This window comes from Ascaphus truei, unplaced genomic scaffold, assembly GCF_040206685.1.
Source record: "Ascaphus truei isolate aAscTru1 unplaced genomic scaffold, aAscTru1.hap1 HAP1_SCAFFOLD_286, whole genome shotgun sequence".
NCBI lineage: Eukaryota > Metazoa > Chordata > Amphibia > Anura > Ascaphidae > Ascaphus > Ascaphus truei.
In genome coordinates this window covers 1,004-73,092 of record NW_027455816.1, presented here as the reverse complement: position 1 = coordinate 73,092, position 72,089 = coordinate 1,004, and the positions used below count along the sequence as shown (strand labels likewise).

Genomic DNA, 72,089 nt, shown 5'->3' with positions numbered 1-72,089 from the left:
TACAGTATAGGAGCTCCCCAAGTACTGACAAGGCTCAGTGATCTGGTAGGAAAGTATTCTGGGTCGGGATCTGAGTTGGTATCTTGGTACAGTATGAGAGCACCCCGAGTACTGGCGTGGCTCGGTGCTCTGGAAGGAATGTACTCTGGGTTGGGTTCTGAGTTGGTGTCTTGGTACAGTATGGGAGCACCCCGTTTACTGACGTGGCTCAGTGCTCTGGTAGGAAAGTACTCTGGTTTGGGTTCTGAGTTGGTATCTTGGTACAGGATGAGAGCACCCCGTTTACTGACGTGGCTCAGTGCTCTGGTAGGAAAGTACTCTGGGTTGGGTTCTGAGTTGGTGTCTTGGTACAGGATGAGAGCACCCCGAGTACTGACGTGGCTCAGTGATCTGGTAGGAAAGTACTCTGGGTTGGGTTCTGAGTTGATGTCTTGGTACAGTATGGGAGCTCCCCGTTTACTGACGTGGCTCAGTGATCTGGTAGGAAAGTACTCTGCGATGGGTTCTGAGTTGTTATCTTGGTACAGTATGGGAGCACCTGAGTACTGGCGTGGCTCAGTGATCTGGTAGGAAAGTACTCTGGGTTGGGATCTGAGTTGGTATCTTGGTACAGTATGCGAGCACCCAGAGTAGTGACGTGGCTCAGTGATCTGGTAGAAAAGTACTCTGGGTTGGGTTCTGAGTTGTTATCTTGGTACAGTATGGGAGCACCCCGAGTACTGATGTGGCTCAGTGATCTGGTAGGAAAGTACTCTAGGTTGGGATCTGAGTTGGTGTCTTGGTACAGTATGAGAGCTCCACGTTTACTGACGTGGCTCAGTGATCTGGTAGAAAAGAACTCTGGGTTGGGCTCTGAATTGGTATCTTGGTACAGTATGGGAGCACCCCGAGTACTGGCGTGGCTCAGTGATCTGATAGGAAAGTACTCTTGGTTGGGATCTGAGTTGGTGTCTTGGTACAGTATGGGAGCACCCCGAGTAGTGACGTGGCTCAGTGATCTGGTGGGAAAGTACTCTGGGTTGGGTTCTGAGTTGGTGTCTTGGTACAGTATGGGAGCTCCCCGTTTACTGATGTGGCTCAGTGATCCGGTAGGAAAGTACTCTGGGTTGGGATCTGAGTTGGTGTCTTGGTACAGTATGAGAGCTCCTCGTTTACTGACGTGGCTCAGTGATCTGGTAGGAAAGTACTCTGGGTTGGGATCTGAGTTGGTATCTTGGTACAGTATGACAGCTCCACGTTTACTGATGTGGCTCAGTGATCTGGTAGGAAAATACTCTGGGTTGGGTACTGAGTTGTTATCTTGGTACAGTATGGGAGCACCCCGAGTACTGACGTGGCTCCGTGATCTGGTAGGAAAGTACTCTGGGTTGGGTACTGAGTTGTTATCTTGGTACAGTATGGGAACCCCCCGAGTACTGACTTGGCTCCGTGATCTGGTAGGAAAGTACTCTGGGTTGGGATCTGAGTTGGTATCTTGGTACAGTATGAGAGCTCCTCGTTTACTGACGTGGCTCAGTGATCTGGTAGGAAAGTACTCTGGGATGGGTTCTGAGTTGGTATCTTGGTTCAGTATGGGAGCTCCCCGTTTACTGACGTGGCTCAGTGATCTGGTAGGAAAGTACTCTGGGTTGGGATCTGAGTTGGTATCTTGGTACAGTATGACAGCTCCACGTTTACTGATGTGGCTCAGTGATCTGGTAGGAAAATACTCTGGGTTGGGTACTGAGTTGTTATCTTGGTACAGTATGGGAGCACCCCGAGTACTGACGTGGCTCCGTGATCTGGTAGGAAAGTACTCTGGGTTGGGTACTGAGTTGTTATCTTGGTACAGTATGGGAACCCCCCGAGTACTGACGTGGCTCAGTGCTCTGGTAGGAAAGTACTCTGGGTTGGGATCTGAGTTGGTATCTTGGTACAGAATGAGAGCACCCCGAGTAGTGACGTGGCTCAATGCTCTGGTAGGAAAGTACTCTGGGTTGGGTTCTGAGTTGGTATCTTGGTACAGTATGGGAGCACCCCGAGTAGTGACGTGGCTCAGTGTTCTGGTAGGAAAGTACTCTTGGTTGGGATCTGCGTTGGTATCTTGGTACAATAAGAGAGCACCCCGAGTACTGACGTGGCTCAGTGCTCTGCTAGGAAAGCACTCTGGGTTGGGATCTGCGTTGGTATCTTGGTACAATAAGAGAGCACCCCGAGTACTGACGTAACTCAGTGATCTGGTAGGAAAGTACTCTGGGTTGGGTTCTGAGTTGGTGTCTTGGTACAGTATAGGAGCTCCCCAAGTACTGACAAAGCTCAGTGATCTGGTAGGAAAGTATTCTGGGTCGGGATCTGAGTTGGTATCTTGGTACAGTATGAGAGCACCCCGAGTACTGACGTGGCTCGGTGCTCTGGAAGGAATGTACTCTGGGTTGGGTTCTGAGTTGGTGTCTTGGTACAGTATGGGAGCACCCCGTTTACTGACGTGGCTCAGTGCTCTGGTAGGAAAGTACTCTGGTTTGGGTTCTGAGTTGGTATCTTGGTACAGGATGAGAGTACCCCGTTTACTGACGTGGCTCAGTGCTCTGGTAGGAAAGTACTCTGGGTTGGGTTCTGATATGGTGTCTTGGTACAGGATGAGAGCACCCCGAGTACTGACGTGGCTCAGTGATCTGGTAGGAAAGTACTCTGGGTTGGGTTCTGAGTTGGTATCTTGGTACAGTATGGGAGCTCCCCGTTTACTGACGTGGCTCAGTGCTCTGGTAGGAAAGTACTCTGGGGTGGGTTCTGAGTTGTTATCTTGGTACAGTATGGGAGCACCCCGAGTACTGACGTGGCTCAGTGCTCTGGTAGGAAAGTACTCTGGGTTGGGTTCTGAGTTGTTATCTTGGTACAGTATGGGAGCACCCCGAGTACTGGCGTGGCTCTGTGATCTGATAGGAAAGTACTCTGGGTTGGGACCTGAGTTGGTGTCTTGGTACAGTATGGGAGCACCCCGAGTACTGGCGTGGCTCAGTCATCTGATAGGAAAGTACTCTGGGTTGGGATCTGAGTTGGTGTGGTGTCTTGGTACAGTATGGGAGCACCCCGAGTACTGACGTAGCTCAGTGATCTGGTAGAAAAGTACTCTGGGTTGGGTTCTGAGGTGTTATCTTGGTACAGTATGGGAGTACCCCCGAGTTCTGACATGGCTCAGTGCTCTGGTAGGAAAGTACTCTGGGTCTGATCTGAGTTGGTATCTTGGTACAGTATGAGAGTACCCCCGAGTACTGACGTGGCTCAGTGCTCTGGTAGGAAAGTACTCTGGGTTGGGATCTGAGTTGGTATCTTGGTACAGAATGAGAGCACCCCGAGTAGTGACGTGGCTCAATGCTCTGGTAGGAAAGTACTCTGGGTTGGGTTCTGAGTTGGTATCTTGGTACAGTATGGGAGCACCCCGAGTAGTGACGTGGCTCAGTGTTCTGGTAGGAAAGTACTCTTGGTTGGGATCTGCGTTGGTATCTTGGTACAATAAGAGAGCACCCCGAGTACTGACGTGGCTCAGTGCTCTGCTAGGAAAGCACTCTGGGTTGGGATCTGCGTTGGTATCTTGGTACAATAAGAGAGCACCCCGAGTACTGACGTAACTAAGTGATCTGGTAGGAAAGTACTCTGGGTTGGGTTCTGAGTTGGTGTCTTGGTACAGTATAGGAGCTCCCCAAGTACTGACAAGGCTCAGTGATCTGGTAGGAAAGTATTCTGGGTCGGGATCTGAGTTGGTATCTTGGTACAGTATGAGAGCACCCCGAGTACAGGCGTGGCTCGGTGCTCTGGAAGGAATGTACTCTGGGTTGGGTTCTGAGTTGGTGTCTTGGTACAGTATGGGAGCACCCCGTTTACTGACGTGGCTCAGTGCTCTGGTAGGAAAGTACTCTGGTTTGGGTTCTGAGTTGGTATCTTGGTACAGGATGAGAGCACCCCGTTTACTGACGTGGCTCAGTGCTCTGGTAGGAAAGTACTCTGGGTTGGGTTCTGAGTTGGTGTCTTGGTACAGGATGAGAGCACCCCGAGTACTGACGTGGCTCAGTGATCTGGTAGGAAAGTACTCTGGGTTGGGTTCTGAGTTGATGTCTTGGTACAGTATGGGAGCTCCCCGTTTACTGACGTGGCTCAGTGATCTGGTAGGAAAGTACTCTGCGATGGGTTCTGAGTTGTTATCTTGGTACAGTATGGGAGCACCTGAGTACTGGCGTGGCTCAGTGATCTGGTAGGAAAGTACTCTGGGTTGGGATCTGAGTTGGTATCTTGGTACAGTATGCGAGCACCCAGAGTAGTGACGTGGCTCAGTGATCTGGTAGAAAAGTACTCTGGGTTGGGTTCTGAGTTGTTATCTTGGTACAGTATGGGAGCACCCCGAGTACTGATGTGGCTCAGTGATCTGGTAGGAAAGTACTCTAGGTTGGGATCTGAGTTGGTGTCTTGGTACAGTATGAGAGCTCCACGTTTACTGACGTGGCTCAGTGATCTGGTAGAAAAGAACTCTGGGTTGGGCTCTGAGTTGGTATCTTGGTACAGTATGGGAGCACCCCGAGTACTGGCGTGGCTCAGTGATCTGATAGGAAAGTACTCTTGGTTGGGATCTGAGTTGGTGTCTTGGTACAGTATGGGAGCACCCCGAGTAGTGACGTGGCTCAGTGATCTGGTGGGAAAGTACTCTGGGTTGGGTTCTGAGTTGGTGTCTTGGTACAGTATGGGAGCTCCCCGTTTACTGATGTGGCTCAGTGATCCGGTAGGAAAGTACTCTGGGTTGGGATCTGAGTTGGTGTCTTGGTACAGTATGAGAGCTCCTCGTTTACTGACGTGGCTCAGTGATCTGGTAGGAAAGTACTCTGGGTTGGGATCTGAGTTGGTATCTTGGTACAGTATGACAGCTCCACGTTTACTGATGTGGCTCAGTGATCTGGTAGGAAAATACTCTGGGTTGGGTACTGAGTTGTTATCTTGGTACAGTATGGGAGCACCCCGAGTACTGACGTGGCTCCGTGATCTGGTAGGAAAGTACTCTGGGTTGGGTACTGAGTTGTTATCTTGGTACAGTATGGGAACCCCCCGAGTACTGACTTGGCTCCGTGATCTGGTAGGAAAGTACTCTGGGTTGGGATCTGAGTTGGTATCTTGGTACAGTATGAGAGCTCCTCGTTTACTGACGTGGCTCAGTGATCTGGTAGGAAAGTACTCTGGGATGGGTTCTGAGTTGGTATCTTGGTTCAGTATGGGAGCTCCCCGTTTACTGACGTGGCTCAGTGATCTGGTAGGAAAGTACTCTGGGTTGGGATCTGAGTTGGTATCTTGGTACAGTATGACAGCTCCACGTTTACTGATGTGGCTCAGTGATCTGGTAGGAAAATACTCTGGGTTGGGTACTGAGTTGTTATCTTGGTACAGTATGGGAGCACCCCGAGTACTGACGTGGCTCCGTGATCTGGTAGGAAAGTACTCTGGGTTGGGTACTGAGTTGTTATCTTGGTACAGTATGGGAACCCCCCGAGTACTGACGTGGCTCAGTGCTCTGGTAGGAAAGTACTCTGGGTTGGGATCTGAGTTGGTATCTTGGTACAGAATGAGAGCACCCCGAGTAGTGACGTGGCTCAATGCTCTGGTAGGAAAGTACTCTGGGTTGGGTTCTGAGTTGGTATCTTGGTACAGTATGGGAGCACCCCGAGTAGTGACGTGGCTCAGTGTTCTGGTAGGAAAGTACTCTTGGTTGGGATCTGCGTTGGTATCTTGGTACAATAAGAGAGCACCCCGAGTACTGACGTGGCTCAGTGCTCTGCTAGGAAAGCACTCTGGGTTGGGATCTGCGTTGGTATCTTGGTACAATAAGAGAGCACCCCGAGTACTGACGTAACTCAGTGATCTGGTAGGAAAGTACTCTGGGTTGGGTTCTGAGTTGGTGTCTTGGTACAGTATAGGAGCTCCCCAAGTACTGACAAAGCTCAGTGATCTGGTAGGAAAGTATTCTGGGTCGGGATCTGAGTTGGTATCTTGGTACAGTATGAGAGCACCCCGAGTACTGACGTGGCTCGGTGCTCTGGAAGGAATGTACTCTGGGTTGGGTTCTGAGTTGGTGTCTTGGTACAGTATGGGAGCACCCCGTTTACTGACGTGGCTCAGTGCTCTGGTAGGAAAGTACTCTGGTTTGGGTTCTGAGTTGGTATCTTGGTACAGGATGAGAGTACCCCGTTTACTGACGTGGCTCAGTGCTCTGGTAGGAAAGTACTCTGGGTTGGGTTCTGATATGGTGTCTTGGTACAGGATGAGAGCACCCCGAGTACTGACGTGGCTCAGTGATCTGGTAGGAAAGTACTCTGGGTTGGGTTCTGAGTTGATGTCTTGGTACAGTATGGGAGCTCCCCGTTTACTGACGTGGCTCAGTGATCTGGTAGGAAAGTACTCTGCGATGGGTTCTGAGTTGTTATCTTGGTACAGTATGGGAGCACCTGAGTACTGGCGTGGCTCAGTGATCTGGTAGGAAAGTACTCTGGGTTGGGATCTGAGTTGGTATCTTGGTACAGTATGCGAGCACCCAGAGTAGTGACGTGGCTCAGTGATCTGGTAGAAAAGTACTCTGGGTTGGGTTCTGAGTTGTTATCTTGGTACAGTATGGGAGCACCCCGAGTACTGATGTGGCTCAGTGATCTGGTAGGAAAGTACTCTAGGTTGGGATCTGAGTTGGTGTCTTGGTACAGTATGAGAGCTCCACGTTTACTGACGTGGCTCAGTGATCTGGTAGAAAAGAACTCTGGGTTGGGCTCTGAGTTGGTATCTTGGTACAGTATGGGAGCACCCCGAGTACTGGCGTGGCTCAGTGATCTGATAGGAAAGTACTCTTGGTTGGGATCTGAGTTGGTGTCTTGGTACAGTATGGGAGCACCCCGAGTAGTGACGTGGCTCAGTGATCTGGTGGGAAAGTACTCTGGGTTGGGTTCTGAGTTGGTGTCTTGGTACAGTATGGGAGCTCCCCGTTTACTGATGTGGCTCAGTGATCCGGTAGGAAAGTACTCTGGGTTGGGATCTGAGTTGGTGTCTTGGTACAGTATGAGAGCTCCTCGTTTACTGACGTGGCTCAGTGATCTGGTAGGAAAGTACTCTGGGTTGGGATCTGAGTTGGTATCTTGGTACAGTATGACAGCTCCACGTTTACTGATGTGGCTCAGTGATCTGGTAGGAAAATACTCTGGGTTGGGTACTGAGTTGTTATCTTGGTACAGTATGGGAGCACCCCGAGTACTGACGTGGCTCCGTGATCTGGTAGGAAAGTACTCTGGGTTGGGTACTGAGTTGTTATCTTGGTACAGTATGGGAACCCCCCGAGTACTGACTTGGCTCCGTGATCTGGTAGGAAAGTACTCTGGGTTGGGATCTGAGTTGGTATCTTGGTACAGTATGAGAGCTCCTCGTTTACTGACGTGGCTCAGTGATCTGGTAGGAAAGTACTCTGGGATGGGTTCTGAGTTGGTATCTTGGTTCAGTATGGGAGCTCCCCGTTTACTGACGTGGCTCAGTGATCTGGTAGGAAAGTACTCTGGGTTGGGATCTGAGTTGGTATCTTGGTACAGTATGACAGCTCCACGTTTACTGATGTGGCTCAGTGATCTGGTAGGAAAATACTCTGGGTTGGGTACTGAGTTGTTATCTTGGTACAGTATGGGAGCACCCCGAGTACTGACGTGGCTCCGTGATCTGGTAGGAAAGTACTCTGGGTTGGGTACTGAGTTGTTATCTTGGTACAGTATGGGAACCCCCCGAGTACTGACGTGGCTCAGTGCTCTGGTAGGAAAGTACTCTGGGTTGGGATCTGAGTTGGTATCTTGGTACAGAATGAGAGCACCCCGAATAGTGACGTGGCTCAATGCTCTGGTAGGAAAGTACTCTGGGTTGGGTTCTGAGTTGGTATCTTGGTACAGTATGGGAGCACCCCGAGTAGTGACGTGGCTCAGTGTTCTGGTAGGAAAGTACTCTTGGTTGGGATCTGCGTTGGTATCTTGGTACAATAAGAGAGCACCCCGAGTACTGACGTGGCTCAGTGCTCTGCTAGGAAAGCACTCTGGGTTGGGATCTGCGTTGGTATCTTGGTACAATAAGAGAGCACCCCGAGTACTGACGTAACTCAGTGATCTGGTAGGAAAGTACTCTGGGTTGGGTTCTGAGTTGGTGTCTTGGTACAGTATAGGAGCTCCCCAAGTACTGACAAAGCTCAGTGATCTGGTAGGAAAGTATTCTGGGTCGGGATCTGAGTTGGTATCTTGGTACAGTATGAGAGCACCCCGAGTACTGACGTGGCTCGGTGCTCTGGAAGGAATGTACTCTGGGTTGGGTTCTGAGTTGGTGTCTTGGTACAGTATGGGAGCACCCCGTTTACTGACGTGGCTCAGTGCTCTGGTAGGAAAGTACTCTGGTTTGGGTTCTGAGTTGGTATCTTGGTACAGGATGAGAGTACCCCGTTTACTGACGTGGCTCAGTGCTCTGGTAGGAAAGTACTCTGGGTTGGGTTCTGATATGGTGTCTTGGTACAGGATGAGAGCACCCCGAGTACTGACGTGGCTCAGTGATCTGGTAGGAAAGTACTCTGGGTTGGGTTCTGAGTTGATGTCTTGGTACAGTATGGGAGCTCCCCGTTTACTGACGTGGCTCAGTGATCTGGTAGGAAAGTACTCTGCGATGGGTTCTGAGTTGTTATCTTGGTACAGTATGGGAGCACCTGAGTACTGGCGTGGCTCAGTGATCTGGTAGGAAAGTACTCTGGGTTGGGATCTGAGTTGGTATCTTGGTACAGTATGCGAGCACCCAGAGTAGTGACGTGGCTCAGTGATCTGGTAGAAAAGTACTCTGGGTTGGGTTCTGAGTTGTTATCTTGGTACAGTATGGGAGCACCCCGAGTACTGATGTGGCTCAGTGATCTGGTAGGAAAGTACTCTAGGTTGGGATCTGAGTTGGTGTCTTGGTACAGTATGAGAGCTCCACGTTTACTGACGTGGCTCAGTGATCTGGTAGAAAAGAACTCTGGGTTGGGCTCTGAGTTGGTATCTTGGTACAGTATGGGAGCACCCCGAGTACTGGCGTGGCTCAGTGATCTGATAGGAAAGTACTCTTGGTTGGGATCTGAGTTGGTGTCTTGGTACAGTATGGGAGCACCCCGAGTAGTGACGTGGCTCAGTGATCTGGTGGGAAAGTACTCTGGGTTGGGTTCTGAGTTGGTGTCTTGGTACAGTATGGGAGCTCCCCGTTTACTGATGTGGCTCAGTGATCCGGTAGGAAAGTACTCTGGGTTGGGATCTGAGTTGGTGTCTTGGTACAGTATGAGAGCTCCTCGTTTACTGACGTGGCTCAGTGATCTGGTAGGAAAGTACTCTGGGATGGGTTCTGAGTTGGTATCTTGGTTCAGTATGGGAGCTCCCCGTTTACTGACGTGGCTCAGTGATCTGGTAGGAAAGTACTCTGGGTTGGGATCTGAGTTGGTATCTTGGTACAGTATGACAGCTCCACGTTTACTGATGTGGCTCAGTGATCTGGTAGGAAAATACTCTGGGTTGGGTACTGAGTTGTTATCTTGGTACAGTATGGGAGCACCCCGAGTACTGACGTGGCTTCGTGATCTGGTAGGAAAGTACTCTGGGTTGGGTACTGGGTTGTTATCTTGGTACAGTATGGGAACCCCCCGAGTACTGACTTGGCTCCGTGATCTGGTAGGAAAGTACTCTGGGTTGGGATCTGAGTTGGTATCTTGGTACAGTATGAGAGCTCCTCGTTTACTGACGTGGCTCAGTGATCTGGTAGGAAAGTACTCTGGGATGGGTTCTGAGTTGGTATCTTGGTTCAGTATGGGAGCTCCCCGTTTACTGACGTGGCTCAGTGATCTGGTAGGAAAGTACTCTGGGTTGGGATCTGAGTTGGTATCTTGGTACAGTATGACAGCTCCACATTTACTGATGTGGCTCAGTGATCTGGTAGGAAAATACTCTGGGTTGGGTACTGAGTTGTTATCTTGGTACAGTATGGGAGCACCCCGAGTACTGACGTGGCTCCGTGATCTGGTAGGAAAGTACTCTGGGTTGGGTACTGAGTTGTTATCTTGGTACAGTACGGGAACCCCCCGAGTACTGACTTGGCTCCGTGATCTGGTAGGAAAGTACTTTGGGTCGGGATCTGAGTTGGTATCTTGGTACAGTATGAGAGCAACCGAGTACCGACGTGGTTCGGTGCTCTGGTAGGAAAGTATTCTGGGTTGGGATCTGAGTTTGTATCTTGGTACAGAATGAGAGCACCCAAGTACTGACGTGGCTCAATGCTCTGGTAGGAAAGTACTCTGGGTTGGGTTCTGAGTTGGTGTCTTGGTACAGTATGTGAGCAACCCGTTTACTGACGTTGCTCAGTGCTCTGTTGGAAAGTACTCTGGGTTGGGATCTGCGTTGATATCTTGGTAAAATAAGAGAGCACCCCGAGAACTGACGTGGCTCAGTGATCTGGTAGGAAAGTACTCTGGGGTGGGTTCTGAGTTGGTGTCTTTGTACAGTATGAGAGCTCCCCGTTTACTGACGTGGCTCAGTGATCTGGTAGGAAAGTACTCTGGGTTGGGTTCTGAGTTGGTATCTTGGAACAGTATGGGAGCTCCCCGTTTACTGACGTGGCTCAGTGATCTGGTAGGAAAGTACTCTGGGTTGGGTTCTGAATTGGTATCTTGGTACAGTATGGGAGCTCCCCGTTTACTGACGTGGCTCAGTGATCTGGTAGGAAAGTACTCTGGGATGGGTTCTGAGTTGGTATCTTGGTTCAGTATGGGAGCTCCCCGTTTACTGACGTGGCTCAGTGATCTGGTAGGAAAGTACTCTGGGTTGGGTTCTGAGTTTTTATCTTGGTACAGTATGGGAGCTCCCCGTTTACTGACGTGGCTCAGTGATCTGGTAGGAAAGTACTCTGGGATGGGTTCTGAGTTGGTATCTTGGTTCAGTATGGGAGCTCCCCGTTTACTGACGTGGCTCAGTGATCTGGTAGGAAAGCACTCTGGGATGGGTTCTGAGTTGTTATCTTGGTACAGTATGGGAGCACACCGTGTACTGGTGTAGCTCAGTGATCTGGTAGGAAAGTACTCTGGGTTGGGATCTGAGTTGGTATCTTGGTACAGTATGGGAGCACCCAAAGTAGTGACGTGGCTCAGTGATCTGGTAGAAAAGTACTCTGGGTTGGGTTCTGAGATGTTATCTTGGTACAGTATGGGAGCACCTCGAGTACTGATGTGGCTCAGTGATCTGGTGGGAAAGTACTCTGGGTTGGGTTCTGAGTTGGTATCTTTGTACAGTATGGGAGCTCCCCGTTTACTGACGTGGCTCAGTGCTCTGGTAGAAAAGTACTCTGGGTTGGGTTCTGAGTTGGTATCTTGGTACAATAAGAGAGCACCCCGAGTACTGACGTAGCTCAGTGATCTGGTAGGAAAGTACTCTGGGTTGGGTTCTGAGTTGGTGTCTTGGTACAGTATGGGAGCTCCCCAAGTACTGACAAGGCTCAGTGATCTGGTAGGAAAGTATTCTGGGTCGGGATCTGAGTTGGTATCTTGGTACAGTATGAGAGCACCCCGAGTACTGACGTGGCTCGGTGCTCTGGAAGGAATGTACTCTGGGTTGGGTTCTGAGTTGGTGTCTTGGTACAGTATGGGAGCACCCCGTTTACTGACGTGGCTCAGTGCTCTGGTAGGAAAGTACTCTGGTTTGGGTTCTGAGTTGGTATCTTGGTACAGTATGAGAGCACCCCGTTTACTGACGTGGCTCAGTGCTCTGGTAGGAAAGTACTCTGGGTTGGGTTCTGAGTTGGTGTCTTGGTACAGGATGAGAGCACCCCGAGTACTGACGTGGCTCAGTGATCTGGTAGGAAAGTACTCTGGGTTGGGTTCTGAGTTGATGTCTTGGTACAGTATGGGAGCTCCCCGTTTACTGACGTGGCTCAGTTATCTGGTAGGAAAGTACTCTGCGATGGGTTCTGAGTTGTTATCTTGGTACAGTATGGGAGCCCCTGAGTACTGGCGTGGTTCAGTGATCTGGTAGGAAAGTACTCTGGGTTGGGATCTGAGTTGGTATCTTGGTACAGTATGCGAGCACCCAGAGTAGTGACGTGGCTCAGTGATCTGGTAGAAAAGTACTCTGGGTTGGGTTCTGAGTTGTTATCTTGGTACAGTATGGGAGCACCCCGAGTACTGGCGTGGCTCAGTGATCTGATAGGAAAGTACTCTTGGTTGGGATCTGAGTTGGTGTCTTGGTACAGTATGGGAGCACCCCGAGTAGTGACGTGGCTCAGTGATCTGGTGGGAAAGTACTCTGGGTTGGGTTCTGAGTTGGTGTCTTGGTACAGTATGGGAGCTCCCTGTTTACTGATGTGGCTCAGTGATCCGGTAGGAAAGTACTCTGGGTTGGGATCTGAGTTGGTGTCTTGGTACAGTATGAGAGCTCCTCGTTTACTGACGTGGCTCAGTGATCTTGTAGGAAAGTACTCTGAGTTGGGATCAGAGTTGGTGTCTTGGTACAGTATGAGAGCACCCCGAGTACTGACGTGGCTCAGTGATCTGGTAGAAAAGTACTCTGGGTTGGGTTCTGAGTTGGTGTCTTGGTACAGTAAGAGAGCTCCATGTTTACTGACGTGGCTCAGTGATCTGGTAGGAAAGTACTCTTGGTTGGGATCAGAGTTGGTATCTTGGTACAGTATGGGAGCACCCCGAGTACTGGCGTGGCTCAGTGATCTGGTAGGAAAGTACTCTGGGTTGGGATCTGAGTTGGTATCTTGGTACAGTATGACAGCTCCACGTTTACTGATGTGGCTCAGTGATCTGGTAGGAAAATACTCTGGGTTTGGTACTGAGTTGTTATCTTGGTACAGTATGGGAGCACCCCGAGTACTGACGTGGCTCCGTGATCTGGTAGGAAAGTACTCTGGGTTGGGATCTGAGTTGGTATCTTGGTACAGTATGGGAGCTCCCCGTTTACTGATGTTGCTCAGTGCTCTGGTAGGAAAGTACTCTGGGTCGGGATCTGAGTTGGTATCTTGGTACAGTATGAGAGCAACCGAGTACCGACGTGGTTCGGTGCTCTGGTAGGAAAGTATTCTGGGTTGGGATCTGAGTTTGTATCTTGGTACAGAATGAGAGCACCCAAGTACTGACGTGGCTCAATGCTCTGGTAGGAAAGTACTCTGGGTTGGGTTCTGAGTTGGTGTCTTGGTACAGTATGAGAGCAACCCGTTTACTGACGTTGCTCAGTGCTCTGGTAGGAAAGTACTCTGGGTTGGGATCTGCGTTGATATCTTGGTAAAATAAGAGAGCACCCCGAGTACTGACGTGGCTCAGTGATCTGGTAGGAAAGTACTCTGGGTTGGGTTCTGAGTTGGTGTCTTTGTACAGTATGAGAGCTCCCCGTTTACTGACGTGGCTCAGTGATCTGGTAGGAAAGTACTCTGGGTTGGGTTCTGAGTTGGTATCTTGGAACAGTATGGGAGCTCCCCGTTTACTGACGTGGCTCAGTGATCTGGTAGGAAAGTACTCTGGGTTGGGTTCTGAGTTGGTATCTTGGTTCAGTCTGGGAGCTCCCCGTTTATTGACGTGGCTCAGTGATCTGGTAGGAAAGTACTCTGGGTTGGGTTCTGAGTTTTTATCTTGGTACAGTATGGGAGCTCCCCAAGTACTGACGTGGCTCAGTGATCTGGTAGGAAAGTACTCTGGGATGGGTTCTGAGTTGTTATCTTGGTACAGTATGGGAGCACACCGTGTACTGGTATAGCTCAGTGATCTGGTAGGAAAGTACTCTGGGTTGGGATCTGAGTTGGTATCTTGGTACAGCATGGGAGCACCCAGAGTAGTGACGTGGCTCAGTGATCTGGTAGAAAAGTACTCTGGGTTGGGTTCTGAGATGTTATCTTGGTACAGTATGGGAGCACCTCAAGTACTGACGTGGCTCAGTGATCTGGTGGGAAAGTACTCTGGGTTGGGTTCTGAGTTGGTATCTTTGTACAGTATGGGAGCTCCCCGTTTACTGACGTGGCTCAGTGCTCTGGTAGAAAAGTACTCTGGGTTGGGTTCTGAGTTGGTATCTTGGCACAGTATGGGAGCACCCCGTTTACTGACGTGGCTCAGTGCTCTGGTAGGAAAGTACTCTGGGTTGGGTTCTGAGTTGTTATCTTGGTACAGTATGGCAGCACCCCGAGTACTGACGTGGCTCAGTGCTCTGGTAGGAAAGTACTCTGGGTTGGGTTCTGAGTTGTTATCTTGGTACAGTATGGGAGCACCCCGAGTACTGGCGTGACTCTGTGATCTGATAGGAAAGTACTCTGGGTTGGGACCTGAGTTGGTGTCTTGGTACAGTATGGGAGCACCCCGAGTACTGGCGTGGCTCAGTGATCTGATAGGAAAGTACTCTGGGTTGGGATTTGAGTTGGTGTGGTGTCTTGGTACAGTATGGGAGCACCCCGAGTACTGACGTGGTTCGGTGCTCTGGTAGGAAAGTATTCTGGGTTGGGTTCTGAGTTGGTATCTTGGTACAGTATGAGAGCACCCGAGTACCGACGTGGTTCGGTGCTCTGGTAGGAAAGTATTCTGGGTTGGGTTCTGAGTTGGTATCTTGGTACAGTATGGGAGCAACCCGATTACTGACGTGGCTCAGTGCTCTGGCAGGAAAGTACTCTGGGTTGGCATCTGCGTTGGTATCTTGGTACAATAAGAGAGCACCCCGAGTACTGATGTGGCTCAGTGATCTGGTAGGAAAGTACTCTGGGTTGGGTTCTGAGTTGGTGTCTTGGTACAGTATGGGAGCTCCCCGTTTACTGACGTTGCTCAGTGCTCTGGTAGGAAAGTACTCTGGGTTGGGATCTGAGTTGTTATCTTGGTACAGTATGACAGCTCCACGTTTACTGATGTGGCTCAGTGATCTGGTAGGAAAATACTCTGGGTTGGGTACTGAGTTGTTATCTTGGTACAGTATGGGAGCACCCCGAGTTCTGACGTTGCTCCGTGATCTGGTAGGAAAGTACTCTGGGTTGGGTACTGAGTTGTTATCTTGGTACAGTATGGGAGCACCCCGAGTACTGACGTGGCTCCGTGCTCTGGTAGGAAATTACTCTGGGTTGGGATCTGAGTTGGTATCTTGGTACAGTATGGGAGCTCCCCGTTTACTGATGTTGCTCAGTGCTCTGGTAGGAAAGTACTCTGGGTTGGGTTCTGAGTTGTTATCTTGGTACAGTATGGGAGCACCCCGAGTACTGACGTGGCTCAGTGATCTGGTAGGAAAGTACTCTGGGTCGGGATCTGAGTTGGTATCTTGGTACAGTATGAGAGCACCCGAGTACCGACGTGGTTCGGTGCTCTGGTAGGAAAGTATTCTGGGTTGGGTTCTGAGTTGGTATCTTGGTACAGTATGGGAGCAACCCGATTACTGACGTGGCTCAGTGCTCTGGCAGGAAAGTACTCTGGGTTGGCATCTGCGTTGGTATCTTGGTACAATAAGAGAGCACCCCGAGTACTGATGTGGCTCAGTGATCTGGTAGGAAAGTACTCTGGGTTGGGTTCTGAGTTGGTGTCTTGGTACAGTATGGGAGCTCCCCGTTTACTGACGTTGCTCAGTGCTCTGGTAGGAAAGTACTCTTGGTTGGGACTGCGTTGATATCTTGGTAAAATAAGAGAGCACCCCGAGTACTGACGTGGCTCAGTGATCTGGTAGGAAAGTACTCTGGGTTGGGTTCTGAGTTGGTGTCTTTGTACAGTATGAGAGATCCCCGTTTACTGATGTGGCTCAGTGATCTGGTAGGAAAGTACTCTGGGTTGGGTTCTGAGTTGGTGTCTTGGTACAGTATGGGAGCACCCCGTTTACTGACGTGGCTCAGTGCTCTGCTAGGAAAGCACTCTGGGTTGGGATCTGCGTTGATATCTTGGTAAAATAAGAGAGCACCCGAGTACTGACGTGGCTCAGTGATCTGGTAGGAAAGTACTCTGGGTTGGGTTCTGAGTTGGTGTCTTTGTACAGTATGAGAGATACCCGTTTACTGACGTGGCTCAGTGATCTGGTAGGAAAGTACTCTGGGTTGGGTTCTGAGTTGGTATCTTGGAACAGTATGGGAGCTCCCCGTTTACTGACGTGGCTCAGTGATCTGGTAGGAAAGTACTCTGGGTTGGGTTCTGAGTTGGTATCTTGGTACAGTATGGGAGCTCCCCATTTACTGACGTGGCTCAGTGATCTGGTAGGAAAGTACTCTGGGTTGGGATCTGAGTTGGTATCTTGGTACAGTATGGGAGCACCCAGAGTAGTGACGTGGCTCAGTGATCTGGTAGAAAAGTACTCTGGGTTGGGTTCTGAGATGTTATCTTGGTATAGTATGGGAGCACCTCGAGTACTGACGTGGCTCAGTGATTGGTGGGAAAGTACACTGGGTTTGGTTCTGAGTTGGTATCTTGGTACAGTATGGGAGCTCCCCGTTTACTGACGTGGCTCAGTGCTCTGGTAGAAAAGTACTCTGGGTTGGGTTCTGAGTTGGTATCTTGGTACAGTATGGGAGCTCCCCGTTTTCTGATTTGGCTCAGTGCTCTGGTAGGAAAGTACTCTGGGGTGGGTTCTGAGTTGTTATCTTGGTACAGTATGGGAGCACCCCGAGTACTGACGTGGCTCAGTGCTCTGGTAGGAAAGTACTCTGGGTTGGGTTCTGAGTTGTTATCTTGGTACAGTATGGGAGTACCCCCGAGTTCTGACAAGGCTCAGTGCTTTGGTAGGAAAGTACTCTGGGTCGGGATCTGAGTTGGTATCTTGGTACAGTATGAGAGTACCCCCGAGTACTGACGTGGCTCAGTGCTCTGGTAGGAAATTACTCTGGGTTGGGATCTGAGTTGGTATCTTGGTACAGAATGAAAGCACCCCGAGTAGTGACGTGGCTCAATGCTCTGGTAGGAAAGTACTCTGGGTTTGGTTCTGAGTTGGTATCTTGGTACAGTATGGGAGCACCCCGAGAAGTGACGTGGCTCAGTGTTCTGGTAGGAAAGTACTCTTGGTTGGGATCTGCATTGGTATCTTGGTACAATAAGAGAGCACCCCGAGTACTGATGTGGCTCAGTGCTCTGGTAGGAAAGCACTCTGGGTTGGGATCTGTGTTGGTATCTTGGTACAATAAGAGAGCACCCCAAGTACTGACGTAGCTCAGTGATCTGGTAGGAAAGTATTCTGGGTCGGAATCTGAGTTGGTATCTTGGTACAGTATGGGAGCACCCCGTTTACTGACGTGGCTCAGTGCTCTGGTAGGAAAGTACTCTGGGTTGGGTTCTGAGTTGGTGTCTTGGTACAGGATGAGAGCACCCCGAGTACTGACGTGGCTCAGTGATCTGGTAGGAAAGTACTCTGGGTTGGGTTCTGAGTTGATGTCTTGGTACAGTATGGGAGCTCCCCGTTTACTGACGTGGCTCAGTGATCTGGTAGGAAAGTACTCTGCGATGGGTTCTGAGTTGTTATCTTGGTACAGTATGGGAGCACCTGAGTACTGGCGTGGCTCAGTGATCTGGTAGGAAAGTACTCTGGTTTGGGATCTGAGTTGGTATTTTGGTACAGTATAGGAGCACCCAGAGTAGTGACGTGGCTCAGTGATCTGGTAGAAAAGTACTCTGGGTTGGGTTCTGAGTTGTTATCTTGGTACAGTATGGGAGCACCCCGAGTACTGACGTGGCTCAGTGATCTGGTAGAAAAGTACTCTGGGTTGGGCTCTGAGTTGGTATCTTGGTACAGTATGGGAGCACCCCGAGTACTGGCGTGGCTCAGTGATCTGATAGGAAAGTACTCTTGGTCGGGATCTGAGTTGGTGTCTTGGTACAGTATGGGAGCACCCCGAGTAGTGACGTGGCTCAGTGATCTGGTGGGAAAGTACTCTGGGTTGGGTTCTGAGTTGGTGTCTTGGTACAGTATGGGAGCTCCCCGTTTACTGATGTGGCTCAGTGCTGTGGTAGGAAAGTACTCTGGGTTGGGATCTGAGTTGGTATCTTGGTACAGTATGAGAGCACCCCGAGTACTGACGTGGCTCAGTGCTCTGGTAGGAAAGTACTCTGGGTCAGGATCTGAGTTGGTATCTTGGTACAGTATGAGAGCACCCCGAGTACTGATGTGGCTCAGTGATCTGGTAGAAAAGTACTCTGGGTTGGGCTCTGAGTTGGTATCTTGGTACAGTATGGGAGCACCCCGTTTACTGGCGTGGCTCAGTGATCTGATAGGAAAGTATTCTTGGTTGGGATCTGAGTTGGTCTCTTGGTACAGTATGACAGCACCCCGAGTGGTGATGTGGCTCAGTGATCTGATAGAAAGTACTCTGGGTTGGGATCTGAGTTGGTATCTTGGTACAGTATGAGAGTACCCCCGATTACTGACGTGGCTCAGTGCTCTGGTAGGAAAGTACTCTGGGTCAGGATCTGAGTTGGTATCTTGGTACAGTATGAGAGCACCCCGAGTACTGACGTGGCTCAGTGATCTGGTAGGAAAGTACTCTGGGTTGGGATCTGAGTTGGTGTCTTGGTACAGTATGGGAGCACCCCGAGTAGTGACATGGCTCAGTGTTCTGGTAGAAAAGTACTCTGGGTTGGGTTCTGAGTTGGTATCTTGGTACAGTATGGGAGCTCCCCGTTTAGTGACGTGGCTCGGTGATCTGGTAGGAATGTACTCTGGGTTGGGATCTGAGTTGGTATCTTGGTACAGTATGAGAGCACCCCCGATTACTGACGTGGCTCAGTGCTCTGGTAGGAAAGTACTCTGGGTCAGGATCTGAGTTGGTATCTTGGTACAGTATGAGAGCACCCCGAGTACTGACGTGGCTCAGTGATCTGGTAGGAAAGTACTCTGGGTTGGGATCTGAGTTGGTGTCTTGGTACAGTATGGGAGCACCCCGAGTAGTGACATGGCTCAGTGTTCTGGTAGAAAAGTACTCTGGGTTGGGTTCTGAGTTGGTATCTTGGTACAGTATGGGAGCTCCCCGTTTAGTGACGTGGCTCGGTGATCTGGTAGGAATGTACTCTGGGTTGGGATCTGAGTTGGTATCTTGGTACAGTATGAGAGCACCCCGAGTACTGACGTGGCTCAGTGCTCTGGTAGGAAAGTACTCTGGGTTGGGATCTGAGTTGGTGTCTTGGTACAGTATGGGAGCACCCCGAGTACTGACGTGGCTCAGTGATCTGGTAGGAAAGTACTCTGGGTTGGGTTCTGAGTTGTTATCTTGGTACAGTATGGGAGCACCCCGAGTACTGGCGTGGCTCAGTGATCTGATAGGAAAGTACTCTGGGTTGGGATCTGAGTTGTTATCTTGGTACAGTATGGGAGCACCCCGAGTAGTGACGTGGCTCAGTGCTCTGGTAGGAAAGTACTCTGGGTTGGGTTCTGAGTTGTTATCTTGGTACAGTATGGCAGCACCCCGAGTACTGACGTGGCTCAGTGATCTGGTAGGAAAGTACTCTGGGTTGGGATCTGAATTGGTGTCTTGGTACAGTATGGGAGCTCCCCGAGTAGCGACGTGGCTCAGTGCTCTGGTAGGAAAGTACTCTGGGTTGGGTTCTGAGTTGTTATCTTGGTACAGTATGGCAGCACCCCGAGTACTGACGTGGCTCAGTGATCTGGTAGGAAAGTACTCTGGGTTGGGATCTGAATTGGTGTCTTGGTACAGTATGGGAGCTCCCCGAGTAGTGACGTGGCTCAGTGCTCTGGTAGGAAAGTACTCTGGGTTGGGTTCTGAGTTGTTATCTTGGTACAGTATGGCAGCACCCCGAGTACTGACGTGGCTCAGTGCTCTGGTAGAAAAGTACTCTGGGTTGGGATCTGAGCTGGTGCCATGAAGAAATCTCACCTTGGGGAGGAGTCTGGTACTCACACAATAGCAAAACATATAGAAGTATATACATTGTGGTCTGGGGGGTGTGCTCTGCAGGGAGGGCCAGGGTTTGTGTCCTGATGTAACGATACTAAAACCATCCAGCAGGATCTATAAATATTACCAGCACGTTCTCCAGTCACCATTTCAATACGGAACCTGCACTGTATCGGATCTCAGGTGAGCTCTGTATCATGTTGGTAAATTCTGCTTCTCAGTGAGATTCTCTCTTTCTATATCTCTCACATGTTTCTCTCTCTCTCACTTTCTTTCTTCCCACCTCTCTTTCTGTCTCCTTGTCCTCTTTTAGTCTCTTCCTCACTCTTTTTGTCTGTTTCTATCTCAGATCTTTCTCAGGCTGTAAGTGGATTCTCTGTATTTACAGTATATTTGTGTTGAGAGTCTAACAATGACTTTTTCTCTCTGTCATTCTAAATCATACTCCCTGTTTCTAAGGTCAAACATCTCACACTCTTTTTCTCTATCTCTGATCAGGGAGTAAAATAATATCTCTATTTCTTATGTTTTAATTCTGTGTCTTTGTTTTTTTTAATCATTTATTTCCTGTACACATTTTACTTTTTCTTACCATTATCTTTCTTAATTCTGTTTACTTGTTTTCATCTATTTTTTAACCATTTCTATTTAAATATATGTATTTCTCTCTCCCTGCTGAGCCCTCTGCACTCTCTCCTGCTGATTACTCTTTTTAATGTCTCTCTCACCTCTGTTATCATGACTCTGATGTCTCCCACACAGAATGCCGTCCTGGGTGGGGTTCCTGCTTTGCGTGGCTGTGTTTGGAGGGATCCAGGTGGATTCTTACTGTGATGTGAAAGGTAAGAGATATCTTACAGGAAGGAGCAGCAGGTAAGGGACTTTCTTACTGGAGATATTGTGCACAGCTCTCTGTTTGTGGAGTAGGATTCTCTATGTAACCAATGTTGTTAGGATGCTACTTTCAGGCTTAACACACAGAGCACAAAATGCTCACTCAATGAGGTAAGTACATGCAGGTGCACTAGTGGTAACAGGTAAGTACAGGCGCACAAAGGAAACACCTCAGGAGAGAGGTGATTTCAAGACCCCAGAAACTGTAGTATGTTGGTGAGAAAGATGTGAGATACGTTTAATAGGATGAGAGAGGGAGATGCAGAGCCAGTGTGAGGTATTGTACATCCAAGTGGGTATGATGGTGGAAGATATTAAGTGAAACTGATCCTGGGTAAGTTCTATGCAGAATATATTTAATTCACCCTGGGGATGTCCTCAGCTACCTGCAAAGTCAGGCTGTCCATGCAGGAATGTGTGGCCTGCTCACACTGCCTCTGCATCTCACTCTCTCATCCTATACTAGTATCCCACACCTTTCCTATCACCAAAGTACAGCTCTGAGCGCACCTTATTGGGGTCTGGAAATCATCTCTCTCCGGAGGTGTTTTCTTTGTGCTTCCAATTTCACACTTCTCTGACTGAAGAAGAAGAAACCGCAAAGCAGCATTTTGCAGACCAGGATATGTAGCTGTCAGGAGAGATTCCTTAGTGTTGGACGCCCCACGTGTGGCAGAATCACATAGGGGGTTATGCACTAAGCAGTCATAAGTGCTTTTAAGTGAGATAAAAGCCATTATAGCGTGATACTGCCTGCAGTGAGATTCACAAAGCAGTGATAAGTGCTTTTAAGTGGCCATTATAGCGCGATTCTGCACTGTTATCACTGCTTTGTGAATCTCACAGCAGGCAGTATCACGCTATAAAGGCAGTTATCTCACTTAAAAGCACTTATCACTGCTTAGTGCATAGCACCCAGAAAACCCACTTATCACTGCTTTGTGCATAGCACCCAGAAAACCCACTTATCACTGCTTAGTGCATAGCACCCAGAAAACCCACTTATCACTGCTTAGTGCATAGCACCCAGAAAACCCACTTATCACTGCTTAGTGCATAGCACCCAGAAAACCCACTTATCACTGCTTTGTGCATAGCACCCAGAAAACCCACTTATCACTGCTTAGTGCATAGCACCCAGAAAACCCACTTATCACTGCTTTGTGCATAGCACCCAGAAAACCCACTTATCACTGCTTAGTGCATAACCCCCATAGTGAGAGTTAGGAAGAGACTTGTGTGGTAACTACAGGTCTGTGACGTCATGGCTCCCGACATGCCCCCCGCACACGCAACTAGCTGGCCAGAAATCGTCCTGTCTGAGCAGAGCGCATGATGTCACGGCACTCGAGCGCCAGCTCCCAGCCTGGCCGCAGCTGTGGGAAGAGAGTGGTGCGGTCTGTGAACTTTACTTCAGTAGAGGAACCACTCCTGAAATAATGCGCAAATTTCTCACTTCCCAGAGATACTTTCTCACTTCCCAGAGATACTTTCTCACTTCCCAGAGATACTTTCTCACTTCCCAGAGATAATGTCTCACTTCCCAGAGATCATTTCTCACTTCCCAGAGATACTTTCTCACTTCCCAGAGATAATTTCTCACTTCCCAGAGATACTTTCTCACTTCCCAGAGATAATGTCTCACTTCCCAGAGATAATTTCTCACTTCCCAGAGATCATTTCTCACTTCCCAGAGATAATTTCTCACTTCCCAGAGATACTTTCTCACTTCCCAGAGATACTTTCTCACTTCCCAGAGATACTTTCTCACTTCCCAGAGATCATTTCTCACTTCCCAGAGATACTTTCTCACTTCCCAGAGATAATGTCTCACTTCCCAGAGATACTTTCTCACTTCCCAGAGATACTTTCTCACTTCCCAGAGATAATGTCTCACTTCCCAGAGATACTTTCTCACTTCCCAGAGATACTTTCTCACTTCCCAGAGATAATGTCTCACTTCCCAGAGATACTTTCTCACTTCCCAGAGATACTTTCTCACTTCCCAGAGATAATGTCTCACTTCCCAGAGATACTTTCTCACTTCCCAGAGATACTTTCTCACTTCCCAGAGATAATGTCTCACTTCCCAGAGATACTTTCTCACTTCCCAGAGATACTTTCTCACTTCCCAGAGATAATGTCTCACTTCCCAGAGATAATTTCTCACTTCCCAGAGATAATTTCTCACTTCCCAGAGATAATTTCTCACTTCCCAGAGATACTTTCTCACTTCCTAGAGATAATTTCTCACTTCCCAGAGATAATTTCTCACTTCCCAGAGATCATTTCTCACTTCCCAGAGATAAGTTCTCACTTCCTAGAGATAATTTCTCACTTCCCAGAGATAATTTCTCACTTCCCAGAGATAAGTTCTCACTTCCCAGAGATACTTTCTCACTTCCCAGAGATAATTTCTCACTTCCCAGAGATACTTTCTCACTTCCCAGAGATCATTTATCACTTCCCAGAGATAAGTTCTCACCACCACCAAATAAATAAAACTGGTCAGTATGAAGAATGTAAGGGCTGTTATATAGCGTGTGCGGCCGTGCATGCGCGTGCCTGTGCGAAGGTGCGTGCACGTGCCGCACACGTTTTGTGAGTATACTGTGCGCGACTGTATGTGTGTGTATGTGTGTGTATGTATGTATGTGTATGTATATGTGAGTGTATATATGTGTTTGTGTGTTTATATATGTGGGTGTGTATGTATGTGTGTATTTTCAAATAAATAAATAAATCCTTTAATAATTTTTTTAATAACATTGTACATACACACATACACACTTATATACACACATACACACTTATATACACACATACACACTCATATACACACATATACACACATATACACACATACACACTCATATACACATACACACACATATACGCACATACACACACATATACACACACATATACACACATACACACACATATACGCACATACACACACATATACACACATATACACACATATACACACGTACACACTCATATACACTCATATACACACATACACATTCATATACGCACATACACACACATATACACACACACACACTCATATACACACATATACACACACATATACGCACATACACACACATATACACACATACACACTCATATACACACATACACACACATATACGCACATACACACACATATACACACATACACACTGATATACGCTCATACACACACATATACACACATACACACTCATATACGCACATACACACACATATACACACATACACACTCATATACACACATAAACACACATATACTTACATTTTCAGTGGCGCTAGCGGCGCAAATGCTTTCTTTTTTTCATCTTCCTCCGTCGGCCGGTTCCACTCTCCTTGCCGTGCGCGCGGCGCCATTATAGAAAGGCTGACTATCGTCAGCCAACTATAAATGCCACGCGCGCGCACGGCGCAGTAGGCGTGGCACTATAGAACGGGCCTAACACTGCCCCAGGTAGGACAGGGCTAATGAATAAGTAATACAAAGTACTCTCCGTCAGGGCAGGACGGTGCCTCAGAGACCAGGCCCGATCCTTCCCGGTGTTTTAGTGAAAGTACTCTCCGTCAGGGCAGGACGGTGCCTCAGAGACCAGGCCCGATCCTCCCCAGAGTTTTAGTGAAAGTACTCTCCGTCAGGGCAGGACGGTGCCTCAGAGACCAGGCCCGATCCTTCCCGGTGTTTTAGTGAATGTTCTCTCCGTCAGGGCAGGACGGTGCCTCAGAGACCAGGCCCGATCCTCCCCAGTGTTTTAGTGAAAGTTCTCTCCGTCAGGGCAGGACGGTGCCTGTTATACCCTCACGCTGCTCCCTGTTATACCCTCACGCTGCTCCCTGTTATACCCTCACGCTGCTCCCTGTTATACCCTCACTGCTCCCTGTTATACCCTCACGCTGCTCCCTGTTATACCCTCACGCTGCTTCCTGTTATACCCTCACTGCTCCCTGTTATACCCTCACGCTGCTCCCTGTTATACCCTCACGCTGCTCCCTGTTATATCCTCACGCTGCTCCGTTATATCCTCACGCTGCTCCGTTATACCCTGACACTGCTCCCTGTTATACCCTCACGCTGCTCCCTGTTATACCCTCACGCTGCTCCCTGTTATACCCTCACGCTGCTCCCTGTTATACCCTCACACTGCTCCCTGTTATACCCTCACTGCTCCCTGTTATACCCTCACACTGCTCCCTGTTATACCCTCACGCTGCTCCCTGTTATACCCTCACGCTGCTCCCTGTTATATACTCACGCTGCTCCCTGTTACACCCTCACGCTGCTCCCTGTTACACCCTCACGCTGCTCCGTTACACCCTCACTGCTCCCTGTTATACCCTCACGCTGCTCCCTGTTATACCCTCACTGCTCCCTGTTATACCCTCACGCTGCTCCCTGTTATACCCTCACGCTGCTCCCTGTTATACCCTCACGCTGCTCCCTGTTATACCCTCACGCTGCTCCCTGTTATACCCTCACGCTGCTCCCTGTTATACCCTCACGCTGCTCCCTGTTATACCCTCACGCTGCTCCCTGTTATACCCTCACGCTGCTCCCTGTTATACCCTCACTGCTCCGTTATACCCTCACACTGCTCCCTGTTATATCCTCACGCTGCTCCCTGTTATACCCTCACTGCTCCATGTTATACCCTCACACTGCTCCCTGTTATACCCTCACGCTGCTCCCTGTTATACCCTCACGCTGCTCCCTGTTATACCCTCACGCTGCTCCCTGTTATACCCTCACTGCTCCCTGTTATACCCTCACGCTGCTCCCTGTTATACCCTCACGCTGCTCCCTGTTATACCCTCACACTGCTCCCTGTTATACCCTCACTGCTCCCTGTTATACCCTCACACTGCTCCCTGTTATACCCTCACGCTGCTCCCTGTTATATCCTCACGCTGCTCCCTGTTATACCCTCACGCTGCTCCCTGTTATACCCTCACGCTGCTCCGTTATACCCTCACTGCTCCCTGTTATAACCTCACGCTGCTCCCTGTTATACAACCACACTGCTCCCTGTTATATCCTCACGCTGCTCCCTGTTATACCCTCACTGCTCCATGTTATACCCTCACACTGCTCCCTGTTATACCCTCACGCTGCTCCCTGTTATACCCTCACGCTGCTCCCTGTTATACCCTCACGCTGCTCCCTGTTATACCCTCACTGCTCCCTGTTATACCCTCACGCTGCTCCCTGTTATACCCTCACTGCTCCCTGTTATACCCTCACACTGCTCCCTGTTATACCCTCACGCTGCTCCCTGTTATATCCTCACGCTGCTCCCTGTTATATCCTCACGCTGCTCCGTTATATCCTCACGCTGCTCCGTTATACCCTGACACTGCTCCCTGTTATACCCTCACGCTGCTCCCTGTTATATCCTCACGCTGCTCCCTGTTATACCCTCACGCTGCTCCCTGTTATACCCTCACACTGCTCCCTGTTATACCCTCACACTGCTCCCTGTTATACCCTCACTGCTCCCTGTTATACCCTCACGCTGCTCCCTGTTATACCCTCACACTGCTCCCTGTTATACCCTCACTGCTCCCTGTTATACCCTCACACTGCTCCCTGTTATATCCTCACGCTGCTCCCTGTTATACCCTCACACTGCTCCATGTTATACCCTCACACTGCTCCCTGTTATACCCTCACGCTGCTCCCTGTTATACCCTCACGCTGCTCCCTGTTATACCCTCACGCTGCTCCCTGTTATACCCTCACTGCTCCATGTTATACCCTCACTGCTCCCTGTTATACCCTCACGCTGCTCCCTGTTATACCCTCACGCTGCTCCCTGTTATACCTTCACACTGCTCCCTGTTATATCCTCACGCTGCTCCCTGTTATACCCTCACGCTGCTCCCTGTTACATCCTCACGCTGCTCCGTTATACCCTCACTCTGCTCCCTGTTACACCCTCACGTTGCTCCGTTATATCCTCACGCTGCTCCCTGTTATACCCTCACGCTGCTCCGTTATATCCTCACGCTGCTCCCTGTCATACCCTCACGCTGCTCCGTTATACCCTCACGCTGCTCCCTGTTATATCCTCACGTTGCTCCCTGTTATATCCTCACGCTGCTCCGTTATATTCTCACGCTGCTCCGTTATATCCTCACGCTGCTCCCTGTTATATCCTCACACTGCTCCCTGTTATATCCTCACGCTGCTCCGTTATACCCTCACGCTGCTCCCTGTTATACCCTCACGCTGCTCCCCGTTATACCCTCACGCTGCTCCGTTTAACCCTCACGCTGCTCCGTTATACCCTCACTCTGCTTCCCGTTATACCCTCACGCTGCTCCCTGTTATATCCTCACGCTGCTCCCTGTTATACCCTCACGCTGCTCCCTGTTATACCCTCACAGCTCCGTTATACCCTCACGCTGCTCCCTGTTATACCCTCACTGCTCCCTGTTATACCCTCACACTGCCCCCTGTCCTGTTATATCCCTGCCCTGCTCTCACACTAAGTCTCGTCTCCTTGTCTTCCTAGGAAAGAACGTTGCTATAGAGGGTAAGGCGAGTCAGAGCTCGCTGTTATACCTTCACACTGCTCCCTGTCCTGTTATACCCTCACACTGCCCCCTGTCCTGTTATATCCCTGCCCTGCTCTCACACTAAGGGCCTCATGCAGTAAGCCCCGATAAGGCTTTTTCGGCATTTTATAGCCGTTTTTTGCCCTCCTGATTCAGTAAGCCCCGATAAGTGGGAATTATCGGCAACTTTTCTTCCGAAAAAAAATTTTTCGCCACCCGGCTGCCGATAAGCCACTTATCGGGACTTTTTTTTCCCGCCTGAATTCAGTAAGCCCCGATCAGCTTTTTGGTGCTGATCGGCAGGCCAGATTGGAGATTTTATGGCCAATCCAGCCCGCCAACTAAAGTTGGCAACTTGCTGAAGGAGAAGCATCGGCAAGGGCGACACTTAGGAAAAATCAGCCCTTTTTCCTGCCTGTGATTGATGCTGGGGGTCTCCGGAGCTGATATCCGCACCGGAGCCCCCCGGCATGCATCCGAGGCAGGAAAAAGGCATTTAAAAGCCACTTCATTACCTTAGCGGCTAACCGCTAAGGCAATGAAGGGGTTAACCCACCGTGCCAGCGTTATTGTGGGTAGCGGGGATGGGTGAGGGGGGTATTTGGCCCTGGGTGTGAGTTTAGGACTTGCGGGGGGGATGCGGGGGCACTTAACCCCTTCAGGACCGTAGCGGTTAATACCGCTACGGTCCTGAAGGGGTTAAGGCCTCCCGCTACCCACCCGCAAGCCCTAAACAACCACCGTTGGGGCTAATGCCCCCTTCACACACCCCCACTACCCACAATAATAAAAAAAACACACCCCAGCCCCACAATAACGAATTAAATAAATAATTAAATAATTATATATATATATATATATATATATATATATATATATATATATACCCAACAACACCTATACCCCCCTAACATACAGTATAGTAATGGGCAGAATGACTATTATCCACAAATGGATAATAGTGCAGTTGTCCATTTACAATACATACACAACAATAAAGACTTTAAATACATATAGCACTCACCCATGTCCCACTGCCACGATGAAGGCCATCCTCATCTTCATCCTGCCCATGCCCCATCCGCTTCTGCAAAACAAACACAAGAATTACAACATCCAAATTAATGTCCCCTAACCCCTTAATCACCATAGCGGTTATTAACCGCTACAGTTATTAAGGGGTTAAGCCACCATCACCCACATACCCTCCCCCACAAAGCCCCCCAACCACCCTCACCCAATACCCACAGGGGAGTCCTACCAAATACCCTTGGGCCTAATACCCCCTCCCCCAGCACATACAGTACAATAATGTGCCAAATAACTATTATCCACATAGGGATAATACATTATTTGGCCATTATTAAACACATTCAATAACGTTAAAATGTAAAGAAACTTGTACTAACCTCATCAATAAGAAGTCTCCGTCGCCAGCATCATCCTTGGGGTCCGTTGCCAACATTAGAAATAGCCACAACATTTCAATATCATTAACATAACACTGAACCCCTTAATCACCTTATCGGGTACTAACCTGAAAGGTAATTAAGGGGTGAAGCCATCCTGCAATGCCTACAACAGTTATGCATAACATCCTCAGTGAAATAAAAACCAATTGCCTAACCAAATTCCATTTAATCATTCAATCTGTAGGCTCACATGCCTCATAAAACATTGCATTTATAGTGTATACATGTAGCATAACATGTAAACTGCATATACACGCTGCAAATCAATGTTAACAATACAATAATGCCACTCAAATCGCCATACATCACAAGAAGTATATTATTTAATACAATAAACTCACCATCAATGAATTACCACACATCAATTACATCACTAAACAATTAAAATACCATCCATACCAATTACACAATGAACTAAAGCTATCCTAACAGAGAACAACTTCAAAACATAGTCAAAAGTACACCAACAATTACAATATAATAAAGCAAGGCTTTCCATATCCTACTGTACGGCCTGGAAGCCCAAAACTTACATCTGTCTAAAAATAAAATACATTTAGCACACATCAATGCATAGCCACAATGATTAACAATACAGAATTAGAAGCTTTAACAACACTATCATTTCTTACCCTGTATATATATCTGTACACATACATACAGACATACATACAGTGGGAAGAAATGATATGCATTGTAAAAAATGAAAACATGAAAAAGCAACACAAAAAACAGTTACATTAAGTACATTTCTTTATTTAACTTACCATTACTTGCCCCCACCGACTCCCGTTGATCAGCTTACTCACGAACCAATCCACGACACCATCCACGACACCATCCACGACACCATCCAGGAACAAATCCACGACACAATCCAGGAACAAATCCACGAACCAAACCAGGAACCAATCCAAGAACAAGTGCAGGAACCAATCCAGGAAGCAAGCCACGAAGAAATCCAAGAAACAATCCACGACACGATCCAGGAACAGGAACCCATAAAAGAAAAAAAACATAACAAATTAAACATTAAAATAATAAAACATGACAATCAAGGGTTGTACTAGTTTTATTCTTAGTGAATCTGTATTACAATACCTTGTTCCGGGGTCTTCTTGACGTCCGGTGCCACGCCCTGGTCTTCAATCTTCAGGAGGAGGTCCGTCCTCCTCGGCATCTGCCTTCAAAATGAGACGACATAGGCTTTTATAGGCCTATGACGTCACATTTGTCGTCATATGGTTCCCACGGCCCTGATTGGGCCGTGAAAACCATGTGTTTTGGCCGATGTAAAAAAATTGATGACGTCACTTAAAGGCAATGCCAGCACAGCCAATCAGAATGGCTTTGCTGCTATTGCCTTTAAGAAAACGTCATGAAATGACACATGGCCGGACTCACATGGTACTTGAACCAATCAGAGTAGGGATGGAGTTCCCACGCTCTGATTGGCTGGCTTACCATGTGAGTCCGGCCATGTGTCATTTCATGACGTTTTCTTAAAGGCAATAGCAGCAAAGCCATTCTGATTGGCTGTGTTGGCATTGCCTTTAAGTGACGTCATCAATTTTTTTACATCGGCCAAAACACATGGTTTTCACGGCCCAATCAGGGCCGTGGGAACCATATGACGACAAATGTGACGTCATAGGCCTATAAAAGCCTATGTCGTCTCATTTTGAAGGCAGATGCCGAGGAGGACGGACCTCCTCCTGAAGATTGAAGACCAGGGCGTGGCACCGGACGTCAAGAAGACCCCGGAACAAGGTATTGTAATACAGATTCACTAAGAATAAAACTAGTACAACCCTTGATTGTCATGTTTTATTATTTTAATGTTTAATTTGTTATGTTTTTTTTCTTTTATGGGTTCCTGTTCCTGGATCGTGTCGTGGATTGTTTCTTGGATTTCTTCGTGGCTTGCTTCCTGGATTGGTTCCTGCACTTGTTCTTGGATTGGTTCCTGGTTTGGTTCGTGGATTTGTTCCTGGATTGTGTCGTGGATTTGTTCCTGGATGGTGTCGTGGATGGTGTCGTGGATTGGTTCGTGAGTAAGCTGATCAACGGGAGTCGGTGGGGGCAAGTAATGGTAAGTTAAATAAAGAAATGTACTTAATGTAACTGTTTTTTGTGTTGCTTTTTCATGTTTTCATTTTTTACAATGCATATCATTTCTTCCCACTGTATGTATGTCTGTATGTATGTGTACAGATATATATACAGGGTAAGAAATGATAGTGTTGTTAAAGCTTCTAATTCTGTATTGTTAATCATTGTGGCTATGCATTGATGTGTGCTAAATGTATTTTATTTTTAGACAGATGTAAGTTTTGGGCTTCCAGGCCGTACAGTAGGATATGGAAAGCCTTGCTTTATTATATTGTAATTGTTGGTGTACTTTTGACTTTGTTTTGAAGTTGTTCTCTGTTAGGATAGCTTTAGTTCATTGTGTAATTGGTATGGATGGTATTTTAATTGTTTAGTGATGTAATTGATGTGTGGTAATTCATTGATGGTGAGTTTATTGTATTAAATAATATACTTCTTGTGATGTATGGCGATTTGAGTGGCATTATTGTATTGTTAACATTGATTTGCAGCGTGTACATGCAGTTTACATGTTATGCTACATGTATACACTATAAATGCAATGTTTTATGAGGCATGTGAGCCTACAGATTGAATGATTAAATGGAATTTGGTTAGGCAATTGGTTTTTATTTCACTGAGGATGTTATGCATAACTGTTGTAGGCATTGCAGGATGGCTTCACCCCTTAATTACCTTTCAGGTTAGTACCCGATAAGGTGATTAAGGGGTTCAGTGTTATGTTAATGATATTGAAATGTTGTGGCTATTTCTAATGTTGGCAACGGACCCCAAGGATGATGCTGGCGACGGAGACTTCTTATTGATGAGGTTAGTACAAGTTTCTTTACATTTTAACGTTATTGAATGTGTTTAATAATGGCCAAATAATGTATTATCCCTATGTGGATAATAGTTATTTGGCACATTATTGTACTGTATGTGCTGGGGGAGGGGGTATTAGGCCCAAGGGTATTTGGTAGGACTCCCCTGTGGGTATTGGGTGAGGGTGGTTGGGGGGCTTTGTGGGGGAGGGTATGTGGGTGATGGTGGCTTAACCCCTTAATAACTGTAGCGGTTAATAACCGCTATGGTGATTAAGGGGTTAGGGGACATTAATTTGGATGTTGTAATTCTTGTGTTTGTTTTGCAGAAGCGGATGGGGCATGGGCAGGATGAAGATGAGGATGGCCTTCATCGTGGCAGTGGGACATGGGTGAGTGCTATATGTATTTAAAGTCTTTATTGTTGTGTATGTATTGTAAATGGACAACTGCACTATTATCCATTTGTGGATAATAGTCATTCTGCCCATTACTATACTGTATGTTGTGTATTGATGCTATGTTTATTGGGGGCATTTGTCCCCAATAAACATGCTACTATGCGTTAACCCCTTCATTGCCTTAGCGGCTATCCGCTATGGTAATGAAGCAGCATTAATGTATTTTAATAATATTGTGCGGAAGCAGGAGGCCCCCTGAGCTGAAGCGCATTTATTTGTGGCTCAGAGACCCCCTGCCTCCCGAGTTACAGTGTGGACGCCATGTTTATTGCGGGGACGCTATAAACATGGCGGCGACACTGCCACCCGATGACACATACCGGGGCCTGTAACTCGGGAAGCAGGGGGTCCCTGCTCCACAAAGCAATGTGGTTCAGCTCAGGGGACCCCCTGCTCACTGTACAGTATAATTAAAAAGACATTCATGCTGCTTCATTACCGTTGCACATAGCCGCCAAGGTAAGGAACGAGTCTTTATTGATGTGTGTGTGTTTTATTTATACTGTACATGTGCAGAGGGTCTCCGGAGCAGAACAGCGTTGGTTTGAGGTCCGGGGACCCCCTGCCCCCCGAGATACAGGCCCCTTTATGGGTGCCGGTATCCCTCTGGTTTGTTTACAGGTCGCGGTCACGTGATCGGGACCTTTAAACGCCGAGGGATACCGGCACCTCATAAAGGGGCCTGTATCTCGGGGGGCAGGGGGTCCCCGGACCTCAAACCAACGCGGTTCAGCTCCGAAGACCCCCTGCACATGTACACTATGAATAAAAGTTGTTTTTAAATACTTTTTTTGGTGCCGAAGTTTGCGCTGAGAGAGCGGCTTGTCTCTCTCAGCTGCAAACATCTATCGGCACCAAAGGCTTATCGGGAGCCTTATCGGGAGCCAGGCTGTATCGCCACAGCTCATCGGCAGCTTTGCTTTCGCAGTGCTTCAGCAGGGATCGGAAGGATTCGGCCCTTACTGAATACTGCGAGGGCAAATCGCCCAAAAAAAACATTTTCGCAATTCGTGCCGAAAATTTTGTATCGGGGCTTACTGCATGAGGCCCTAAGTCTCGTCTCCTTGTCTTCCTAGGAAAGAACGTTGCTATAGAGGGTAAGGCGAGTCAGAGCTCGCTGTTATACCCTCACACTGCTCCCTGTCCTGTTATACCCTCACACTGCCCCCTGTCCTGTTATATCCCTGCCCTGCTCTCACACTAAGTCTCGTCTCCTTGTCTTCCTAGGAAAGAACGTTGCTATAGAGGGTAAGGCGAGTCAGAGCTCGCTGTTATACCCTCACACTGCTCCCTGTCCTGTTATACCCTCACACTGCCCCCTGTCCTGTTATATCCCTGCCCTGCTCTCACACTAAGTCTCGTCTCCTTGTCTTCCTAGGAAAGAACGTTGCTATAGAGGGTAAGGCGAGTCAGAGCTCGCTGTTATACCCTCACACTGCCCCCTGTCCTGTTATACCCTCACACTGCCCCCTGTCCTGTTATATCCCTGCCCTGCTCTCACACTAAGTCTCGTCTCCTTGTCTCCCTAGGAAAGAACGTTGCTATAGAGGGTAAGGCGAGTCAGAGCTCGCTGTTATACCCTCACACTGCTCCCTGTCCTGTTATACCCTCACACTGCTCCCTGTCCTGTTATATCCCTGCCCTGCTCTCACACTAAGTCTCGTCTCCTTGTCTTCCTAGGAAAGAACGTTGCTATAGAGGGTAAGGCGAGTCAGAGCTCGCTGTTATACCCTCACACTGCTCCCTGTCCTGTTATACCCTCACACTGCCCCCTGTCCTGTTATATCCCTGCCCTGCTCTCACACTAAGTCTCGTCTCCTTGTCTTCCTAGGAAAGAACGTTGCTATAGAGGGAAAGGCGAGTCAGAGCTCGCTGTTATACCCTCACACTGCTCCCTGTCCTGTTATACCCTCACACTGCTCCCTGTCCTGTTATATCCCTGCCCTGCTCTCACACTAAGTCTCGTCTCCTTGTCTTCCTAGGAAAGAACGTTGCTATAGAGGGAAAGGCGAGTCAGAGCTCGCTGTTATACCCTCACACTGCCCCCTGTCCTGTTATACCCTCACACTGCCCCCTGTCCTGTTATATCCCTGCCCTGCTCTCACACTAAGTCTCGTCTCCTTGTCTTCCTAGGAAAGAACGTTGCTATAGAGGGTAAGGCGAGTCAGAGCTCGCTGTTATACCCTCACACTGCTCCCTGTCCTGTTATACCCTCACACTGCCCCCTGTCCTGTTATATCCCTGCCCTGCTCTCACACTAAGTCTCGTCTCCTTGTCTTCCTAGGAAAGAACGTTGCTATAGAGGGTAAGGCGAGTCAGAGCTCGCTGTTATACCCTCACACTGCTCCCTGTCCTGTTATACCCTCACACTGCTCCCTGTCCTGTTATACCCTCACACTGCCCCCTGTCCTGTTATACCCTCACACTGCCCCCTGTCCTGTTATATCCCTGCCCTGCTCTCACACTAAGTCTCGTCTCCTTGTCTTCCTAGGAAAGAACGTTGCTATAGAGGGGAAGGCGAGTCAGAGCTCCCTGTTATACCCTCACACTGCTCCCTGTCCTGTTATACCCTCACACTGCCCCCTGTCCTGTTATATCCCTGCCCTGCTCTCACACTAAGTCTCGTCTCCTTGTCTTCCTAGGAAAGAACGTTGCTATAGAGGGTAAGGCGAGTCAGAGCTCCCTGTACCACAAGCTGGGCATGGCTCAGGGGGCCATTGATGGCAATCGGGAGGGAGTGTACAAGTTGGGGTCCTGCATCCTAACTCGGAACGAGTTCTCCCCCTGGTGGAGACTGGATTTCCACGAGCCACGGAAGGTCGGCGCCGTGGTGCTTGTGAATAGGAAGGATTGCTGCTGGGAGCGTCTGATGGGAGCCGAAGTTCGCGTCGGAAACTCCCCAGACAACAAAAACCCCGTGTAAGTGTGAAATGATATATTTCCCTGTCTCCTTACACCTTTACACGGCCAATCGCCTCGGGAGGGTGATCACGCTAAACAAAGAGCTCGGGATTGGGTGGAAGGGTTAACGTGGGCCGTTCCACGTGCGTTATCTCATAATAAATGAGATAAATGAGTGGTAATACTGTTCCCAAAGACAAAGGACACATTCCTCTGCTAATAAGGGGTATGCGGTATGGATGGACTCACTGTGATCCTTCTTCGTCCAGAGGTTACAGAGACGTTTCACAGGTTAGTGCTAAGGCATGGCCAAACCGCAGGTCCTGACCTTGGCTTACAGGCTTATAATGCTTTGGCCAAAGGGTTTAACCAAAATGACCCTGGTCTATAAGAATATTATTATTGAAGTATTTAACTACAGTATATACTAATTACTATATATTTTGTCAAATTGGATGTAGCATTGGGCGTTTCTGTCTTTTAATAAGGGGGTATGTAGGCTTTCATTCAGATCCCGGAATATGGTATCATGTATGACACTGGAAAGTTTGGGACCCTGCAAAGCTGCCCGTCGTCACCAAGAGCTTGGGCAGAAACTAGAGAGATAAGGGATAAAACGTAACACACTTCTGCCCTCCAGTTTTATTCATGACATTACGTATTAAATATGGTTTCCCCCTGGCTCCACAAAAGAAAAATACACGTATTTTAATGACTAAGATTTCATTTTGCAAAGCTTTTTAAATAAATGTTTTAGGGCAAAACTTTTTTTTAAAAGGTACATTTGATTTTATTAACGGTCCATATAAGAAACATGCAGCGTTTGAGTCAGTGGAAGGTGAAATGATAATGACACACACACACACACACACACACACACACACACACACACACACACACACACACACACACACACACACACACACACACACACACACACACACACACACACACATAATCTCTTAGTAATAGAGGATAAAAGGGAGCACAGACAGAAGACAATATTTATTCTGCTCATGTTTTAACATTGATCTATAAAGGGGCATCACTACTTTCTTTTTCTGCTGCTAATACCTCTAACAGCCTGCTGGCTCTCACACATTAACTGTCTACGTCATCTGATAAAAGGACCTTCAGGTCTTTCTCCTTGATAGATGACATAATAGTGACATTAATGCTGAAGTCTGTATAACCTGGATTATGTATGTGGGTATAATCAGTGTTGTGTGAGTGGATATTACCTGGGTTATGTATGTGGGTGGATATTACCTGGGTGGGAAGATATTACCTGGGTTGTGTGGGTGGATATTACCTGGGTTATGTATGTGGGTGGATATTACATGGGTTATGTGGGTGGGAAGATATTACCTGGGTTATGTATGTGGGTGGATATTACCTGGGTTATGTATGTGGGTGGATATTACCTGGGTTATGTATGTGGGTGGATATTACCTGGGTTGTGTGGGTGGATATTACCTGGGTTATGTATGTGGGTGGATATTACATGGGTTATGTGGGTGGGAAGATATTACCTGGGTTAAGTATGTGGGTGGATATTACCTGGGTTATGTATGTGGGTGGATATTACATGGGTTGTGTGGGTGGATATTACCTGGGTTAAGTATGTGGGTAGATATTACCTGGGTTATGTATGTGGGTGTATATTACTTGGGTTATGTATGTGGGTGGATATTTCTTGGGTTATGTATGTGGGTGGATATTACCTGGGTTATGTATGTGGGTGGATATTACCTGGGTTATTTATGTGGGTGGATATTACCTGGGTTATGTGGGTAGATATTATCTCGGTTATGTATGTGGGTGGATATTACCTGGGTTATGTGGGTGGATATTACCTGGGTTATGTATGTGGGTGGATATTACCTGGGTTATGTATGTGGGTGGATATTACCTGGGTTATGTATGTGGGTGGATATTACCTGGGTTATGTATGTGGATATTACCTGGGTTATGTGGTGGGAAGATATTACCTGGGTTATGTATGTGGGTGGATATTACATGGATTGTGTATGTGGGTGGATATTACATGGATTGTGTATGTGGGTGGATATTACATGGATTGTGTATGTGGGTGGATATTACATGGATTGTGTATGTGGGTGGATATTACCTGGGTTATGTATGTGGGTAGATATTATCTGGGTTATGTATGTGGGTGGATATTACCTGGGTTATGTATGTGGGTGGATATTAGCTGGGTTATGTATGTGGGTGGATATTACCTGGGTTATGTATGTGGGTGGATATTACCTGGGTTATGTATGTGGGTGGATATTACCTGGGTTATGTATGTGGATATTACCTGGGTTATGTATGAGGGTGGATATTACCTGGGTTATGTATGTGGGTGGATATTACCTGGGTTATGTATGTGGGTGGATATTACCTGGGTTATGTATGTGGGTGGATATTACCTGGGTTATGTATGTGGGTGGATATTACCTGGGTTATGTATGTGGGTGGATATTACCTGGGTTATGTATGTGGGTGGATATTATCTGGGTTATGTATGTGGGTGGATATTACCTGGGTTATGTATGTGGGTGGATATTACCTGGGTTATGTATGTGGATATTACCTGGGTTATGTATGAGGGTGGATATTACCTGGGTTATGTATGTGGGTGGATATTACCTGGGTTATGTATGTGGGTGGATATTACCTGGGTTATGTATGTGGGTGGATATTACCTGGGTTATGTATGTGGGTGGATATTACATGGGTTATGTATGTGGGTGGATATTATCTGGGTTATGTATGTGGGTGGATATTACCTGGGTTATGTATGTGGGTGGATATTACCTGGGTTATGTATGTGGGTGGATATTACCTGGGTTATGTGGGTAGATATTACCTGGGTTATGTATGTGGGTGGATATTACCTGGGTTATGTATGTGGGTGGATATTACCTGGGTTATGTATGTGGGTGGATATTACCTGGGTTATGTATGTGGGTGGATATTACATGGGTTATGTGGGTGGATATTACCTGGGTTATGTATGTGGGTGGATATTACCTGGGTTATGTATGTGGGTGGATATTACCTGGGTTATGTATGTGGGTGGATATTACCTGGGTTATGAATGTGGGTGGATATTACCTGGGTTATGTATGTGGGTGGATAATACATGGATTGTGTATGTGGGTGGATATTACATGGATTGTGTATGTGGGTGGATATTACATGGATTGTGTATGTGGGTGGATATTACATGGATTGTGTATGTGGGTGGATATTACCTGGGTTATGTATGTGGGTAGATATTATCTGGGTTATGTATGTGGGTGGATATTACCTGGGTTATGTATGTGGGTGGATATTACCTGGGTTATGTATGTGGGTGGATATTACCTGGGTTATGTATGTGGGTGGATATTACCTGGGTTATGTATGTGGGTGGATAATACATGGGTTATGTATGTGGGTGGATAATACATGGGTTATGTATGTGGGTGGATATTACATGGGTTATGTATGTGGGTGGATATTATCTGGGTTATGTATGTGGGTGGATATTACCTGGGTTATGTATGTGGGTGGATATTACCTGGGTTATGTATGTGGATATTACCTGGGTTATGTATGAGGGTGGATATTACCTGGGTTATGTATGTGGGTGGATATTACCTGGGTTATGTATGTGGGTGGATATTACCTGGGTGGGAAGATATTACCTGGGTTGTGTGGGTGGATATTACCTGGGTTATGTATGTGGGTGGATATTACATGGGTTATGTGGGTGGGAAGATATTACCTGGGTTATGTATGTGGGTGGATATTACCTGGGTTATGTATGTGGGTGGATATTACCTGGGTTATGTATGTGGGTGGATATTACCTGGGTTGTGTGGGTGGATATTACCTGGGTTATGTATGTGGGTGGATATTACATGGGTTATGTGGGTGGGAAGATATTACCTGGGTTATGTATGTGGGTGGATATTACCTGGGTTATGTATGTGGGTGGATATTACCTGGGTTGTGTGGGTGGATATTACCTGGGTTAAGTATGTGGGTAGATATTACCTGGGTTATGTATGTGGGTGGATATTACATGGGTTGTGTGGGTGGATATTACCTGGGTTATGTATGTGGGTGGATATTACCTGGGTTATGTATGTGGGTGGATATTACATGGGTTGTGTGGGTGGATATTACCTGGGTTAAGTATGTGGGTAGATATTACCTGGGTTATGTATGTGGGTGTATATTACTTGGGTTATGTATGTGGGTGGATATTTCTTGGGTTATGTATGTGGGTGGATATTACCTGGGTTATGTATGTGGGTGGATATTACCTGGGTTATTTATGTGGGTGGATATTACCTGGGTTATGTGGGTAGATATTATCTCGGTTATGTATGTGGGTGGATATTACCTGGGTTATGTGGGTGGATATTACCTGGGTTATGTATGTGGGTGGATATTACCTGGGTTATGTATGTGGGTGGATATTACCTGGGTTATGTATGTGGATATTACCTGGGTTATGTGGTGGGAAGATATTACCTGGGTTATGTATGTGGGTGGATATTACATGGATTGTGTATGTGGGTGGATATTACATGGATTGTGTATGTGGGTGGATATTACATGGATTGTGTATGTGGGTGGATATTACATGGATTGTGTATGTGGGTGGATATTACCTGGGTTATGTATGTGGGTAGATATTATCTGGGTTATGTATGTGGGTGGATATTACCTGGGTTATGTATGTGGGTGGATATTACCTGGGTTATGTATGTGGGTGGATATTACCTGGGTTATGTATGTGGGTGGATATTACCTGGGTTATGTATGTGGGTGGATATTACCTGGGTTATGTATGTGGATATTACCTGGGTTATGTATGAGGGTGGATATTACCTGGGTTATGTATGTGGGTGGATATTACCTGGGTTATGTAAGTGGGTGGATATTACCTGGGTTATGTATGTGGGTGGATATTACCTGGGTTATGTATGTGGGTGGATATTACCTGGGTTATGTATGTGGGTGGATATTACCTGGGTTATGTATGTGGGTGGATATTATCTGGGTTATGTATGTGGGTGGATATTACCTGGGTTATGTATGTGGGTGGATATTACCTGGGTTATGTATGTGGATATTACCTGGGTTATGTATGAGGGTGGATATTACCTGGGTTATGTATGTGGGTGGATATTACCTGGGTTATGTATGTGGGTGGATATTACCTGGGTTATGTATGTGGGTGGATATTACCTGGGTTATGTATGTGGGTGGATATTACATGGGTTATGTATGTGGGTGGATATTATCTGGGTTATGTATGTGGGTGGATATTACCTGGGTTATGTATGTGGGTGGATATTACCTGGGTTATGTATGTGGGTGGATATTACCTGGGTTATGTGGGTAGATATTACCTGGGTTATGTATGTGGGTGGATATTACCTGGGTTATGTATGTGGGTGGATATTACCTGGGTTATGTATGTGGGTGGATATTACCTGGGTTATGTATGTGGGTGGATATTACATGGGTTATGTGGGTGGATATTACCTGGGTTATGTATGTGGGTGGATATTACCTGGGTTATGTATGTGGGTGGATATTATCTGGGTTATGTATGTGGGTGGATATTACCTGGGTTATGTATGTGGGTGGATATTACCTGGGTTATGTATGTGGGTGGATATTACCTGGGTTATGTATGTGGGTGGATAATACATGGATTGTGTATGTGGGTGGATATTACATGGATTGTGTATGTGGGTGGATATTACATGGATTGTGTATGTGGGTGGATATTACATGGATTGTGTATGTGGGTGGATATTACCTGGGTTATGTATGTGGGTAGATATTATCTGGGTTATGTATGTGGGTGGATATTACCTGGGTTATGTATGTGGGTGGATATTACCTGGGTTATGTATGTGGGTGGATATTACCTGGGTTATGTATGTGGGTGGATATTACCTGGGTTATGTATGTGGGTGGATAATACATGGGTTATGTATGTGGGTGGATAATACATGGGTTATGTATGTGGGTGGATATTACATGGGTTATGTATGTGGGTGGATATTATCTGGGTTATGTATGTGGGTGGATATTACCTGGGTTATGTATGTGGGTGGATATTACCTGGGTTATGTATGTGGATATTACCTGGGTTATGTATGAGGGTGGATATTACCTGGGTTATGTATGTGGGTGGATATTACCTGGGTTATGTATGTGGGTGGATATTACCTGGGTTATGTATGTGGGTGGATATTACCTGGGTTATGTATGTGGGTGGATATTACATGGGTTATGTATGTGGGTGGATATTATCTGGGTTATGTATGTGGGTGGATATTACCTGGGTTATGTATGTGGGTGGATATTACCTGGGTTATGTATGTGGGTGGATATTACCTGGGTTATGTATGTGGGTGGATATTACCTGGGTTATGTATGTGGGTGGATATTACCTGGGTTATGTGGGTAGATATTACCTGGGTTATGTATGTGGGTGGATATTACCTGGGTTATGTATGTGGGTGGATATTACCTGGGTTATGTATGTGGGTGGATATTACCTGGGTTATGTATGTGGGTGGATATTACATGGGTTATGTGGGTGGATATTACCTGGGTTATGTATGTGGGTGGATATTATCTGGGTTATGTATGTGGGTGGATATTACCTGGGTTATGTATGTGGGTGGATATTACCTGGGTTGTGTATGTGGGTGGATATTACATGGATTGTGTATGTGGGTGGATATTACATGGATTGTGTATGTGGGTGGATATTACCTGGGTTATGTATGTGGGTGGATATTATCTGGGTTATGTATGTGGGTGGATATTACCTGGGTTATGTATGTGGGTGGATATTACCTGGGTTATGTATGTGGGTGGATATTACCTGGGTTATGTATGTGGGTGGATATTACATGGGTTATGTATGTGGGTGGATATTACATGGGTTATGTATGTGGGTGGATATTATCTGGGTTATGTATGTGGGTGGATATTACCTGGGTTATGTATGTGGGTGGATATTACCTGGGTTATGTATGTGGGTGGATATTACATGGGTTATGTGGGTGGATATTACCTGGGTTATGTATGTGGGTGGATATTACCTGGGTTATGTATGTGGGTGGATATTATCTGGGTTATGTATGTGGGTGGATATTACCTGGGTTATGTATGTGGGTGGATATTACCTGGGTTATGTATGTGGGTGGATATTACATGGATTGTGTATGTGGGTGGATATTACATGGATTGTGTATGTGGGTGGATATTACATGGATTGTGTATGTGGGTGGATATTACATGGATTGTGTATGTGGGTGGATATTACCTGGGTTGTGTATGTGGGTAGATATTATCTGGGTTATGTATGTGGGTGGATATTACCTGGGTTATGTATGTGGGTGGATATTACCTGGGTTATGTATGTGGGTGGATATTACCTGGGTTATGTATGTGGGTAGATATTATCTGGGTTATGTATGTGGGTGGATATTACCTGGGTTATGTGGGTGGATATTACCTGGGTTATGTATGTGGGTGGATATTACCTGGGTTATGTATGTGGGTGGATATTACCTGGGTTATGTATGTGGATATTACCTGGGTTATGTATGAGGGTGGATATTACCTGGGTTATGTATGTGGGTGGATATTACCTGGGTTATGTATGTGGGTGGATATTACCTGGGTGGGAAGATATTACCTGGGTTGTGTGGGTGGATATTACCTGGGTTATGTATGTGGGTGGATATTACATGGGTTATGTGGGTGGGAAGATATTACCTGGGTTATGTATGTGGGTGGATATTACCTGGGTTATGTATGTGGGTGGATATTACCTGGGTTATGTATGTGGGTGGATATTACCTGGGTTGTGTGGGTGGATATTACCTGGGTTATGTATGTGGGTGGATATTACATGGGTTATGTGGGTGGGAAGATATTACCTGGGTTATGTATGTGGGTGGATATTACCTGGGTTATGTATGTGGGTGGATATTACCTGGGTTGTGTGGGTGGATATTACCTGGGTTAAGTATGTGGGTAGATATTACCTGGGTTATGTATGTGGGTGGATATTACATGGGTTGTGTGGGTGGATATTACCTGGGTTATGTATGTGGGTGGATATTACCTGGGTTATGTATGTGGGTGGATATTACATGGGTTGTGTGGGTGGATATTACCTGGGTTAAGTATGTGGGTAGATATTACCTGGGTTATGTATGTGGGTGTATATTACTTGGGTTATGTATGTGGGTGGATATTTCTTGGGTTATGTATGTGGGTGGATATTACCTGGGTTATGTATGTGGGTGGATATTACCTGGGTTATTTATGTGGGTGGATATTACCTGGGTTATGTGGGTAGATATTATCTCGGTTATGTATGTGGGTGGATATTACCTGGGTTATGTGGGTGGATATTACCTGGGTTATGTATGTGGGTGGATATTACCTGGGTTATGTATGTGGGTGGATATTACCTGGGTTATGTATGTGGATATTACCTGGGTTATGTGGTGGGAAGATATTACCTGGGTTATGTATGTGGGTGGATATTACATGGATTGTGTATGTGGGTGGATATTACATGGATTGTGTATGTGGGTGGATATTACATGGATTGTGTATGTGGGTGGATATTACATGGATTGTGTATGTGGGTGGATATTACCTGGGTTATGTATGTGGGTAGATATTATCTGGGTTATGTATGTGGGTGGATATTACCTGGGTTATGTATGTGGGTGGATATTACCTGGGTTATGTATGTGGGTGGATATTACCTGGGTTATGTATGTGGGTGGATATTACCTGGGTTATGTATGTGGGTGGATATTACCTGGGTTATGTATGTGGATATTACCTGGGTTATGTATGAGGGTGGATATTACCTGGGTTATGTATGTGGGTGGATATTACCTGGGTTATGTAAGTGGGTGGATATTACCTGGGTTATGTATGTGGGTGGATATTACCTGGGTTATGTATGTGGGTGGATATTACCTGGGTTATGTATGTGGGTGGATATTACCTGGGTTATGTATGTGGGTGGATATTATCTGGGTTATGTATGTGGGTGGATATTACCTGGGTTATGTATGTGGGTGGATATTACCTGGGTTATGTATGTGGATATTACCTGGGTTATGTATGAGGGTGGATATTACCTGGGTTATGTATGTGGGTGGATATTACCTGGGTTATGTATGTGGGTGGATATTACCTGGGTTATGTATGTGGGTGGATATTACCTGGGTTATGTATGTGGGTGGATATTACATGGGTTATGTATGTGGGTGGATATTATCTGGGTTATGTATGTGGGTGGATATTACCTGGGTTATGTATGTGGGTGGATATTACCTGGGTTATGTATGTGGGTGGATATTACCTGGGTTATGTGGGTAGATATTACCTGGGTTATGTATGTGGGTGGATATTACCTGGGTTATGTATGTGGGTGGATATTACCTGGGTTATGTATGTGGGTGGATATTACCTGGGTTATGTATGTGGGTGGATATTACATGGGTTATGTGGGTGGATATTACCTGGGTTATGTATGTGGGTGGATATTACCTGGGTTATGTATGTGGGTGGATATTATCTGGGTTATGTATGTGGGTGGATATTACCTGGGTTATGTATGTGGGTGGATATTACCTGGGTTATGTATGTGGGTGGATATTACCTGGGTTATGTATGTGGGTGGATAATACATGGATTGTGTATGTGGGTGGATATTACATGGATTGTGTATGTGGGTGGATATTACATGGATTGTGTATGTGGGTGGATATTACATGGATTGTGTATGTGGGTGGATATTACCTGGGTTATGTATGTGGGTAGATATTATCTGGGTTATGTATGTGGGTGGATATTACCTGGGTTATGTATGTGGGTGGATATTACCTGGGTTATGTATGTGGGTGGATATTACCTGGGTTATGTATGTGGGTGGATATTACCTGGGTTATGTATGTGGGTGGATAATACATGGGTTATGTATGTGGGTGGATAATACATGGGTTATGTATGTGGGTGGATATTACATGGGTTATGTATGTGGGTGGATATTATCTGGGTTATGTATGTGGGTGGATATTACCTGGGTTATGTATGTGGGTGGATATTACCTGGGTTATGTATGTGGATATTACCTGGGTTATGTATGAGGGTGGATATTACCTGGGTTATGTATGTGGGTGGATATTACCTGGGTTATGTATGTGGGTGGATATTACCTGGGTTATGTATGTGGGTGGATATTACCTGGGTTATGTATGTGGGTGGATATTACATGGGTTATGTATGTGGGTGGATATTATCTGGGTTATGTATGTGGGTGGATATTACCTGGGTTATGTATGTGGGTGGATATTACCTGGGTTATGTATGTGGGTGGATATTACCTGGGTTATGTATGTGGGTGGATATTACCTGGGTTATGTATGTGGGTGGATATTACCTGGGTTATGTGGGTAGATATTACCTGGGTTATGTATGTGGGTGGATATTACCTGGGTTATGTATGTGGGTGGATATTACCTGGGTTATGTATGTGGGTGGATATTACCTGGGTTATGTATGTGGGTGGATATTACATGGGTTATGTGGGTGGATATTACCTGGGTTATGTATGTGGGTGGATATTATCTGGGTTATGTATGTGGGTGGATATTACCTGGGTTATGTATGTGGGTGGATATTACCTGGGTTGTGTATGTGGGTGGATATTACATGGATTGTGTATGTGGGTGGATATTACATGGATTGTGTATGTGGGTGGATATTACCTGGGTTATGTATGTGGGTGGATATTATCTGGGTTATGTATGTGGGTGGATATTACCTGGGTTATGTATGTGGGTGGATATTACCTGGGTTATGTATGTGGGTGGATATTACCTGGGTTATGTATGTGGGTGGATATTACATGGGTTATGTATGTGGGTGGATATTACATGGGTTATGTATGTGGGTGGATATTATCTGGGTTATGTATGTGGGTGGATATTACCTGGGTTATGTATGTGGGTGGATATTACCTGGGTTATGTATGTGGGTGGATATTACATGGGTTATGTGGGTGGATATTACCTGGGTTATGTATGTGGGTGGATATTACCTGGGTTATGTATGTGGGTGGATATTATCTGGGTTATGTATGTGGGTGGATATTACCTGGGTTATGTATGTGGGTGGATATTACCTGGGTTATGTATGTGGGTGGATATTACATGGATTGTGTATGTGGGTGGATATTACATGGATTGTGTATGTGGGTGGATATTACATGGATTGTGTATGTGGGTGGATATTACATGGATTGTGTATGTGGGTGGATATTACCTGGGTTGTGTATGTGGGTAGATATTATCTGGGTTATGTATGTGGGTGGATATTACCTGGGTTATGTATGTGGGTGGATATTACCTGGGTTATGTATGTGGGTGGATATTACCTGGGTTATGTATGTGGGTAGATATTATCTGGGTTATGTATGTGGGTGGATATTACCTGGGTTATGTGGGTGGATATTACCTGGGTTATGTATGTGGGTGGATATTACCTGGGTTATGTATGTGGGTGGATATTACCTGGGTTATGTGGGTGGATATTACCTGGGTTATGTATGTGGGTGGATATTACATGGGTTATGTGGGTGGATATTACCTGGGTTATGTATGTGGGTGGCTATTACATGGATTGTGTATGTGGGTGGATATTACCTGGGTTATGTATGTGGGTGGATATTACCTGGGTTATGTATGTGGGTGGATATTACCTGGGTTATGTATGTGGGTGGATATTACATGGGTTATGTATGTGGGTGGATATTACATGGGTTATGTATGTGGGTGGATATTATCTGGGTTATGTATGTGGGTGGATATTACCTGGGTTATGTATGTGGGTGGATATTACATGGATTGTGTATGTGGGTGGATATTACATGGATTGTGTATGTGGGTGGATATTACATGGATTGTGTATGTGGGTGGATATTACATGGATTGTGTATGTGGGTGGATATTACATGGATTGTGTATGTGGGTGGATATTACATGGATTGTGTATGTGGGTGGATATTACCTGGGTTATGTATGTGGGTGGATATTACATGGATTGTGTATGTGGGTGGATATTACCTGGGTTATGTATGTGGGTAGATATTATCTGGGTTATGTATGTGGGTGGATATTACCTGGGTTATGTGGGTGGATATTACCTGGGTTATGTATGTGGGTGGATATTACCTGGGTTATGTATGTGGGTGGATATTACCTGGGTTATGTATGTGGGTGGATATTACATGGGTTATGTATGTGGGTGGATATTACATGGGTTATGTGGGTGGATATTACCTGGGTTATGTATGTGGGTGGCTATTACATGGATTGTGTATGTGGGTGGATATTACCTGGGTTATGTATGTGGGTGGCTATTACATGGATTGTGTATGTGGGTGGATATTGCTTATGTGGTGGACGTGAGATGTCTCTGTGCATTTGCACCTTGTGTTTTCTTTGTAGTTTAGGCTACTCACAGCCATTCTTCCCTGTTCACAGATGTGGCACCGTCTCAGAGGTGGAGCCGGGTCTGGTCACCACATTCTGTTGTGAAGGGATGGAGGGTCGGTACGTGAGTGTGGTCATTCCCGGCCGTGATGAATTACTGAATCTGTGTGAGGTGGAGGTTTATACTGAGGGAAAGAAAAAGGCTTGCTGGTAGCATGAAGCTCCCCATATCAGCCCTTCAGCCCGCTGATGGCCTCACACTGAAGATACATTGACCAGCAGGAAGCAGCTTGTGAGGATAAACCTTTCAGTGAAATGATTAGGCACTTGCTAAATGTATCTTTGCAGCAAATTCTCAGCAATTGTTCATTTTTTTAATGCAGCGAAATATAACCCTGCTGAAGGCACCTTGCTAACTCAAACATTGCATCATGTAATAAACATTCTTCTTAACATTAATCAAGCTTCTTGCATTCTTTCTGTGACCCCAAAAATCCCTTTCCTTTCCTTTGGCAGAGCACTCAACTGGTACCTGATGCTATAGCTGGTGTCTTGACTGAGTTTACCAAAGTACAGCACAAAGAATAGTCAGGAACACAGAAGTGCGGCAGAACAACAAGTGTGACTTACCAGTCAATAGCGGGTTACATCAGTATGCAGACAAGAACCACATTAACAGATATATTTAGCAAACTTTCTACAGCACTTTAAATCATTACATGTACTTTATAATTGCAGGAGGTTAAAGCTGCAGTTCAGTCAATATCCTGCATGTGTGTTTTTTTTTTAATAAATCAGTTCTGTAGTAAGAAAAAATACTTTTAGCATTTTCTGTTTTTAAAAAAACAACTTTGAAAGACCAATTTTCTTGTATTCTATTTTAACAGCCATTTGCTAAGGCACTGCCCCTTCATGTCCTGTCACAAGCCCTGGCACACCCCTTTGTCAGCCCTGCCCTCCCTCTAGCATGTCAGTGCAGGAATGCTCATGAATATTCATGAGCTTCCACTGACAGACAAGCAGAATATAAACAGATCCCTTCACTAATTATGTCACCAAATTTCGACCTACAGTATCAATACATGGAGAACGAATTGACCTGCAGCTATACAGTTCTTTAGGTAATTAGAGATTGCCCACATAAAACTATTGAAGTAAAAAAATAAATAAATAAAAAAAAGACTGAACTGCAGCTTTCAGACAACAGTCAATGGTGAAACCCTAAATAACCCCAATATAGTCCAATTTCAGAAAGGTGGAATTAGGGAGAAGGCTGGTAACTGCAGTATAGGCCAGTGAGTCCAACCTCTGCAGTGGTGAAATGAATGGAAAAGCTGCTGAAAGAAGAAGGACTTGTTGCATATCTAAAGATCCCAGGCAGCCAAGATCATGGCTAAATGTGATTGCATATTGTAATTGGGTGACTATGGCCAGGGTGAAACAGTAGATATAGTTACCTAGATTTTAGTAAGGCCTCTGACAGTTCCACGTAGGAGACTGATAAACAAGTTGTCTTACTCAGTATTGGATTCTTAGGTTGTAGAATGGATGAGACATTGGTTAAAGTACAGACAAAGAGTTGTGGTAATGCGAGTACATTCAGAGGAGCCGGAAGGGGACCAGTGGTCATAAGGCAGCGCAGGGAGTGGGAAGAAGCACACACCAGAAACATCTCCACTCCCTTATGCACTGGGGGGGGGGGAGGGTTGGGGGAGAGAGGGAGAGCAGGCAGCTTGGGGGGAGAGGTGCTGAGGGCAACTGGTGAAGCCGCCTCGGGCCACCAGTTACACACCAATGCTCTAAGGCAGGCCTGTGTGTGTGACACGGTGTGTGTGTGTGTGTGTGTGAGTGTGTGTGAGTGTGTGTGTATATCAGGCCTGCCCAACTCGTAAAGTGAGAAGGGCCGAACTGCTCCAAGGAAAAAAAATTTGGGCCGCACAGGTTAAATCATCATCATCATCATCATCATCATCTCTCCTCCAGCACCTCTCATCATCATCCTCATATCTCCCCCAGAACCCCTCACTATCAACCTTTACGATACTCCCCATCTATCTCTCATACCCCCATCTCTCCCTCACCCACACAATACCCCCCTCCACATCAAACACACAATACCCCCTCCACATCCCCCAGCCCATCCCATGTCAGCATCCCCCACATGTCTCTCTTCCCTCAATATAACACCCTCTCCCCCTCCCCTAAATCACACCCCTCCTCTCAATATGACTCTCCCCCCCTCCCCTCAATATGACACTCTCTCTCCCCTCAATATGACACTCTCTCCCCCTCCCCTCATTATGACACTCTCTCCCCCTCCCCTCAATATGACACTCTCTCCCCCTCTCCTCAATATGACACTCTCTCCCCCTCTCAATATGACACTCTCTCCCCCTCTCCTCAATATGACACTCTCCCCTCCCCTCAATATGACACACTCTCCCCCTCCCCTCAATATGACACTCTCCCCCTCCCCTCAATATGACACTCTCCTCCTCCCCTCAATATGACACATTCTCCCCCTCCCCTCAATATGACACTCTCCCCCTCCCCTCAATATGACACACTCTCCCCCTCCCCTCAATATGACACACTCTCCCCCCCTGCACCTCACATCACTTCCCCCCCTGCACCTCACATGCCAGCAGCCCACCCCTCACCTCTGCACCAGCCCATTTTTCACACCCACCCCCCCAGCCCGTTTTTCACACCCACCCCCCCCCAGCCCGTCTTTCACACCCACCCCCCCCAGCTCGTTTTACACACACACAAAAAAAAAATACGGCATCCTCCTCATGCTGCTGCTGCCCCCGCGCACCGCAAAACCCGGGGGCGGGGAGGGGTGGAGGAGGGGGGGGGGGGGGGGAGTAGTGGTGGAGGGGGGGGGGGATGAATCGCCGCCATTTTTTTAAACTTTTTTATTTATTTAATTAACTGGCGCCCGGCCGGAGTCATCGCGGGCCGCACAGAGAGGCCATGTGGGCTGCATGCGGCCCGCGGGCCGTATGTTGTGAAGGCCTGCTCTAAGGGGTTTTATTTAGAGTAGCTAGTTGTCAGTAACATTTACAGACGAGACTAAAATATGAGATGGCTGAAGTCTTGAAATGACTTATACTGAAAGTGGTGGTGAGAGTTTCAGGTAGGTTGTTCCAGTTGTGGGGTGCACGGTAAGAGGAGGAGCGGCCGGATACTTTATTAAACCTTGGGACTGTGATCTCTGTGGTAGGGGTGTATAAAGGGCTCCCATTGTCGTGAACTCTTTTGTGTGCCCTATTTGAGAGGTAGGAGGGTACCAGTCAGGATACGTAATGGTATGATACCACTGCTGGTGTATATGGTTTTTGCAGGGTTATGCGGTGTTGCCCTACTTTGTGTTACCAGACGTAGTTACCGGTGCAATTAATATTATCTGTCTTCTCGGGTCTCTAACCTGACTGAGGAAGGCAAAACTCCACAGCACCAGGTTTAGAAACAGATCCCCTCCATCGTATTTCCTATAACGTTACAGTTGGTGCATGTGGAAGCAGTTCCTGCAGGCGCAGTTCCTGCAGGCGCAGTTCCTGCAGGCGCAGCTCACACAGACCAGTGACTGCCGGCCACTCCTATTTACAGGGTCAAAGTAACACTGAGGGGCCAGTGTCCAGGGGAGTTACCAGTCAGTCCCTACTGAGTAGGTAAAAGGATACTAGAACAGGCCACTTCTGGAACATGCCGCAGAAAACACCAGTGTATATATAATAACTCTTGTAATAAAAAGGTCACACAAAGCAGGGTCATGGAAATCCCTTTATTGTAAAGAGTCTGCAAACGGAAGAACTCACACCTCTAATTCCTGCAGCAAAAGGGAAGTTAGGAAGTTAGGCCGCCTGCGTCTGCTCCTGTCGGCTCTGCCTCACGAGAAGACGACGCTCCCGTTCATATTGCTTCATCCGTTGTACATAACTGCAGAGAAAGGGAAGATGGGGACATTCAGAAAAAAAAGGGAGACAAAGGGTATTAAAACGCATACGCAGCGAATGCTCAATTTGTATGAACACAGTCACGCATATTACTGACCTGACACAGACACACACATAGACACACACACAGACACACACAGAGACACACAGAGACACACAGAGACACACAGAGACACACACAGACACACAGACACACAGACACACAGACACACAGACACACAGACACACAGACACACAGACACACAGACACACACAGACACACACAGACACACACAGACACACACAGACACACACAGACACACACAGACACACACAGACACACACAGACACACAGACACACACAGACACACACAGACACACAGACACAGACACACACAATTAAAATGTCCTAACCTAATAGTATCTCCAGTAGTATATATGTCCCCTCAAACAAGTTAGGGAGAGATGCCTGTGCTGAAAATGGAACATACCTGAGGTACGCTGGGAGATATTCTAATGTCTATACAAAAGTATATTTAAATGCATCACACACCCTAAAATATATCCGTAAGACCAATCAGTCTAAATACCCTTGCGATGAAGGGGTTACCAGTGTAAGACCCAATGGGATTAGAACCCACAACACTGCCATCTAGGGCAGCAGCTCTAGCACTGAACTAACCCAGACACTGGGCAATGCTACAGTCACAGCATACATGAGCTCTACTATGCACACCTCTCGCCCCCCCCCCCCCCCCTGCCCCCCCAGCTTCATTTAAAGCAGAAAAACACGAGATATATATCTATATGTTATGGCGGGTAAAAAAAGAAGTGACAAAACCCTCAACCGTAAAGCATACAGCAAATGGGAATTTTACTGTGTGCTCATTCACATGTCTTAGACAGATCTGCAACCCCGCCTTTCCCCATTATCAGGAAAGAAATCCCATACGTTTGCACTCAACTCAATTATAACTCTGAGTGGATAGAAATAATTTTCAAGCCATATGGGTTACCAGAAGGTTAAAACACAAAACAAAAAATTATTTAATAATACATAAATTTACTCTTCTAATTGAAATCTATTTATAATTTTAGCTTATATATAAAAATTATCTTAAAACAATTCTCTAAAGAAAGCAGCGACGGAGCAAGTCAGCAAACCCTGGTGTGGGTGTATTAGTATAGGACAAATGTCTGTAATCAGTATACTATCACGACGGTCCTATTTGTTGTTAAAAGTGCATAAATACAGAACTAATCAGTATAAGTCTGTATATAGTACAAATAGCAGTGTGAAGATAGGCTTGAGTATGCCTAGCTATATTCACTTCATACACCAAAACTGGCTTACGTAAGCCCAAGACCGTCTCTAATGCGTCACTACACAGAATGCATCTATATTCCCATAAAGTATATACTCCTCAAATATGGGATATAGTACTCCTTAAGTGTGCATCGTGTCTATAGTGCGCTAAATATCACCCTTCTTCTTGATGTAACCAGTCAGCTACAGGGTTATTGCCTCCCGCTCCGTCTTCAAGCTCCCAAACAAAAACCGGCTGACGTCATTACTCTGCGCGTCGCCTATGTATTAGGTACATAGAGTGAGAGGTAGGTTATGTATGAGTGTAGGAATGACAGCTAGCTGTAAGACCGCCCAAAAGGGTCAATACGGTCTTTCTAGTTGTTAAATATATTTAAGCTGACTGTTCGGCTATATAATTAACAGCCACCTAATCAGTCAATTAGACTGCGGGAGACCAACCAATAGGGACTCCCTATTACTAGTAGAACGCCCCTAATCCCGCCCCCAGGAGGTGTATAAATACATACATCAGAGGAGTATTAGAACACTCCTCCCCCCTTGAAGAAGCGCCAAGAGGCGTGAAACGATCGTCGGGTGTCAGGCGACGCGCAGACTAATGACGTCAGCCGGTTTTTACTGGCTCTGCATCTTAACCCAGGCTGTGCTGAAAAGCTGTGCAATGCAGCAAGCTTATAGGGGTCCATGTCAAAATGGATTTGAAGCAAAAGGTAACACTGTGTGCTCATTTGCATGTCATTTCCCAGAATCCCTCGCTGCAGTGGAAGCACTGTATGCTGGGTGATAATGGTGAATGGCAGGGTTGCAGAACTAAGACATGTGAATGAGCACACAGTAATATTTCCATTTGAGATACTGTATATAGATTTGTTTTATTTTTATAGATCAGTTTTGTAGTATTAGCCTTTTTTAATTAACCTCTTAATGCCATTTTTACCAATTTAAAGCATCCTTTGATTTCTATAGCAGGTTTTCGCTAAGCAGTGCAAGATCTTTGGCAAGACATTATCAAACTGGAAACTGTCGCAATGTTCCCACGAGTTACAGCTGTAAACTGTAACATTAATGTTACCTTAGTAATATAAGGATACATTGCTGCTGCTGCTGAGTTAGGCCGCGCTTATAGCTCCGGCAAAGTCGCGTCAAAACCAATGTATTGACGCCGTCGCGTGCGCTTATAGTAGGGCTTGGTCGCGATCGCTGCAAGTCACTTCAATTTGATTTTTCCAGCGACCGCAGTGTGACGTCAGCGTTGCCGGCACTGTAAGTGTGGCCTTACACTGATTGGAGAATTGATTTAAACTAAAAGGCCGCCATTACGTTAGGCACACGATCAATTGTTACAGAATTATAACAGGAGCAACAAACGATGAATAAGAATGTAGGATAATACATTGTCACATGCTTTACATATATGGAAAAAGAACGGGACAAGAAGTAGTATCGTTGCTGGAAAGCAGATCATTACACTTTCTGGGTGCCAGTTCCTTGTGCATAAAAATGAGCACACCGGAGGAGAAGGGCGCTTCATACATTAGGCCGGCTAGGCACAGTGCCCGGGCCTACCAACCTTTTAGGGCCTACCAACCTTTTAGGGCCTACCAACCTTTTAGGGCCTACCAACCTTTTAGGGCCTACCAACCTTTTAGGGCCTACAAAATTTTACTTGAAAAAATACCTAAACAAAAAAAATCACAAAATAAGAGAAAACAGCGAATTTTTATTTAAAATGCCTTTGAGGTATCGATACCTTTAAATATCGAAACAAAAGTATCGATGCCAAATATCGCTAGTATGGAAAGAAACAAGCAAACGATGAAATTAGCATAACAATGAGTAAAAGTATCGGGCACACAGGCCTCTAGAAATAAAAGTGCCTAGGTCTTAAAACGGCCCTGCACCCGAGCGATAATTAGCGCACACACTGCGACGCTGAAGGTGGACCAGGCCGCCAATAAAAGGTACTATGCCCGGCTGGTTATATCTGAGCCCTGTTACAGGTTTTAGAGTGTCAGCTCTTCAACCTGCGTATTGTACCTGCAATGAATGCATTGTATGACATTAACGTATGTGTGTGTTTTACCTTTCCAGGAGCGCTAACCAGGGGGGATTCTCGGGCTGTGAGTTTCAGGGGGGATTCTCTGGCTGTGAGTTTCAGGGGGATTCTCAGGCTGTGAGTTTCAGGGGGGATTCTCGGGCTGTGAGTTTCAGGGGGGATTCTCGGGCTGTGAGTTTCAGGGGGGATTCTCGGGCTGTGAGTTTCAGGGGGGATTCTCGGGCTGTGAGTTTCAGGGGGGATTCTCGGGCTGTGAGTTTCAGGGGGGATTCTCGGGCTGTGAGTTTCAGGGGGGATTCTCGGGCTGTGAGTTTCAGGGGGGATTCTCGGGCTGTGAGTTTCAGGGGGGATTCTCAGGCTGTGAGTTTCAGGGGGGATTCTCAGAGGGGATTCTCGGGCTGTGAGTTTCAGGGGGGATTCTCGGGCTGTGAGTTTCAGGGGGGATTCTCGGGCTGTGAGTTTCAGGGGGGATTCTCGGGCTGTGAGTTTCAGGGGGGATTCTCGGGCTGTGAGTTTCAGGGGGGATTCTCAGGCTGTGAGTTTCAGGGGGGATTCTCAGGCTGTGAGTTTCAGGGGGGATTCTCAGAGGGGATTCTCGGGCTGTGAGTTTCAGGGGGGATTCTCAGAGGGGATTCTCGGGCTGTGAGTTTCAGGGGGGATTCTCGGGCTGTGAGTTTCAGGGGGGATTCTCGGGCTGTGAGTTTCAGGGGGGATTCTCGGGCTGTGAGTTTCAGGGGGGATTCTCAGGCTGTGAGTTTCAGGGGGGATTCTCAGGCTGTGAGTTTCAGGGGGGATTCTCAGAGGGGATTCTCGGGCTGTGAGTTTCAGGGGGGATTCTCGGGCTGTGAGTTTCAGGGGAGATTCTCAGAGGGGATTCTCGGGCTGTGAGTTTCAGGGGGGATTCTCGGGCTGTGAGTTTCAGGGGGGATTCTCGGGCTGTGAGTTTCAGGGGGGATTCTCAGAGGGGATTCTCGGGCTGTGAGTTTCAGGGGGGATTCTCGGGCTGTGAGTTTCAGGGGAGATTCTCAGAGGGGATTCTCGGGCTGTGAGTTTCAGGGGGGATTCTCGGGCTGTGAGTTTCAGGGGGGATTCTCGGGCTGTGAGTTTCAGGGGGGATTCTCAGGCTGTGAGTTTCAGGGGGGATTCTCAGGCTGTGAGTTTCAGGGGGGATTCTCAGGCTGTGAGTTTCAGGGGGGATTCTCAGGTTGTGAGTTTCAGGGGGGATTCTCGGGCTGTGAGTTCAAGGGGGGATTCTCAGGCTGTGAGTTTCAGGGGGGATTCTCGGGCTGGGAGTTTCAGGGGGGATTCTCAGGCTGTGAGTTTCAGGGGGGATTCTCAGGCTGTGAGTTTCAGGGGGGATTCTCAGGCTGTGAGTTTCAGGGGGGATTCTCGGGCTGTGAGTTCAAGGGGGGATTCTCAGGCTGTGAGTTTCAGGGGGGATTCTCGGGCTGTGAGTTCAAGGGGGGATTCTCAGGCTGTGAGTCTCAGGGGGGATTCTCAGGCTGTGAGTTTCATGGGGGATTCTCGGGCTGTGAGTTTCAGGGGGGATTCTCGGGCTGTGAGTTTCAGGGGGGATTCTCGGGCTGTGAGTTTCAGGGGGGATTCTCGGGCTGTGAGTTTCAGGGGGGATTCTCGGGCTGTGAGTTTCAGGGGGGATTCTCGGGCTGTGAGTTTCAGGGGGGATTCTCAGGCTGTGAGTTTCAGGGGAGATTCTCGGGCTGTGAGTTTCAGGGGAGATTCTCGGGCTGTGAGTTTCAGGGGGGATTCTGGGGCTGTGAGTTTCAGGGGGGATTCTCAGGCTGTGAGTCTCAGGGGGGATTCTCAGGCTGTGAGTTTCAGGGGGATTCTCAGGCTGTGAGTTTCAGGGGGGATTCTCAGGCTCTGAGTCTCAGGGGGGATTCTCAGGCTGTGAGTCTCAGGGGGGATTCTCAGGCTGTGAGTTTCAGGGGGGATTCTCGGGCTGTGAGTTTCAGGGGAGATTCTCGGGCTGTGAGTTTCAGGGGGGATTCTCGGGCTGTGAGTTTCAGGGGGGATTCTCGGGCTGTGAGTTTCAGGGGGGATTCTCAGGCTGTGAGTCTCAGGGGGGATTCTCAGGCTGTGAGTTTCAGGGGGGATTCTCAGGCTGTGAGTTTCAGGGGGGATTCTCAGGCTGTGAGTTTCAGGGGGGATTCTCAGGCTGTGAGTTTCAGGGGGGATTCTCAGGCTGTGAGTTTCAGGGGAGATTCTCGGGCTGTGAGTTTCAGGGGGGATTCTCAGGCTGTGAGTTTCAGGGGGATTCTCAGGCTGTGAGTTTCAGGGGGGATTCTCAGGCTGTGAGTTTCAGGGGAGATTCTCGGGCTGTGAGTTTCAGGGGGGATTCTCAGGCTGTGAGTTTCAGGGGGGATTCTCAGGCTGTGAGTTTCAGGGGGGATTCTCAGGCTGAGAGTCTCAGGGGGGATTCTCGGGCTGTGAGTTTCAGGGGGGACTTTGCGGTGAAAGTGCTGTCGGATTGTGTCTAGGTAGAAGGGGCCCAGAGTTACTGGTTACCCCAAAAATGAATCCGGGAATCAGGACATATTCCCGGGGACATACAGACATCACTCCGGTCAAGATCCTCCCTTGAAAACAGTTACGCGACTCACCGCCAGGTTTCTCTGCTTCAGCACAGACCAGAAAGGCAAATGAGGGCATAGGGATTTGTTTATCACGGGTACAGTCAGGGTTCCCTAAGTTAGTGAGTGTTCCCCAGTATATGCCCAGGTACCCCAGAATTAGTGTAGAGGTTCTGGGGGGTTTCTCCAACTGTATATTAAGTTGCGAGGGGTTTTATGAAACCCAAGTCCTAGTTTCCATAAAGGAAGGAGATACAGCGGTGGGAGTTTTGGCAGCTCCGGCAGAGATACAGCCCTGGGAGTTTTGGCAGCTCCGGCAGAGATACAGCCCTGGGAGTTTTGGCAGCTCCGGCAGAGATACAGCCCTGGGAGTTTTGGCAGCTCCGGCAGAGATACAGCCCTGGGAGTTTTGGCAGCTCCGGCAGAGATACAGCCCTGGGAGTTTTGGCAGCTCCGGCAGAGATACAGCCCTGGGAGTTTTGGCAGCTCCGGCAGAGATACAGCCCTGGGAGTTTTGGCAGCTCCGGCAGAGATACAGCCCTGGGAGTTTTGGCAGCTCCGGCAGAGATACAGCCCTGGGAGTTTTGGCAGCTCCGGCAGAGATGCAGCCCTGGGAGTTTTGGCAGCTCCGGCAGAGATGCAGCCCTGGGAGTTTTGGCAGCTCCGGCAGAGATGCAGCGGTGGGAGTTTTGGCAGCTCCGGCAGAGATACAGCCCTGGGAGTTTTGGCAGCTCCGGCAGAGATACAGCCCTGGAAGTTTTGGCAGCTCCGGCAGAGATACAGCCCTGGAAGTTTTGGCAGCTCCGGCAGAGATACAGCCCTGGGAGTTTTGGCAGCTCCGGCAGAGATGCAGCCCTGGGAGTTTTGGCATCTCCGGCAGAGATGCAACCCTGGGAGTTTTGGCAGCTCCGGCAGAGATACAGCCCTGGGAGTTTTGGCAGCTCCGGCAGAGATACAGCCCTGGGAGTTTTGGCAGCTCCGGCAGAGATGCAGCCCTGGGAGTTTTGGCAGCTCCGGCAGAGATGCAGCCCTGGGAGTTTTGGCAGCTCCGGCAGAGATACAGCCCTGGGAGTTTTGGCAGCTCCGGCAGAGATACAGCCCTGGGAGTTTTGGCAGCTCCGGCAGAGATACAGCCCTGGGAGTTTTGGCAGCTCCGGCAGAGATACAGCCCTGGGAGTTTTGGCGGCTCCGGCAGAGATGCAGCCCTGGGAGTTTTGGCAGCTCCGGCAGAGATGCAGCCCTGGGAGTTTTGGCAGCTCCGGCAGAGATGCAGCCCTGGGAGTTTTGGCAGCTCCGGCAGAGATGCAGCCCTGGGAGTTTTGGCAGCTCCGGCAGAGATGCAGCCCTGGGAGTTTTGGCAGCTCCGGCAGAGATACAGCCCTGGGAGTTTTGGCAGCTCCGGCAGAGATACAGCCCTGGGAGTTTTGGCAGCTCCGGCAGAGATACAGCCCTGGGAGTTTTGGCAGCTCCGGCAGAGATACAGCCCTGGGAGTTTTGGCAGCTCCGGCAGAGATACAGCCCTGGGAGTTTTGGCAGCTCCGGCAGAGATACAGCCCTGGGAGTTTTGGCAGCTCCGGCAGAGATACAGCCCTGGGAGTTTTGGCAGCTCCGGCAGAGATACAGCCCTGGGAGTTTTGGCAGCTCCGGCAAAGATACAGCCCTGGGAGTTTTGGCAGCTCCGGCAGAGATACAGCCCTGGGAGTTTTGGCAGCTCCGGCAGAGATACAGCCCTGAGAGTTTTGGCAGCTCCGGCAGAGATGCAGCCCTGGGAGTTTTGGCAGCTCCGGCAGAGATACAGCCCTGGGAGTTTTGGCAGCTCCGGCAGAGATACAGCCCTGGGAGTTTTGGCAGCTCCGGCAGAGATACAGCCCTGGGAGTTTTGGCAGCTCCGGCAGAGATACAGCCCTGGGAGTTTTGGCAGCTCCGGCAGAGATACAGCCCTGGGAGTTTTGGCAGCTCCGGCAGAGATACAGCCCTGGGAGTTTTGGCAGCTCCGGCAGAGATACAGCCCTGGGAGTTTTGGCAGCTCCGGCAGAGATACAGCGGTGGCGTCTGGTAACTCATGCTGAATTGAGTTCCAGGACTTTTGCAGGTGACTCCCGGTAACCTAAAGACTTTGTTTTCTGTGCTATTTCAACTAGGAAAGGTTAGTTTGTAGCCCAGACCCCCAGTAAGTGTGTTTTCTCCTGTATATTGTAATCCACTGTGTGTACGTCTGTTTCAAAGTAATACATCGCAATTTGTTTTACTTCTTGGTTTTCCTCAGTGATATGATCCCGGTATAAAAGGTGTAAATACCTGGTCTCCCGTGACAGGCACACACAGACACACAGACAGACACAAGAGGGGGTGGCTAGCCCGGTAATGAAGGGGTTACCCCCCAGCTGGCCACCCCTACCATCGTGTGGGAGGCGAGGGGTTAACTATAAAAATGGTTAAATGTATTTATATTCCCCTGCCTCAGTACAATGTGTATTCCCCTTTGGTTGTAATGTATTTTTCTAGTTACATGTGTTTTTACTTTTACCATGGTTGCACCAAGCACACATGGGATCAGGTCGGGAGGGAAAGGGTTAACGGTATTTGAATGTTTATGGCCCTTTGTTCCCCTTCCCGCCTTTTCACCCACCATTTGCCGGCAGTGCCCATAGGTCGCCTTTGGAGATCCATAGAAGTTAATGGAGATTGTGAGGTTTTTGACCCTATACCTAGGAAGACCAGCAGATGGCGCCCGAGAGGATGAGCAGAGCTTCCCCATTGACATGAATGGCGTAACGCATTTCAGTGGGAAATAGCTTGAGTCCGCTTTCCAAGAACGAGGTGATACATTATAACCGTGTTGGCTGCCTGCCAAACCGCAGTATCCGAGTACCGCTACTATTTCAATGAACAGAGCCTTGATCGCTAAATTGCCGTGGGAACTCGGTCGTGGTCAAGTTCAAAACCAATTAAAGTTTGTAGCTCCGGTTCTGGGGCAGATAGCAATAAAATTATTTTTGCCCCTAGCTCGTGGGGACCCCCTAACTCGACCCCAACAGGGTCCGACGGGCAATGGCCGCGAGAAAGGGTCGCAATGTTTTAAAATGGCCAAGTGTAAAATTTTCAGAACCTGATGTTCTTATATCCGGTTCTGTGAGAGCTGGAGAGCTGGAATTTGGCCACCGGGTAGTCATGTTTCCGGCATGATTGCATGGCAATTTCCAGCCCTCTCAGACTAACCGAACGGAGAGTATTTCATTTGTAAAGTTACAGTCACCACCATTGGCCGCCATGAGGGAAATAGCCGCTAGGTTTCAAGAACACTAAGTGTAAAATTGTGTAAACCTGAAACCATTATCTCCGGTTCGGTGAGGGCCAGAGGACTGGGATTCGGACACCAGGTCGTCACCCCTCTGGCATGGCTGCATGGCCATTCCCAGCCCTCTCAGGCTAACCGAACGGAGAATGGTTAAACTGTTTAAAGTCTGGTTGCTGCCATTGACTCCAATGACAGAGTGAAATGCACTGATTTCCCATTGACTGCAATGGAGGAGAAAACCCCATTGTTCCCTATGGGGAATTAAAGGTGAAAGTCGTAACTCCGGTTCGGTGGGTCGTACAAAGCTGAGATTTGGCCACCATGTAAAGTCACCTCCGGCATGAGGACATGGCAAATTTCAGCCGTCTCGGACCCACCGAACGGATTATATTTAGGTATAAAGATTGTGAAATATAGAATGTATATCCCTGCCCACTGAAAAGCCCGCCAAAGTTACTGGCCTGGGAGGTATGTGAATGGCCAGGGGGCGACAGTGTGTCTACAGGGAATACCCTGATCAAAGGCTCCCCCACCCCGATTAAGTATTCTAGGGCGGGGAAGAGCAGGACGTGGGTACTTGTATTAAGTGCCATAATTCACACCTAAAGTCAGAATTTCCCTGTCCAGCTCCCCAAAAGGCAGACTTTGAGACGCCAGCTTTTTAGAGTGGGGCTAAGGAAATGGTTCTCTGACTAGAGGAAGGCCAACCCCCTGTGGGCAGGTACTATCTTGCTTCCCTCGTGAGTTGGCAGAAGGTAATTGGGCCCAGGTAATTGTCATCCAATACCCGAGTCCCAATGTTAGGGATAGAGCCCAAATCCCATATAAACGATTGCAAACTCTATGCCCATTGTCTTTCGTGTCTTCATTCTTATACCTGATGCCTGATGAACTGCTAACCTGAATCCTGGTTATTTCATGGTCCCCTCCCTAAGTAAGTGTCTATATTCCGTTTGTTATTTGTGTCTATATTCCGTTTGTTATTTGTGTCTATATTCCGTTTGTTATTTGTGTCTATATTCCGTTTGTTATTTGTGTCTATATTCCGTTTGTTATTTGTGTCTATATTCCGTTTGTTATTTGTGTCTATATTCCGTTTGTTATTTGTGTCTATATTCCGTTTGTTATTTGTGTCTATATTCCGTTTGTTATTTGTGTCTATATTCCGTTTGTTATTTGTGTCTATATTCCGTTTGTTATTTGTGTCTATATTCCGTTTGCTATTTGTGTCTATATTCCGTTTGCTATTTGTGTCTATATTCCGTTTGTTATTTGTGTCTATATTCCGTTTGTTATTTGTGTCTATATTCCGTTTGCTATTTGTGTCTATATTCCGTTTGCTATTTGTGTCTATATTCCGTTTGCTATTTGTGTCTATATTCCGTTTGTTATTTGTGTCTATATTCCGTTTGTTATTTGTGTCTATATTCCGTTTGCTATTTGTGTCTATATTCCGTTTGTTATTTGTGTCTATATTCCGTTTGCTATTTGTGTCTATATTCCGTTTGCTATTTGTGTCTATATTCCGTTTGTTATTTGTGTCTATATTCCGTTTGCTATTTGTGTCTATATTCCGTTTGTTATTTGTGTCTATATTCCGTTTGCTATTTGTGTCTATATTCCGTTTGCTATTTGTGTCTATATTCCGTTTGCTATTTGTGTCTATATTCCGTTTGCTATTTGTGTCTATATTCCGTTTGCTATTTGTGTCTATATTCCGTTTGCTATTTGTGTCTATATTCCGTTTGCTATTTGTGTCTATATTCCGTTTGTTATTTGTGTCTATATTCCGTTTGTTATTTGTGTCTATATTCCGTTTGTTATTTGTGTCTATATTCCGTTTGTTATTTGTGTCTATATTCCGTTTGTTATTTGTGTCTATATTCCGTTTGTTATTTGTGTCTATATTCCGTTTGTTATTTGTGTCTATATTCCGTTTGTTATTTGTGTCTATATTCCGTTTGCTATTTGTGTCTATATTCCGTTTGCTATTTGTGTCTATATTCCGTTTGTTATTTGTGTCTATATTCCGTTTGTTATTTGTGTCTATATTCCGTTTGTTATTTGTGTCTATATTCCGTTTGTTATTTGTGTCTATATTCCGTTTGTTATTTGTGTCTATATTCCGTTTGTTATTTGTGTCTATATTCCGTTTGTTATTTGTGTCTATATTCCGTTTGTTATTTGTGTCTATATTCCGTTTGTTATTTGTGTCTATATTCCGTTTGTTATTTGTGTCTATATTCCGTTTGTTATTTGTGTCTATATTCCGTTTGTTATTTGTGTCTATATTCCGTTTGTTATTTGTGTCTATATTCCGTTTGTTATTTGTGTCTATATTCCGTTTGCTATTTGTGTCTATATTCCGTTTGTTATTTGTGTCTATATTCCGTTTGTTATTTGTGTCTATATTCCGTTTGCTATTTGTGTCTATATTCCGTTTGCTATTTGTGTCTATATTCCGTTTGTTATTTGTGTCTATATTCCGTTTGCTATTTGTGTCTATATTCCGTTTGTTATTTGTGTCTATATTCCGTTTGTTATTTGTGTCTATATTCCGTTTGCTATTTGTGTCTATATTCCGTTTGTTATTTGTGTCTATATTCCGTTTGCTATTTGTGTCTATATTCCGTTTGCTATTTGTGTCTATATTCCGTTTGCTATTTGTGTCTATATTCCGTTTGTTATTTGTGTCTATATTCCGTTTGCTATTTGTGTCTATATTCCGTTTGCTATTTGTGTCTATATTCCGTTTGTTATTTGTGTCTATATTCCGTTTGTTATTTGTGTCTATATTCCGTTTGCTATTTGTGTCTATATTCCGTTTGCTATTTGTGTCTATATTCCGTTTGTTATTTGTGTCTATATTCCGTTTGCTATTTGTGTCTATATTCCGTTTGCTATTTGTGTCTATATTCCGTTTGCTATTTGTGTCTATATTCCGTTTGTTATTTGTGTCTATATTCCGTTTGCTATTTGTGTCTATATTCCGTTTGCTATTTGTGTCTATATTCCGTTTGCTATTTGTGTCTATATTCCGTTTGTTATTTGTGTCTATATTCCGTTTGTTATTTGTGTCTATATTCCGTTTGTTATTTGTGTCTATATTCCGTTTGTTATTTGTGTCTATATTCCGTTTGTTATTTGTGTCTATATTCCGTTTGTTATTTGTGTCTATATTCCGTTTGTTATTTGTGTCTATATTCCGTTTGTTATTTGTGTCTATATTCCGTTTGCTATTTGTGTCTATATTCCGTTTGCTATTTGTGTCTATATTCCGTTTGTTATTTGTGTCTATATTCCGTTTGTTATTTGTGTCTATATTCCGTTTGTTATTTGTGTCTATATTCCGTTTGTTATTTGTGTCTATATTCCGTTTGTTATTTGTGTCTATATTCCGTTTGTTATTTGTGTCTATATTCCGTTTGCTATTTGTGTCTATATTCCGTTTGTTATTTGTGTCTATATTCCGTTTGCTATTTGTGTCTATATTCCGTTTGTTATTTGTGTCTATATTCCGTTTGTTATTTGTGTCTATATTCCGTTTGTTATTTGTGTCTATATTCCGTTTGTTATTTGTGTCTATATTCCGTTTGTTATTTGTTTAACATTGTGTGTCCACCTGGCTTTTAAGGAATAAAATCTCTTTATTATATCACATTCGTATTCAATTCAACCCAGATGATTTGGTGTATATTATAACCCTGTGGCTACCGTGACACACGGACACACGGACACACGGACACACGGACACGCGCTCTAACACAATACGTATACACACGCTAACACAATACGTATACACACGCTAACACAATACGTATACACACGCTAACAATACGTATACACACGCTAACACAATACGTATACACACGCTAACACAATACGTATACACACGCTAACAATACGTATACACACGCTAACAATACGTATACACACGCTAACAATACGTATACACACGCTAACACAATACGTATACACACGCTAACACAATACGTATACACACGCTAACACAATTCGTATACACACGCTAACACAATTCGTATACACACGCTAACACAATTCGTATACACATACACCGCAGGAACGCTCACACACTTGATAACATATGCAGACGCCCTGGCACCCTGGGTATACACACAGCGCAGGCGCTCTGGCATGCGCTCGCGGTATATACACAATGAACATGTTCACATTTGCAGTATACACATTGTATGTGCAATCGCACTCTTGGTATACACACAGCGCACCTGCTCGCAGTATACACACACACAAAGCGTACGTGCATGCACACTCTTGGTATACACTCAAAGCGTACGTGCTTGCACACTCTTGGTATACAAAGAGCACATGCGCTCAAACTCTTGGTACACACATGCTCCTGTACTCTTGGTATACACACAGCGCACGTGTTCTCGCACTCTTGGTATACACTCACGGGACACTGTATACTCACTCTTGGTGCTCACACAGGTCCCACTCGTGCTTCTCGTGCTTACACGCCAGGAAGTTGGGCCACATGTCTCTCTTACACTTCATGAACTGGATCAGGTGGTGAGCGCAGTAATCTCTCTGCTCAAGGGGAAGCTGCGCCAGACGCATCTGCTCCTGAGAGGCGACCATCACTGAGGAGTAACAGCACCCCGTTAGCTGCAGCAGCAGAGAGAGGAGTAACCGCACCCCGTAAGCAGCAGCGAGGAGTAACAGTACCCCGTTAGCAGCAGCAGCAGAGAGAGGAGTAACCGCACCCCGTAAGCAGCAGCGAGGAGTAACAGCACCCTGTTAGCAGCAGAGAGGAGTAACAGCACCCCGTTAGCAGCAGAGAGGAGTAACAGCACCCCGTTAGCAGCAGAGAGGAGTAACAGCACCCCGTTAGCAGCACAGAGGAGTAACAGCACCCCGTTAGCAGCACAGAGGAGTAACAGCACCCCGTTAGCAGCAGCGAGGAGTAACAGTACCCCGTAAGCAGCAGCAGCAGCAGAGAGAGGAGTAACAGCACCCCGTTAGCAGCAGCAGCAGAGAGAGGAGTAACAGCACCCCGTTAGCAGCAGTAGCAGAGAGAGGAGTAACAGCACCCCGTTAGCAGCAGCAGCAGAGAGAGGAGTAACAGCATCCCGTAAGCAGCAGAGAGGAGTAACAGCACCCCGTTAGCAGCAGAGAGGAGTAACAGCACCCCGTTAGCAGCAGAGAGGAGTAACAGCACCCCGTTAGCAGCAGCAGAGAGAGGAGTAACAGCACCCCGTTAGCAGCAGCAGAGAGAGGAGTAACAGCACCCCGTTAGCAGCAGCAGAGAGAGGAGTAACAGCACCCCGTTAGCAGCAGCAGAGAGAGGAGTAACAGCACCCCGTTAGCAGCAGCAGAGAGAGGAGTAACAGCACCCCGTTAGCAGCAGCAGAGAGGAGTAACAGCACCCCGTTAGCAGCAGCAGAGAGGAGTAACAGCACCCCGTTGGCAGCAGCAGAGAGGAGTAACAGCACCCCGTTAGCAGCAGCAGAGAGGAGTAACAGCACCCCGTTAGCAGCAGAAGGGAGGAGTAACAGCACCCCGTTAGCAGCAGAGAGGAGTAACAGCACCCTGTTAGCAGCAGAGAGGAGTAACAGCACCCTGTTAGCAGCAGAGAGGAGTAACAGCACCCCGTTAGCAGCAGAGAGGAGTAACAGCACCCCGTTAGCAGCAGAGAGGAGTAACAGCACCCCGTTAGCAGCAGAGAGGAGTAACAGCACCCCATTAGCAGCAGAGAGGAGTAACAGCACCCCGTTAGCAGCAGAGAGGAGTAACAGCACCCCGTTAGCAGCAGAGAGGAGTAACAGCACCCCGTTAGCAGCAGAGAGAGGAGTAACAGCACCCCGTTAGCAGCAGAGAGAGGAGTAACAGCACCCCGTTAGCAGCAGCAGAGAGGAGTAACAGCACCCCGTTAGCAGCAGCAGAGAGGAGTAACAGCACCCCGTTAGCAGCAGCAGAGAGGAGTAACAGCACCCCGTTAGCAGCAGCAGAGAGGAGTAACAACACCCCTTTAGCAGCAGAGAGAGGAGTAACAGCACCCCGTTAGCAGCAGAGAGGAGTAACAGCACCCCGTTAGCAGCAGAAAAGAGGAGTAACAGCACCCCGTTAGCAGAAGGGAGGAGTAACAGCACCCCGTTAGCAGCAGCAGAGAGGAGTAACAGCACCCCGTTAGCAGCAGAGAGTGGAGTAACAGCACCCCGTTAGCAGCAGCAGAGAGAGGAGTAACAGCACCCCGTTAGCAGCAGCAGAGAGAGGAGTAACAGCACCCCGTTAGCAGCAGAGAGAGGAGTAACAGCACCCCGTTAGCAGCAGAGAGGAGTAACAGCACCCCGTTAGCAGCAGCAGACTGGAGTAACAGCACCCCGTTAGCAGCAGAAAGAGGAGTAACAGCACCCCGTTAGCAGCAGCAGAGAGGAGTAACAGCACCCCGTTAGCAGCAGCAGAGAGGAGTAACAGCACCCCGTTAGCAGCAGAGAGAGGAGTAACAGCACCCCGTTAGCAGCAGAGAGCGGAGTAACAGCACCCCGTTAGCAGCAGAAAAGAGGAGTAACAGCACCCCGTTAGCTGCAGCAGAGAGAGGAGTAACAGCACCCCGTTAGCAGCAGAGAGAGGAGTAACAGCACCCCGTTAGCAGCAGCAGAGAGTGGAGTAACAGCACCCCGTTAGCAGCAGCAGAGAGAGGAGTAACAGCACCCCGTTAGCAGCAGAGAGGAGTAACAGCACCCCGTTAGCAGCAGAGAGGAGTAACAGCACCCCGTTAGCAGCAGAGAGGAGTAATAGCACCCCGTTAGCAGCAGAGAGTGGAGTAACAGCACCCCGTTAGCAGCAGCAGAGAGTGGAGTAACAGCACCCCGTTAGCAGCAGAGAGAGTGGAGTAACAGCACTCCGTTAGCAGCAGCAGAGAGGAGTAACAGCACCCGTTAGCAGCAGCAGAGAGGAGTAACAGCACCCCGTTAGCAGCAGCAGAGAGTGGAGTAACAGCACCCCGTTAGCAGCAGCAGAGAGGAGTAACAGCACCCCGTTAGCAGCAGCAGAGAGTGGAGTAACAGCACCCCGTTAGCAGCAGCAGAGAGTGGAGTAACAGCACCCCGTTAGCAGCAGCAGAGAGAGGAGTAACAGCACCCCGTTAGCAGCAGCAGAGAGAGGAGTAACAGCACCCCGTTAGCAGCAGCAGAGAGAGGAGTAACAGCACCCCGTTAGCAGCAGCAGAGAGAGGAGTAACAGCACCCCGTTGGCAGCAGCAGAGAGAGGAGTAACAGCACCCCGTTAGCAGCAGCAGAGAGAGGAGTAACAGCACCCCGTTAGCAGCAGCAGAGAGGAGTAACAACACCCCGTTAGCAGCAGCAGCGAGGAGTAACAGCACCCCGTTAGCAGCAGCAGAGAGAGGAGTAACAGCACCCCGTTAGCAGCAGCAGCGAGGAGTAACAGCACCCCGTTAGCAGCAGCAGAGAGAGGAGTAACAGCACCCAGTTAGCAGCAGCAAAGAGAGGAGTAACAGCACCCCGTTAGCAGCAGAGAGAGAGGAGTAACAGCACCCCGTTAGCAGCAGCAGAGAGTGGAGTAACAGCACCCCGTTAGCAGCAGAGAGAGAGGAGTAACAGCACCCCGTTAGCAGCAGCAGAGAGTGGAGTAACAGCACCCCGTTAGCAGCAGAGAGAGAGGAGTAACAGCACCCCGTTAGCAGCAGCAGAGAGTGGAGTAACAGCACCCCGTTAGCAGCAGCAGAGAGTGGAGTAACAGCACCCCGTTAGCAGCAGAGAGAGAGGAGTAACAGCACCCCGTTAGCAGCAGCAAAGAGAGGAGTAACAGCACCCCGTTAGCAGCAGCAGAGAGTGGAGTAACAGCACCCCGTTAGCAGTTATTACTAAGATACACTCTTTCCTCTGTCACGCTATGCTAACGCATGTCCTTAGCCTCCCGCCTGGATTATTGTAACATACTGCTAACAGGCCTCCCTGGCTCAGATTTAAGTTTCTCCCACAAGTCTCTGCTCATCTCCTCCTTAAATCCCTGTCCTGGCTTCCCATCAAGTTTCGGATCACCGACAAAGTTCTCCTCCTCACCTTCACACTCTCCACTCATCTGCTCCTTCCTACATATCATCTCTGATCTCTCGCTATGCCCCTGCTCGTCTCATGCGCACTTCCCATAACTGTCTCCTCTCCACCCCTTTAATCTCTACTGGGCTCTTCCACATTAAACCATTTTCACCTCAATGCCCCTGACCTGTGGCGCTCCCTCATACTTTGTTTACGCCACGCACCTTCTCTCCCCGCCTTTAAAACTGACCTTAGCATGTCTCTTAAATTAAGCATTTCATTAGCCTAGACTCATGGCTACTTTCCCACAGCCAGTCACTCCTACCATTGACTGTCACCTACTAAACTTATCCCTTCACCTGATGTCTCTGTATGTTTCCCATCATACCCCTTAGATTGCAAGCTACCCGGGCAGGGATTCCCGTTCCTCTTGTCCGAGCTTATTTGTTGCACTTATTTTACTATAATTCTATGTACTGTATTGTCTCTCGTGAAAGTGTTAAGTAGTGTTGTACTGAATCCTCTAAATTGACAAATACCGTGTACCTGGGGAAAATGCGGGTACCCGGCCTTGTAGCATTCAGTTACCTGCAGCCGGCGGCGGAGGGTGAGGAAGACAGTTACGGAGGGCGACCACGGCGACATCGTGGGAGCAGCGGCAGACATCCTGGTGGCGGTTGCAGGACGTCCTTGTTGAGCCAGTGGGAGCAGCGGCAGACATCCTGGTGGCGGTTGCAGGACGTCCTTGTTGAGCCAGTGGGAGCAGCGGCAGACATCCTGGTGGCGGTTGCAGGACGTCCTTGTTGAGCCAGTGGGAGCAGCGGAACACATCACAGCTATTGGACAGGCTGGGAGGAGCCGGCTGTCCAATAGTAACACTCATGCTCTGGTCATGTTTCTGGCTCCCACCGGCACAACAAGGACGTCCTTCTGCATCCGGAATGTCTGCCGCTGCCCCACGATGTCGCCGTTGTCCTCCTCACCCTCCGCAGCAGTCTTCCGCCGGCTGCAGGTAAGTCTTCTGCTGCTCGGCTCCTGCCGAGGAGGAGGACTGAGGGAGCAGAGCGCGAACATTTCCCGGCGCCAGTTCCAGCCCCCTGCTGCCGGGTCGGGGTAATTTCCAGGTATCTGTAAAAGTGCCGGGTACCGGGTAATTACCCGGTACATCACTAGTGCTAAGAATGCATACATCCATCCATCCATACATACATGTCCCTGGCCCCCGTGTTTTGCAGAGTAAGTCAGTGACAGCGCACCTATTTTATAAACGCAAAATTAAAGCAGGATTGGGTGGTGACCGGCAGGTCACTCAACAGCGTGTAGAGCAGCAGAGGTGCAGGGGGCGGAACCGGAGAGGGGGTGTCAGAGGTCATGCGATGGCTGGGAAAGAGAGGAGGAGCGCTCCAGCACTGTGTCTGCCTCTGCTCTCCAAGAGGTCACGGGGGAGAAATCATTTTTAGTAGCCAAAGATAAGCGAGCGGGGTGGGGAAAGAAAGGCTGGAACACGTGCATGCCGTGCAACCCTCCCCCAACAAAACTTTCGCTCCTAAAAAATCTAGCTGGCCACCAAGTTAACATTTTTGTCTACCCCTGTAATACTCATGAATACAAAGGTGTTGTGTGTATATAATAAAAAAACAGAAACATCCGGGCAGAGCACAGGCACCCAGTGCTCGTGAGGGGAAAACAGTTACTCTATACCAAGCTGTCACAAATAAGAAAATATGGTAATGTAATAGAGAGTTTAAAACCAGAGACAGAACATAAAACACAGACAGAGCTCAGTGCACATCCAGTGAAACTCATACACGGTACAGTGCCTAAATATATATATGTATAAATATCTATTAAATAAAATGGTCTTTTAGTTTAACATTTTGGCCAAATTGTTGTAGCCCCTGAGCCACTGCACGGCAGACCACATCTCAAGGGTCCCTAACACTAATAGTAGATTCTTAATAACCTGTGCATTGCCAGGAAGAATGATCTTTAATATATAAAATCGAAAGGTTGGTACTAGCTGTGGTGAATCTGATTGGTCCGTGGCCACCCCGACTCTCATTGGCCAAGAGGTACGCCCCACTGTGACACACCTCCCACACGACTCTCATTGGCCAAAAGTTACAGTGACATCACTGACACACACCTACTTCACTCTCACACACGTGCACTGACAGCATACGCCCACAGACCCCTGCGGAGTCCTTGGTAAGTTTACAACACACACTCACACTCACACACACACACAGTCATCCCACAACTCACAGTCATGCTGTCACCCCTGTGTACACGCACACACACACTCACTGTCAACCCACACACTCACACTGACCACACAGTCATCCCACAACTCACAGTCATGCTGTCACCCCTGCTTACTCCCCTGTAGGTAACACTCATGCTTACTCCCCCTGTGCACATGGCCGGACAAACGCGCACGACACACGACGACACTACCCACGCACGATGAACACTCCCTGTAGCCCTGCACTCTACCTTTATGCCTTACTAAAAACACATTTATTACAATAAATATATATTAAAATAATGGCGTGCGCAGTTTTAATTTCTATTACACAAATGGCCGCACGTACCTTCACCCTACGCACTCTTTATTAACTTTCTAAAATGGCGCCACACCAACTTACATGTACCTTACATTGACATTATACAATGTCCCGCTCCCTCCCCGGCGCTCACTCACCTCCCTCCCCGGCGCTCACTCACCTCCTCCCCGGCGCTCACTCACCTCCTCCCCGGCGATCACTCACCTCCCTCCCCGGCGATCACTCACCTCCCTCCCCGGCGATCACTCACCTCCCTCCCCGGCGATCACTCACCTCCCTCCCCGGCGATCACTCACCTCCCCCTCCCCGGCGATCACTCACCTCCCTCCCCGGCGATCAATCACCTCCCTCCCCGGCGATCAATCACCTCCCTCCCCGGCGATCAATCACCTCCCTCCCCGGCGATCAATCACCTCCCTCCCCGGCGATCACTCACCTCCCTCCCCGGCGATCACTCACCTCCCTCCCCGGCGATCACTCACCTCCCTCCCCCGGCGATCACTCACCTCCTCCCCGGCGATCACTCACCTCCCTCCCCGGCGATTACTCACCTCCCTCCCCGGCGATCACTCACCTCCCTCCCCGGCGCTCACTCCCCTCCCTCCCCGGCGCT

At 47.5% G+C, this 72,089-nt stretch overlaps 2 protein-coding genes across 2 annotated transcripts; one reads left to right on the top strand and one right to left on the bottom strand.

Moving 5' to 3' along the window:
• Positions 1-19,914: 19,914 nt before the first annotated feature.
• On the top strand, positions 19,915-48,119 carry LOC142483000 (fucolectin-1-like). The gene is made up of 4 exons (XM_075583105.1): positions 19,915-20,049; positions 20,629-20,708; positions 34,842-35,118; positions 47,712-48,119. The coding sequence occupies exons 2-4, from the start codon at positions 20,630-20,632 to the stop codon at positions 47,872-47,874; spliced, it is 519 nt and encodes a 172-aa protein (XP_075439220.1). The 5' UTR covers positions 19,915-20,049; position 20,629; the 3' UTR covers positions 47,875-48,119.
• A 3,314-nt stretch (positions 48,120-51,433) lies between these two features.
• On the bottom strand, positions 51,434-65,520 carry NDUFB7 (NADH:ubiquinone oxidoreductase subunit B7). The gene is made up of 2 exons (XM_075583108.1): positions 65,324-65,520; positions 51,434-51,602 (listed from the first exon to the last, which is right to left on the bottom strand). Exons 1-2 carry the CDS (start codon positions 65,488-65,490, stop codon positions 51,518-51,520), a joined length of 252 nt encoding a protein of 83 aa, XP_075439223.1. The 5' UTR covers positions 65,491-65,520; the 3' UTR covers positions 51,434-51,517.
• Positions 65,521-72,089: the final 6,569 nt, after the last annotated feature.

Coding starts and splice junctions, on each gene's coding strand:
- LOC142483000 (XM_075583105.1), top strand. CDS start 20,630: ATGCCGTCCTGGGTGGGGTTCCTGCTTTGCGTGGCTGTGTTTGGAGGG. Junction 20,709..34,841: donor TTCTTACTGTGATGTGAAAG/GTAAGAGATATC, acceptor TTGTCTTCCTAG/GAAAGAACGTTGCTATAGAG. Junction 35,119..47,711: donor CCAGACAACAAAAACCCCGT/GTAAGTGTGAAA, acceptor CCCTGTTCACAG/ATGTGGCACCGTCTCAGAGG.
- NDUFB7 (XM_075583108.1), bottom strand. CDS start 65,490: ATGGTCGCCTCTCAGGAGCAGATGCGTCTGGCGCAGCTTCCCCTTGAG. Junction 51,603..65,323: donor GACCTGTGTGAGCACCAAGA/GTGAGTATACAG, acceptor CTTTCTCTGCAG/TTATGTACAACGGATGAAGC.